Here is a 72,089-nt window from a genome sequence, read left to right as displayed (position 1 = left end):
TGTTAATGTTACTGTACACAGTATCTCTTAGCATAGTGGTTATCCTTATTTCTTTTATTTAGTGAGGCAGCACAGTAACAGGGCTTCCTAGACCATTGAACTTGTGCTGCCCAATTACACTCATGTGACCAATCGACCTTCTAAATTACTCGTCTTTGGAAGGTGGGAAGAAACCAGAGGCATCTGGGAGAAACCTCTGTGATCGTAGGGAAAGCGTACAAACTCGTTATAGTCAGGGGCGGAATTTTACCCGGGTCGCTGGTGTTGTAATAGTGTTATGCTAACTGCAATGCTAGCACGAACGCCGCACCTAGGTTAGCACAACACTTTGCAACGCCAGCTGTAAAATTAACCCGGGTTCGGTTCCCAATGCTGTCTGTGAGTTGTTCATTCCCTCTGTGACCACGTAGGCTTCCTCCAGATGCTCCGTTTTCCTCCCATTTTCCAAAGGCGTTAGGGTCAGGGGGGTTGTGTGCGTGCTGTGTTGGCACTAGAAGCGTGGCAACACTTGTGGCCTGCCCCAGCACAACCCTCAATGACTTGATTTGGTGCAAGCAACGCATTTGACTGTACTTTTTGATGGACAAGTGACAAATAAAGCTAATCTTTGGTCCTAAATCCTTGGAGCTCCCTCTGTTAAAGTAACTCCCCAGTTCAGGGTCACTTCCAAAGCTAAAGTCAGCACCTGCTCCAGCCACAATAAACTTTCCCTTTAAGGGGTGTAGACTCGTCTTAACTAGCACCAGTCAGCTCTAACTGCAGGTAGGAATTGACGGTTTGGACCCCCTGCTAATGTGCACAGCCAGGAAGCAACATGGAAACATGGCTGCACGCTGCCGTCATTCTGGTAAAAGGCGGCTGATAAGCTGCCCGCATTGAATCAACAGGTGAAAAATTATTATACATATTTGCTCTGCCCATGTTCAGGACTACATTATTTAACCCACATAAAATCAAGATTCAAGTACATTTATTATCAAAGAATGTATACATTCTACAATCTTGAGATTTGCTTGCTCACAGGTAGCCACAAAGCAAGAAACCTGAAAGAACTCAATTAAACAAAAAAAGGAATAAAATTAAAACTAAAAGACCAAGACTCGGTGCACAAGAGAAAGAGGGAAAAAAAACAAATCATGCAAACAATTGAAGCGAACAACAGTTTTCTGAACCAAAAATGAGTCTTCAGATCCGAATCCTGGAGCAGCTCAGAGTAGGCCCAAAGCCTCAGTTATCAGTTCATTATATTAGCAGGCATGGAACACAGCAGTTGGGCAGTTGAAATTGAAATCTCATCCCAATCAACACCCTGTCTTTTCAGTCTATCTGGGCTGGTGTTTAAATGAACCCAACAACTGAACAGCAAAAAACTCAGTTTGCTGGAGAGAGGAGTGAAAATCACGGAGAGTGAGCGAAATTGGCTATCGCTAATGATTTGGGCTGGCGTTTAAATTATCTAAACAGCACGTTGTACCTCACATTAGGACACAGGAACCACTGCTGTGAAAGGCTCCAGGCCTAGACCATACTGCTCAGTGACTCACTGTGTACCCAGGTTTTGCTGCCAAACCTGAAGCCACTCTCAAACTCTTCAAATCAGCTCAATGCCCAGAAAGATCCAGCATCACACCAGGCCAGTTGTAGGAGCATCAAAATCTAATCTCCTCTTCCCGGGCCCTGACTTCTCCTTATGACACCCAGAGAGATCTATCCTTGCTGCCGGGCCAGTTGTATGAGCATCGGAATTTCATCTGCATTGATTCACTCCTTGAACTTGCCTTGCCACCTCTCGCCATTTCACTGTTCGTGGTGGTAATTTAACACAATTTACCTCAGAAAAGGTATTTTAAGTGAAGATTTCAGTTGGATTTCTTAGCTTTTTGTCTACCAGGAAGCTGATGCTCAAGTTTGGTAGCAGCATCTTAACCAGAAGAAATCATGCTTTTGCTTTCCAAAAATACATTTAAAAAAATTTAATTTTGTTGAAGCTGACCATAGAATACAAAAGGATATCACCCAGATTAAGCCTTAACTTCAGCTAGTGTTTATGATCAGCAGTGTATGTTAGATGAGTTGCAACTGTTCTTCGATGAGAAGTGAAATGATGGATTGAAGAGATAATGCAGCCGTCCATTTCACCAATGTTCAGCAATGGCTCTCTTGGTCAGTAGCTGATGGATACTACATTACATTAAAGACTCTATATCAGTGCAAGTAGTTGTAGTGAATTCAGGTGGGAACATTCCCCTGGGTTCCGAATGGGAGATGTGAGCTTGTACCTTACATGAGCCCTTTGTTGCTTCAGTCCTTTGAAGTATTTGATTTAATAACCATTCAAGAAACTGCAGAAAGTGTACAATGCTATGTTTCTAGCTGGCAGCATGTGAGACTCTACAAGGAAGGGGATCATTACCCTCATCTACAAGGAGAAGGGTGAGATGGAGGACATCAGGAATTGGCGACCTATTTCACTGTTGCACGTAAACCAAAACGACCCTGTCCAAGGCTATCACCAACAGGGTTGATTCTGTTCTGGGACAGATAATCTACCCAGACCAAACCCGTGCTGTACCTGGCAGGAAGACCTTGGACAACCTTGTTCTGCTCAGGGACACCATCAGCTACATGCAGGACAAAAGAGGGGTGTCTGCCTGGTCAGCTTGGACCAAGAGAAAGCCTTTGATCGGATATCACACACGTACATATCGCACACATTTCCAAAATGGGACTTGGGGCGGGTATCAGGAAATGGATCCACCTGCTCTACACTGACATCTTTAGGGCAGTCCAAATCAATGTGTGGGAAACAGATATCTTTTCTGTCAAGTTGGGAGTCAGGCAAGGTTACCCACTCTCCCCTGTCTTGTTTGTGCACCGTATGGGACACTTTTCCTAAGCTATCAGGAAGGATGAGAGGATAAGAGGGGTGACACTGCCAGGCAGTGGGGGGATCCAAGTGAAAACCTTCCTGTAGTTGAAGGTCACCGTTCTCTGCTTGGATGTGAGGTCAGTTTACTGATTGATCAGCATCAGCAACCACTTTGAGTTGGCATCAGGGGCCAGGGTTAACGGAATGACGAGCGAGGACTTGCTCTTCAGCAGCTGGCCCAGCCAATCCAGTGTGGCCTTCACCATCAGGCTGGGGATCAGGTTTGGAAAGGCTGAGGCGTGCAACATAAATTGGCCACAGCAGACTGGAAAGGTCAAACAGAAACACAAGAGATTATGTAGATGTTGGAAATCCAGAGATCCAGAGAGAAAAACAGAAATTGGGACTGTGGAGAGGGCTCACTGCGTCACTAATGGGGAAAGGCTGATTTTCAGGTGTGAGGTGATCTCAGTACAGCTGTACATCGCGCTGGTGTGGCCCATTCCCCACTCCTTCCATTTGTGAATCTCCCGAGCTGTCTTCAGGTTCATCTGGGGATGCAAGATGAAGCAGGTCAGACATGTCCCAAAGCACAAGTCCCCTGACAATGGGGGCAAAAGCATACCCAAAAACAATGTCACCCTCGCCCTGGTGATCACTTTTGTGTGTGGTTGCATCAGGCTGTGTATAGAACCTAATTATGGCAAGCACCACAATGAGCCGAGGATCTCTCAGTTCCAGGTGTTGTGAAGGGTGGGTCTAGCCCCGTGTACTTACTGTGATAACAAAATCTACTTTAACTTTTGAATTATATATCAATAGGAATTATAGTATCAGGATTATCCTACCGGGTTGGGACAGACTTGATGGACTAACTGGCCTCTTTCTCTTTCTCTACACTGCTGTTGAGGCACTTCTGCGACTGTTATGATCTCTCTAGTTTATTATCACCTACTCATTTTACAGGGGGAATTTCATTTGGATATGGCTTGTATCAATAATTAAAGGGATCTTCCAATTAGTGCTTTAAATGCTGAAATGCTTTCACACATATTTGAAATTCTATACATCGTCTAAAGTACCTTAATGGATTTGTGTGCTTCTCCAGGAAGTGGTAATTTGTTTGCTCATTCCTTAGCCGTGCAATCTTGTATGCAGTAGGTTCTTAGCTTCTCCCTGCAGGAATTAGCAGCCAGTGGAAATGAGGTGCGTAGAATGATAGACAGCTTGCATGGGTCTTAATGGAATTTCATGGAAGCTGACAAACACAAGCGCCTGAATATTTAGGAAGGGAATGTTGTACATTGTTTATTTCATAAAATTCATGGGAAAATTCTGTAGTGTTTCTCATAGTAACCATCGCCAGAAGTTTGGATAATGAAAATATTTATTTTTGGCACTGCAGCTGTTGAGTGTTCTTTCCCAAACAGGGCAGAGTTTCGTGAAGGGTTAACTTGGTGAAAGATTAACTTGAAAATACAAGCATTGTCTCTGAGGCTTCTGGTTTGCAAAATCTGCTTATGTTGATTGCCTGCAGAGCCATGGGACGTTTGGTTTGGTTGACCTGATTAGCAACCTCAGCTCAACACAGCCTAAGCCCTATTGTGGAATTAATGGAGATCAGGTGTTGGGGAAGACTTTCTTTTAAAAGGGGGAAAGAAAGAAGTAATTGGCAGCGTGAAATACCTGCAGATAATTACTGTGCTCCCCACACATAAATTCCAGCTGTCACTCACATTCCGGTCTCTCCCAGCAGACTCTCTAATGCAGTGAACAAATGTCACTTAAGTCATTCCTTTTGCCCACCAGGCAATCAGAACGAGCACAGTGCTTGTGTGTTCATGTGCTGACTAATGCTGCACGCATTGCAGTAATTCTAATACATCACATGATCTAGGGCAACGAGGAGCCTCCAAAACCACTGGTGCCCTCTGCGTCATCACTGCTCTATGCTGTGCACAGAAATTAATGCTCTCTTCACACTGAGAACGCTGTCAATCACTTCTGAGGGACTTCTATGGCCAAGGGAGATTATTGCTCTATTTTCTTCTTCACTTTGATGCTGAAGGAAGATGCAGTCCTCCCTTGGCTCGCATTATCAAGAGCTTGGATGAACGTACTCCGAAATGGAATGTACTGAGAAAGGAAAATAATAAGTACATTGAACAACAAAAAGCTGAAAGGGTAAGTGGAGGGAAACAGGGATAAATTCAAAAATCTCAAACTAGATAACAAGCTGCAGAAATGAAGCTCAAATGATTTTTCAGACATCAGTAGTCACGGTTTATTTGAATTTCTGCCTTGATCTCCTCCCCAGTCTTTTCACACAGAGCTGATGGAAGTCTATAATAATTTCCCCAAGAAGTTGTGTGATGTTCGGAAAGTTACCACATAAGAGAGTGATAGATTTTTGTTTAGTAAAGAGGCATGAAAATGGTACCTTACTTCTGTTTTCATCCTAGGCAGTTTGAAAGAACATTACAGAACATCTTGTGTCCAAGAGCAGCACTTCCTTATTTTATTATGAAATGTTTCTTGGTTAAAGAGTCTTCAGAGAACTAAGAGTTCCTTAGGAGACCTTGAAGAGCTTTAAGATATTTTTCCAGTGAGGGTTTCCATAGTTTGGGCTTGGCATGTGAAGGAATGGTCAACAACTACGGAGCAATTACATTTAAGATGTTCAAGCAGCCAAAACTGGAGAAGATGAATTAACTCAGATATCTCACTGGGCATGGGGTACATGGAGGATTGTTGTGGTTGATGCCATGGAGAGATTGTAAAACAAGAATGAACATGTTAATCTGTAGGTATTGCTTAAATAGCAATCAAAGTAGATTGGCAAGCAGAGGACCGATGGATTAATGGGATATGGTACACAGGGAGTGAAGACATTGAATGACCTCAGACTGGTGGAGTATATAATGAAGGGGAGCAATCAAGAAGAATTAGAATTGAATAGTTTTCAGTGGTGATAGTACCAGCAGGCAAGCTGAGGCAGGGGCAGAACCAGGTGCTGTAATGAAGATGGAAGTGGGAAGATCAGGGGTACAAAGCTCACCTGAGGTGATGTCATGGAGATCATGTGACAATGACTCCCCATGCTCCTGTGCTGGCCCCTAGTGTCTTTTTGCTGGAAATACATGCTGAGCATTGGACTAAAACATTGGAACAGAAGTGGTCGGCACCAGTTACTTTTGAGTATATAGTGGAGGCCTTTTGTTAACAGTACTGAAAGAGTGAAGATTGGGTGCCAAAGGAATGTGGGAAAATAAGTCTTCAATAAATAGAGAAGTAAATAATATTTCTTACACTGTCAAATAAGTTAGTTACTTACTTAGTTAATACTCTATAATGTACTCGGGGTTAATTTAGGGAATAAGAATTACTGAAGGGATTATCGACTGATTGAACTGGCACATCAGCCATAAATTTATTCAAATTTGTCTTCATCACATTAAGGTTACTGGCATGGGAGATATGGTTGATGAATCAAGCAAGGAGTGGGATGATTGTGGAAGGAGGGGCTATGTTAACTTGTGGCTGAAAAAAATTTTGCAGCGTTAGAGTCTATTGATACTTGAACGCTCAGGCAGGAAGTTTCAATTGCTCGGTACAGTGCATAGCTTCTTCGATTTACCCTGGCAATAATTTACTCCTCAGCCAAAATCCTGAAAATGTATGATTACATTGCTCATAAACACGAGATTCTACAAATGCTGGAAATCTTGAGCTCACTTTGTTGATTCTTCTTGATTTATCTGTGTATAAATCCCCACCTTTCATCAGTGGTTGTCAGGAGATTTGGCATGTCTTGAAGTTGTGAAAATTGCAAATCTTCCTTTCACTGGATGCCAATCAAAAATGTGGGTGTAAGCTGCACAAATCTTCCCTTGTGGGACAACCGTTTCTACTAAATAGAAATGGTTAATTTTGACATAAGGGTGAAAACTGATGCTGAATAGATGTGATGCAGATGATGAGAGCATTTGAAAGTCAACACTTAGCATTCAAATTTGCTCTGGATTTGCTGATTTATCATTATTTGAATTCTATGAGATGTGGAGATTTGAGTGTCACTGCAAAGTCAACCTTTAGTGTCTATACTTAAAATGCCCTTGGGAAGGAGGTAAAGAGCTGCTTTCTAGAACTTATCGAGTACACAGTGCTGTTGGGAAGGGAAGTCACTGAAGAAGCACTTGAAGGTGATTTAGTCTGGAACACTGCCTTGAGGAACGTTTGCCTCCAACAACCATAACCATCTATTACGATTCAACATTTGGATCGCTTTGCCTCTGATGCCTATCGACGTAATTTTTGATAAATCAGTTTGTTAAATCCTGTCCTGATATAAAGGGTTGTCAGTCTTGCCTCACCTTTGATCATGTTTGGACCAAGTTTGTGGCGAGTTCTAGAGGTGAGCAATTGTGGTAAAATAAGCTGGGGCAGCTGTGAGCAGGTTATTAATAAGTAGATGCTGCTCGAGAGCCTTGTCAGTGACAACTTCCATCAGTTTACTGATGTTTGAGAATAGATCAACTGAGCAGTAATTAATTGAATTGAATTTGTTCAGGTTTTTATTTGTGAACCGGAAATATCTGGGTTGTATCACATGCTGTTGGGTAGATGCTTATACTGTAGCTGCACTGGAACATGTTGGGCAGAGGCACAGGTGATTTTGCCGTGCAGATTTCTAACGCTGGATGAGCCAGTCCTCATTGGAGGATCAGAGGTGGAGAGGGTCAGCAACTTTAAATCCCTAGGTGTTACTATTTCAGCGGACCTGTCCTTGGCACAGCATGGAAGTGCAATTGTGAAGAAAGCACGGCAGCACCTCCACTTCCTTAGGAGTCTGTGGAGATTCAACATGACATCTAAAACTTTGACAAACTTCTATAGATGTGTAGTGGGGAGTATATTGACTGGCTTTGAAATTAAACTTTGAACTTCAGCTGTACATGGCCTGGTATAGAAACACCAGGTAGAGTGGAAAATCCTACAAAAGGTAATTGATTCAGCCCAGTACATCATGGGTAAAGCCCACCCAACCATTGAGCACATCTACATGAAACGCTGTCGCAGGAAAGCAGCATCCATCATCAGAGATATCCACCACTCAGGTTACGGTCTCCTCTTGCTACTATCATTAGGTAGAAGGTACAAGAGCTGCAGGACTTGCACCAACCATCAGGCTCTTGAACAAAGGGGATATCTACGCTCACTTGCCCCATCATTGAAATGTTCCCACAACCAATGATTTCACTTTAAGGACTCTTTATCTCATTATCTCATGTTCTCGCTATTTATTTATATTTGCATTTGACAAGTGACGTGAGGTTTATTGTCATTGAACTACATACATGTATATAACATATATAATGTATATAGAAATGAGACAATGTTTCTTCAAGCCAGGGTGTAAAACACACAACACACAATAACTTATGAAGGTAAGGATACAATCTACAGATGAATCAGACAAATAACAGCCTACATAAATAACATTTCATAGTTTTTTGTCTTCCCCACTCTGGTTGATCTTTCATTGATCCTGTTATAGTTAATATTCTATAGATTTGCACAGGGAAATGGATCTTAGGGGTGTATATGGTGACATATACGTATATAATTCGATCAGGCGGCCTCTGGTGTAGTGGCAGCAGCACCAGACTTCGAGGCAAATGGTCGTGAGTTTGAAGCTGACCGGCTCCTTGCACACTTTCCACCTGTGCTGAGTTGAGCATCAAGCTAGCAACTCGGCCACATAAAAAAAACAAATGCTTAGGAAATGGCAAAAAATGCCACCCAATGTGCCACAAGGTGCGAAATGGGACAACAACAATGTACTTGGATTATAAAATTTACTTTGAACTTTGGATTTATTCTGGTATCATAGGCTTTGCTATATCCAAATCATACTCATGAGACATTTGATGTATTACTGTGATGAAGGTTACAACCCTCCTCATCAAACTCACTCCCAAGCCATCACAATCCCATGGATCAGAGAAATTTGACTGGGCCGGCCACATAGAGTAAATACTTGACTAATAGGCTGAAAAATAGCTTCTGTGATGCTATAAGTCACATGGGGGAAGCTGAGATGTCTGGCTGAACATGTTTGTGAATGTCTTAGCCTTATTTTTCACCAGCATATGTTGGACCTGAATGAGATGCCATGGAGCTGTATCAATGGGTTTCTTGCATTCACCTCCACTGAAAGCTTTGATTAGCTCAGGGTGGCACACTCAAGCAAGTCTCAAAGATCAGGGGAAAGGGTACCAGGTTGTTGAATGTGGCAGAGGAGGTTCAGAAAGAGGGAAATATCCAGGAGAGAGGGGTTCAGTCTCCTTGTCCTCCAGCCCTTTTTTTTCCCTCAGCAGCTGGCACTGTTCTCCTTCCCTCTGTGTCCTGCTCCAATTTTAGCTTGGCCCAGGGGCTCCATAGCAAGGAGTTTTTGGCCTACATCTTGGTGACTCCAATACATTGTCTAATATTGTAGAACAGCTCACCAGTTCTGTTGAGGTCCCTGTCAATTTCACCTTTTTAAGGTGAAATTGACAGAGACTTCAGCAGACTAAATGTCCATTGATGTAGTTGAGGAATTGTTCCAGAAAATCTGTATTTCAGATGTTTCCCTTCCAGATCCAGGAATGACCATAAAATTGTAGCAGTCCCTTTAGTAACTGATTGTACCTGAGATCATCATCAATGAGATTTCCAATCAGCTCTTATGTTGAAGGACTGGCCACAAATGTGTCATGTGGTTTCTTTAATGAGGACTATCAGAGACATTTTAAAAAGCAATCAAGCCTCTAGCTGGCTTGTCTTGTGCTGACTTCAATAATCGCTTCAAAATGGAGTTCAGCATTAAATTGGCTTTTGGCACCTTATGTATTTGATGTAAGTCTCCCCACAGACTATCACAATCCTGATCAACAGCCAAGAATCAGCTATACAATTTCTTTAAAAAAGCATCACTGAGTTAATGTTTGAAGGATTAAATTTGGTTTGCTGAATTTTGCCAGGAAAAAGAAGGGAGACTATTCTCAAAGTGGAGGCAGCAAGAGAACATGGTGAAGAAGCAGTGTTGATTAGTTAAGAATGCACAGGGAAGAATGGGTTATTATTGCAGTGTTAGCATCATGTCTTGGGGCAGTGATGGCACATCCAGTAATAATGACATTAATGCAGAAGGAATGATGTATGGATCACCAGAATGACCTCACTCATAGCTGTGACTCGGTAAACTGGACTGACTCACCTGTGAAATTGAGACAAGAGACTCTGCTAAATATACTGTATGACTCCCCAAAGTAGGATTGGGGATGGATGGTGCAGTTGAATGGGGGGTGGGGTGAGATTTTCCAGTGTGAATGACAAGTTGCACCCATACAAAACCAGCATGCAATAGCGTTGTGAGAATCCATTAGAGTAATACCTCCTGTAGATACCGAAGAGTGCACAATGGGAAGCCAAACGGAAACTGATTGTTTCATACGGTTCTCCCAATAACCATTTTTCTACCGACGATTGTACAACTTGGCCTTCAGGAAAACTGAACCTAATAGACTGCCAATTTAGTTGAAAGGGAGAAAGATGCTCAAGATTTAAAAGGGGTGAACTGGGAACCTTCATTGATCTTGTTACAAATTTATTTTCTGATACTTTGGATATCTAGAGTGAAATTACACTGAGCGTACCAGAAGCTTTTTGAAGTCACAGGAAAAGTTTTAAAGTAGCAAGCAATGCTTAATAGTGTAACGTTAGATGATTTATGAAAGCCTGAGTGTTTTGAACAGACAGACAAAGTAAAGTGTATCACAACATCTAATTTAATAGCCTGAGTTACAAGCACATTCCAGACAATGAGGGAAGCTATATCAGCAATATATCCTAAGCATACAAAATGGGATGATAATAGGCTCATGTTAGATAATGCATTTTTGGAATTGAACAAGTCTAAGGATTGAAAGTGGGCATTTTTAAACCAATTCTTTCCCTGACTTAGTGGGAGACAGTGTTGGAATATGTGAGGGTTACGATGGCTGGGTATTTCATTATGTCCCTGGTGCCAAAAATCAAACAAATTCAGGTCTAGGTAGGCCACATAATCGTATTTCTTTCACATTTAAGATACATGAGATTTTTAAAATGTAGAGTCTAATAAGAGCCCTCCAAAATATCCTCACGAAAAGAAAAGATGAGTGATTTTTTTAAAGGTTTCTTTGTGAACTTTGAGTGATCACAGACTCACGTCCCCACCCACCTCATTCATTTCCAAAGCCTAAGTGAATTTTTCTGTGAAGTTGGTGTAAGGTATCAGAGGTAATTTATTGGGATGGATTGAAACTTGTTTGGAAATTGGCTAGCAAAAAGAAATACAGAATAAATGGATAACTTCTGTGGTAATTGCAGAGAAGAGTACTTGTACTGTAAATCAATGATATGAAGGAGGGAACAAAATGTACTATTTTGAAACCAGCCATGGATATAAAACTGGGTGAGATTGTGAATTGCATAGAAGCTGCGAAGGGTGACTTAAAAGATTAGTGGATGGAAAATATGTGCTTGATGCAGTATATCACAGAGAAATGTGAAGTTGCTCACTTGGGTAGGAAAAACTAAAAACGACAACATGTTACTTAAAAAAGGAATATTTTTGATAAGCGGCACCTTGGCAACAAATGTAGATCGGGAGGTGAAAAACAGGTACTATGTGCTTGTCCTCAAGATCAGGACTTAAGACCTAAACATTGAGGTTATGTGGCACCCTTAGAAAACACTGTTCAGGCTACTTTTAGACTGTTGTGTGCAGTTCTGCTTGCCATCCCTTAGGAATAATGTGGTTCCACTGGAAATTACAGAGAAGATTCATCAGAAATCAGAGATGATTTGGACTACTTTAAATATGGGAGGAGGTTGAATATTCTGGGCTTGTTTTCCCTTGTGTGAAAGAGGCTGAGAGATGAGGTGATAAAGGCATACATAGTTAATAGAGGTGTGGATAGGGCTGAGAGATGATGGTGGGCTATAAATACAAAGGGAGGTGATGGTAGTTTATAAACACAAAGGGGCATGGTTTAAGGTGTAAACTACAGAACCCTGGCCTCTGAACCTCTCTCTACAACTAGACCTTTGACTTTCTAACCAGAAGACCACAATCTGTGCGGATTGGAAACAACATCTTACCTCACTGACAGTTAACACTGGTGCTCCACAAGATGTGTGCTTAGCCCACTGCTCTAATCTTTCTACCCCCGTGGCTGTATGGCTAGGCATAGTTCAAACAGCTTCTATAAATTTGCCAATGATACAACCATTGTTGGCAGAATTTCAGATGGTGACAAAAGGGCGTACAGGAACGAGAAATACCCATTAGTTGAGTGGTGTCGCAGCAACAACCTTGCACTCAATGTCAGCAAGATCAAAGAGCTGATTGTGGACTTCAGGAAGGGCAAGACGAAGGAACACAAAAAGCATTTCTCAGAGAAGGACCAAAAGTGCAGAGAGTGAGTGTCAATATCTCAGAGGACCTAACGTGGATGCAACATATTGATGCAGCCATAAAGAAGGCAAGACAGTGGCTATATTTCATTCGGAGTTTGAAGTTTGCTTTGTCAATTAAGACACTTGAAAACTTCTACAAATGTACCGGAGAGAGCATTCTGACTGGCTGCATCAATGTGTCGTATGGGGGGGGGGGGGGGTGGGGGGTGGTGGGAGGCAACTGCACATCATGAAAATAAGCTGCAGAAACTTGGAAAATTAGTCAGTTCTATCATGGGTACCAGCCTCTGTAGTATCCAAGGCATCTTCAAGAAGTGGTACCTTAGGAAGGCAGCGTCCATCATTAAGAACCCACATCACCCAGGATATGCCCTCTTCTCATTATTACCATCGGGAAGGAGGAACAGAAGCCTGAAGGGACACACACAGCGATTCAGGAGCAGCTTCTTCCCCTCTGCCATCCGATTTCTAAATGAACATTGAAGTCAGGAACACCACCTCACTACTACGGTACTTTATTTGTGTTATGTTGCACCACTTATTTTGACTCGTCTATTTATTAGGCAAATATATAGTAAATATAACTCAGCTTTTTACTCTATATTTATTTATCTATCTATCATATATTTCATTGTTTTGCAGATGTAAAGTTAACAAAATTTCATGACATATGCCGGTGATATTGAAACTGATTCTGATTCTTCTTAAGGGGATTTCAGGGGAAAATATTTTGTATACAGAGTTTTTGATATACAGAACTTGTTGCCAGAAAAGGCTGTGAAATCAAATGCAATCACTAATTAAGAGACATTAAGACAGGCACTTGAATAGATGAGGCAATCCCAATAGGGGCAAATAGGATTAATGTAAATGGACAACAGGTTTGGTGTGGCCATAATGGACTGAAAGACCTGCTTCTATGCTGTACAACTCATGCTGTTTCTTTAAGGAGTGATGAACCTGTGAAATTCATGTCACAGAAGGCTATAGAGGCCAAGTCACTGAAAGTATCTAAGGTAAATTTGGAGAAACGCAAAGCATTATGGGATATGTGGGGGATGTTTAGGCATCGGTATTGAAGTAGCTGATCAAACATGATCATATTGGGAGGTAGAGCAGGCTTTATTGGCTGAATGACTGTCCTCTGTTCATATTTTCAATACTTCTTGTGTTTTCTTCCATTATCTTGACCTCTCTCCATGTACTTGCAAAGGCAGTTTAAACTGTTTAAACTGCTCTCCACATGACCCACAGCACTGTTCAGTCATTGTTTTCACCGTTACAGACTTTTGGAACCAGGAAATCTGACCTTGATCCTCCCTCCAACTTGGAAACTGCAGGGAGGTAATGTTAGGAATCCAATAATCAAAGTTGGAAGAATAGTGAGTAATATGCAGTGTTGCCCAATTAACCCAGCTGGCATGTCCCTGCATCCAAATCACAAAAAAGTCTGCATTTAATGAGGATCATCAAATAGCTGGTTTGCCTGCTTCAATAAAGATATTAGAGCAGACTTTCATTCTGCAGTGTGTCTCGTCATAAAGGCCATTATGATTTTCTTCTGTGCCCTACAATTTCATATGTTTTATTGAGAGCAAAGGAACTAAGAAATGGTGAATTAAAGTGGGTGAATTAGAACCAAATTGGGTACTGAGAGAGAGAAAGGAAGATTGAATTACTTGAGAAAAAGAAACGCAAATGACAAGTATGAAAAATTGTAAAATCTCAAACAGTAATTAGTGCAAAAATGAGGGTGAATAGTTTAAATTGTTCCCTTTCTGGACTGGAAAGGTTGATTGCTATTGAATTAAAAATTATCATATCATTGAAATGGTACTTTTTTTCCCCTTCCTCATCCATTTCTAACATTCTGCGGTGAGATTACTGGCAAATTATTGTGTAGGATGGAGTACAAGAAGGGGCCTAAACTCAGGAAGCTGCTTGTGTAAAGCAAGTGATATTAGTTGATCAGTGGGTTTTGAAGAATTCTTGGTCTATCTTTTAACCTCCTGCACTTGCTGGTTTGTGAATGGAAAAAAATAGTGATGCATTATTAACCCAGCTCTATCTGCCTAGTAAGGTTTGTCTAATTATGCATGTGCGTGAGTCTATCCATGATTTAGCTTCCATGACTTGATTTAGGTGGAGCAGTTTCGATGGGCCAAATGGCCTAATTCTGATCCTATATGATGTGGTGAAGCCACAGTGTGGATGATTCTGTTGAACCTCCTCTGGTGGTAAATGCCAATAGTTCTCCAAATGATTTGAAGTTTAAAAAAGTGTGCCGGTTACCTACATGTAACAAGAGCTAAGGCTGTAAAAATACCCTTGCTACAGTACATTTTCATTCAAGAAGGACAGAAGTTCTAGGAGGAAATATGTATTTGAAACTAGCTCTAATCAAATTCCCCCACCACCTCCTCGAGCAATTAGAGATGGATAATAAATGCAGCTTTGCCTGTATTTCCCATGTCCCAAAAGCAAATTTATAAAAATGATTGAAATACTTCATACAATGTTTTTGAGTAGGCTTATGCAAATAGATCAACAGATACCTGCAGCATTGAATAATACCTTATGAGCAATCTACATCTTAGTGTGAATTTGAGACTGCTTAATTTGTTGTTACCTTAATTACATGACAATATTGATAATGATGTTGTAATGTTTTGATTTCTGCTTTTTGATGAAGTGGTTATTTGCATTTCTCCTCTTTAGATTAGAATTTGCACATAATGGATGGTTGTTCTTTAAAACGTGATATGACGTTTTAACTTTAACTTTCAGTTTACCACTATGCTCAATTTCACTCTTCTCAGAAATCAATGGCCATTATAATCAACTTATTGGCTTTCTAAAGGAAAGGTGCCAATCATGTGGTAATGACTCAAAGCATAAAAGCATGCAGACACGGTCAGGAGTTTCAGTTTTTCGGACCAAACATCAGAATGGAGAAGAAATATGATCTAAATGACTTTGACCATGGAATCATTGTAGAAGCAGACAATGTGGTCTGAGCATCAAAATATCTGACCTCCTGGGTTTTTTGTGTACAATGGTCTCGAGTTTACCGAGAATAGTGTGGAAGACAACCTTGAAATATTATTTGATTATACATTCTTCGTAAATGTTCTCAAACGGCACATCTTTTCTGTCTGTTAATAGGCAATTCTATGGTAGCAATTTGTTATATCCTACCAGAAGTCTTTTCTGCAAATGACTTAGCATGAATTTCACCATCTTAAAAGTTTGTTTCCCTCTATAAAACTTTTCTTTCTTGATAGTCTTCTCAGATGGGCTTTCCTCAGACATAATGCTACTGGTATCTTGATCGACACACTACCTGAAATGGAGAGTGAGGTCTATTTCACATTCTGTTCTCTTCTCCAGAAGCATATTTACTCTTCCTCATAGATAATAAGACCATAAGACACAGCTGAATTAGATCATTTGGACTACTGATTCTGTTCTTCCATTCAGTTATGGCTGATTTATTTTCTCTTCTCAACCTCATTCTCCTACTTTCTCCCTGTAAACTTTGAAGCCCTTACTAATCAAAAATCATATCAGCCTCTGGCTTAAATATACTTGAAGTTTTGACCTCCACAGCTGTCTGTGAGAAATGATTTCTATAGATTCACCACTCTATGGCTAAAGTAATTCTTCCTCACCTCCATTCTAAAGGGGTGTTCTAGACTCTCTCACTACTGGAAACATTTTCTTCATGTCCATTTTATCTAGGTCTTTCAATTTTCAATAGGCTTTAATGAATTCTCCCATCATCCTTCTAAGCTCCAGTAACTACAGGCCTAAAGTCATCAAATGCTCAGGATTATGTTAACGCTTTCATCCCTGGGATAATTCTCATAAATATCCTCTGGTCTCTCCCCAAAACCAACACATCCTTTCTTAGGTATGGGGCACAAAACTGCCCACCGTACTCCGAATGTGGTCTTATCAACACCTTATACTCAGCACTGCATCTTTACTTTTAAATCTTTAGCCCTCTCAATGTGAATATTAATATTGCATTTGCATTCCTTACTATTGACTCAACCATTAGGAATTCCTTCACTAGGATTTCCTCCAATTTCTGAATTCTCTCCCTATTGAGCATATAGTCTATGCCTTTATACCTTCTACCAAAGTGCATGAGCATACACCTCCCTCTGCTGTTTTAAACCTACCATTTTGCCCATTCTCCCCAACTATCAAATTGGCTACCTGCTTCCTGGACTACATGCCCCTCCACCTAACTTTGTATCATTAACTGATTTATATTATTGGCTACATTACTTGCCATTTCCTCCCCCCACCTTTCTGCCTTTCCCAATCTGGTTGCCTCTGCCCACTGTTCCTTCTTTATCTGGTTCCACATATGACTTCCTTCTCTCCCTCTCTCACCTGGCCATTATCTCCCATCTTGCCTGGTTCCACTTGCCACCCACCAGCCCTAGTCTCACCCCTCCATCCTACCTCTTTATATGGGCAACCTTTCTTCTATGGTCTCAGTGCTGATTCCAGGCCTTGACCCAAAACATCAACCATTACTTTACATCGATAGATACTGCTTGACCCATTGCGTTCTTTCAGCAGTTTATATTTAATTTTCTCTAGTCTCTTGTGTCAGCAGGTTAATGGAGACTGCTGAGATAATCTTGGTACATATCTTGCCCTATAACTGAATAACTTGTCACAGTATCAAAGTGCATTCTGATCATAAACACAAAAGATACTACAAACGCTGGAAATCTTGAGCAATGCACAAAATGCTGGGAAGCTCAGCAAGTCAAGTGGAAGGGAATAAACAGTGATTTTTCAATCCTAGACCCTTCATCAGGACTGGAAAAAGAAGGGGGCAGAAGCCAGAATAAGAAAATGAGGGGGGGGGGGGGTGGGGTCAAAGAGGAAGGACTACAAGCTGGCAGGTGATAGGCAAGACCAGGTGAGGAAAAAGCTCCCAGTGGCTACCCATTTCAATTCAACTTCTAATTCCCATTCTGACATGTCTATCCACAGCTTCCTACTTCCATGATGAGGCCAAACTCAAATTCACAAGATCACAAGATCACAAGACAAAGGAGCAGAAGTAGGCTATTCGGCCCATCGAGTCTGCTCCGCCACTCCACCATGAGCTAAACTATTCTCCCATCTAGTTCCAATTTCCGGCTTTTTTCCCATATCCCTTGATACCCTGACTGATTAGATACCTGTCAATCTCTTCTTTAAAAATCCTCAATGATTGAGCCCCCACAGCTGTATGTGGCAACGAATTCCATAAATCCACGACCCTCTGGCTGAAAGAATTTCTCCTCATCTCTGTTTTAAATGGGTACCCTCTAATTCTAAGACTGTGACCTCTTGTCCTGGACTCACCCACCAAGGGAAACAGCCTTTCCACATCTACTCTATCCAACCCTTTCAACATTCGAAATGTTTCTATGAGATCCCCTCTCATTCTTCTATACTCTAATGAATACAATCCAAGAGCCAACAAACACTCCTCTTATGTTAGTCCCTGCATTCCAGGAATCATCCTCGTGAATCTTCTCTGAACTCTCTCCAACATCAGTACATCCTTTCTAAGATAGGGGGCCCAAAACTGCACACAGTATTCCAAATGGGGTCTCACCAGTGCCCCATAGAGCCTCATCAACACCTCCTTATTCTTATACACTATTCCTCTTGAAATGAATGCCAACATAGCATTCGCTTTCCTTACTGCCGATCCAACCTGGTGGTTAACCTTTAGGGTATCCTGCACTAGGACCCCCAAGTTCCTTTGCACTTCCGATTTTTGAAATTTCTCCCCATCTAAATAATAATCTGCCTGATTGTTTCTTCTTCCAAAATGTACAACCGTACATTTCTCAACATTGTATCTCATCTGCCATTTCTTTGCCCACTCTCCTAAACTGACCAAGTCTCTCTGCAACCTTTCCGTTTCTTCAACACTTCCTGCTCCTCCACCTATCTTGGTATCATCCGCAAACTTAGCCACAAAACCATTTAATCCATAATCTAAATCATTGATATATAGTGTAAACAGAAGAGGCCCCAACACAGACCCCTGCGGAACACCACTAGTAACTGGCAACCAGCCAGAATAGGATCCCTGTATTCCCACTCTTTGCTTTCTGCCTATCAGCCAATGCTCCACCCATTCCAATATTCTTCCTGTAATTCCATGGGCTCTCATCTTATTAAGCAGCCTCTTATGCAGCACCTTATTAAAGGCCTTTTGAAAATCCAAATACACATCTACAGCCTCTCCCTTGTCAATCTTATTTGAGATTACCTCAAAAAATTCCAATAGGTTGGTGAGGCAGGATCTTCCCTTCATGAAACCATGCTGGCTTGGCCTATTTTGTCATGCACCTCAAGGTAATTCATAATCTCATCCTTGAGGATCAACTCCAATAATTTTCCAACTACCGATGTCGGACTAATAGGTCTGTAATTTTCTTTTTGCTGCCTCCCCCCTTTCTTAAACAACGGAACTACATTTGCGACCTTGCAGTCCTCCGGAATCATGGCAGAGTCTACTGATCCCTGGAAGATTATTTCCAATGCCTCCACAATCTCCAAAGCCACCTCCTTCAGAACCCGTGGATGCACTTCTTCCATTCTGGGAGACTTATCTATCCTTAGTCCATTTAGCTTCTCAAGCACTTTCTCTCTAGTAATCTTGACTGTACATAATTCTATTCCCTGAGACCTCTGGCTATCAGGTATGTTGCTAATGTCTTCCACTCTGAAATTGGAGGAGCACACCTCATATTCTGCCTGGGTAGCCTCCAATCTCATGGAATGAACATTGTTTTCTAACTTCCAGTAATTTCTCTCCCCCTCATTCTCTCTTTTTCTATTCCCCATTTTGGTTACCTTCTCACCCCTTCTCTTCTCCTCACTTGTCCATCACCTCCCTCTGATTCCCCTCCTCTTTCCGTTTCTTCCATGGTCCATTATCCTGTCCTTTAGCCCTTTATCTCTTCCGCCTATCTCCTCCTCCCTGCTTATTTCATTCCCCTTCTCCACTCATCCACTTTCTTCTCACCTGGTCTTACTATCACTTGCCAGCTTGTACTCATCCCCTCTTTTCCTGACCCAGCTTGTTCTGTCTTATGATCCTTTTTTTCCAGTCTTGATGAAAGGTCTTGGCACAAGCTGTCGACTATTTATTCCTTTCCAAAGATGCTGCCTGACCTGCTGAGTTCCTTTGTCATTTTGTGTGCTTTTCTCAGAATTGCCAGTATCTGCAAAACCTTTTGTGCTTGTTCCCTAGCCCAGTGACATTTTTGCCCATAGATCTCCTGTTGCACATACTGAATGGATAACTTGTGACAATCTCTAAAAGTGCTGGAGAAAAATGTCACAATAACTATCGAAAAATATCCATTTTCCTTAGTGACACACACAAAATGCTGGTGGAACGCAGCAGGCCAGGCAGCATCTATAGGGAGAAGCGCTGTTGACGTTTCGGGCCAAGATCCTTCGACAGCGCTTCTCCCTATAGATGCTGCCTGGCCTGCTGCGTTCCACCAGCATTTTGTGTGTGTTGCTTGAATTTCCAGCATCTGCAGATTTCCTCGTGTTTGCCATTCTCCTTAGTGGTCTCTTTTGCTGAACAAGGCTTACAAGTATTTAATATGTCTCCAGTCCGACCAAAGTAGTAGTATTGCCTTCCTTGTTTCATATATGACCATGGTGCTCAGTTCTATGCTCTCTTGCGAGAATTTGATATATTAGTTGTCTCATGAGCTGGACAGCGTCAACCATTACAGCCATTTGCTCTGTGCATGGAATTGTTGATACTTTACCAGGTCAAAAGGTATCCACTATGCCAATTGCCTACCATTGTTGCCACTCTTACTAGCCAATATGTCTCTTTTCCTTGATCCCTTAACAGTTTTATGAAATGGCCCAACAAGCTCTCAGTTTAAGTTCAATTTGTGATTGGTAATATATGCTGGCCTTGATACAATGCCTACATTCAACAAATCAGAAAGAAAATTCCCACAGGGGTTTGAAATATAACTTGTGTACTTGATTGCTCCTGAGCGTTAATCATACTATGAAGTATTAGTTTACAATTAGCAATGTCTAAATGGTATTTTCTGTGAGATTGACAGTGATAAGCTTGCTTTATTCTCATTGCTTGCCTTAATTTATTATTACTGTATAAAGAATTTTCTGTTATGGCTGACATATATCACAAAATGTGCTTGACAATGTTAGCATAGGATAATTTCCAATTTGGAATTTGATTATCTCCTACATCCTGAAAGGCAGAAGTACAGATGCAGCTTCATCATGCTGACCTCCTGAATCAGTGTAGAAATAATGAAAGCAAAAAGTAAAAAAAAATAACATGGGGGAGGAAAGAAAAAGCTGAAATTTTCAAATATTCTGTTTCGTTCTGAGTGAGATATCAGATATCTTTTATTGGTTAAGTGTCCTTTATTCCATTTATGGAAGCCCTCTCAAATTGTTAACCACATCTATAATTTTTGCAGGCTTTTAAGTTTGCCTTTGTGGATCTCTGTCACTAACTTAAATGAAATGGAAATCATGGAAGCACAATTTATATTACCCATTGTTTAATGATGTTTCTGCACTTAACTATCTGAAAATGTATTTTTTCTATTTCATCTATGTTTGAAAAATAATTTTTGATGTGGATTTTGAGAATTTAATTCCTCTAAGCTGCGTGCAATGCCATGAGTTACCAATGAATTACTCTCCACCACCTATCTTCAGGTGTTTCTTAAAACCAACCTTGATCAGAATTTTGTTGTCTGACTTGGTTTTTCTTGGTGTCAGGTTCAATTTCCTTGATGTTCCTTTGAATCGCTATATAACATTTCACTTTCTCCATTTAAGCACGATTTGTTGTTGAATCAGTGTTTGTTAATTCTACATCCAGGATTTAAATTAATTTCCAGATTATCTATTCTATTACTTTTAATAATCTCATGTGTAATCAGCTCTCATGTTCATCCTAAAATGAAGAGTCTGCTCTGATATTTGATTATGGCTGACTTGCTTTCCCTCTCAACCCCATTCTCCTGCCTTCTCCCCAAAACCCTTGACACAGTAATCACAAGAACCTATCAAAATCTACTTTAAATATGTGGCAGTGAATTCCATAGGTACACCACCCTGTGAGTAAATAAATAATTTTTAAAATTTCTGTTTTCCGGCTGTGACCTCTGGTCTTTAACTTTCCTACTATTGGAAACATCATTCGTATGTCTAGTCTATCGAGACATTTCAATATTAAGTAGATTTCAATGAGATTTCCCCCTCAATCTACTAAACTTCAGCAAGTGCAAATCCAGAGCCATTAAACACTCCTCAAATGTTAACCTTTTCATTCCTGGGATCATTCTCATAAACATGCTCTGGACCTTTTCAATGTCAGGGTATCCTTTCTTAGATACGGGCCCAAAACTTCTCTCGATACTCCTAAAGTGGTTTCATCCTCAGCGAACCATGGTTCCATGTTTCATTTGCTCATCCTTCCTACAGCCCCCATTCTCATCTTCACAGGGAGCAACAATCTCAGATCCGTTGAGCTTTTCCTCCAGTCTGGAACCGATTTCTTGTTTCCTGGCAATTGGAATTCTAGTTAAGGTGCAGGCAGAAGAGTTTGATCTGAACTTTCACTTATCTGTTTTCAATTAATTTGATGAAGGAAGCTATACTCTGGTATTGGTCAGCAGTCATACAACATGGAAGTGGAGACTTTAGCTGATCATCAGACACCTACTTCCATTCATTTTATCCTCCTCACATTTCCATCAGCTCACATCCAGATTCTACCATCACCCACATATTAGAGGCAATTTTCAATCACCAATTTTTCTACCAAAATCAATGATTGTAGCACCTGGGGAAGTACAATCATTCACAGGAAGGTGTAAACTCCACACAGATTGCACCCACAGATCGTGACTGAGCCTGGGTCACTAGAGCTGTTGAGGCAGCAGAACTACTCGCCAAGCCACTGTATGGCCATGTTCAGAATCTGTTAATCTGGAGACCAGGAAACTATAATATATCTGACATCCTTGGCTGATGTGCCCACAGCTCTTATCTCACTTTGTTTTGAATGTTCTCTTCCTTTCTCCCATTTTCTCAGTTTCTGTCACAGCTTTTCTAGTGGTACTGCTTCTATACCTGAGAAAAATGATATTTGCAGCACAGAAATCCTAGCTAAAGGCCACTTCTAACAGCTCCCTATCTCGAACATTCTTTTGTTAGCATCAGCTTCAGAATCATGGGAGAAGGGAAAGGTTAATCACCATTGACCGCAAACTCAACTGGACCAGCCATGTAAATAAAGAGCACATTGGCCTCTACGTATCTCACGGTGAGTAATTCTTGAGACCTCAAGGAACGTCTGGCATGATGGAGTACACACCACTTCCATGGAAGAAGGTCCAAAGATATCCGAGAAGCTCGAGACCACCCAGAACCAAACAATCTGATTGACAGACATTCTATCCACCTGCACAGAATTTCTACCTCCTTCACCACCAGCATACAGTGACCACAATTTGTACCATTTGCAAACTGCATTGCAGCTATTTGCCTAGGCTACTCTGGTAATACCTCTCAAGCTCACCCCTTGTACCAAGAAGCACAAGCACAGCTGGTTCATTGTAATAAAACTCCTTACAATCCCCCTGTAAGCTGCACATCAATCTGTCTTTACTCATCGCTGTGTTTACTCCATGTTGTTGGAGGGTCTGCACTAGGACAGAAACAACAATGATATCAGAAGTATTGCTGCAAGTAAAACACAGAAAGTGCAGGTAATGCTCAATAACAGTGCAAATATCTCTGGAGAAATTAATCAAAGTTAATACTTCAGGTCTGTGACCTTTCACTTAAGGTTCATCTATCGTCGTCGACGAGGACTAATTTGACGCTCAACCCAGCACGGATGGAGAGCATGCAAGGGAGATGGCCGGATTCGAACTGGGGACCTCTCGCCCTAAAGTCCAGCGCTGATGGCACTACGCCACCAGCCAGCTGATGGTGTCCAGACTAGCGCTTGATTTGGATTTAAGTGAGGGAGAGTTGCACAGCGTCAGCCTCACTCTCTCTTCCCAATTCCCATCTGGATCCAGTGGCAAGACAAGAGTCGTGATGGCTGGAGATGGGACTAGGCGCAGTGGATGACCAGGACGTCTTCTGTGTCTTGTTGTGCTCTACACGTTCCACGACGCTTCCAGAGACCGCCTTCTTGACTGTTGGACCTTTCATTGGTCTCATCCACTCAATCCGCTGGAGTCTGTCTTCACATACTGGGATAGACAACTCTCTATCTCACCGAGGGTTTGAGACCTGTTGGCTACCCTCATCTGGTCTAGCCGGCTTGTTGAAGCCGTTGCCCGGAATGTGGCCACTGTCGCATGCAAACAGCTATGACCTTTCATTAGAACTGAGACCAAAGGCGCATTTTAAGCTGCAGAGAAGTGGGTGGGATGGAGAGAATCAAAGGAATGTCGGAGAGGATCCAGAAGGCACAGATGCTGTTAGCATTGTGGGAGATGGTGAAGGTTTGCTACTCTTGGCAGATCTGCCTGGAGGACGTGTATACTGAGAAATGGATGAAGCAGCGGACAGCAAACATGCTGGAACGCTGAGATGCAGAACACAGCAGTTGCTGAAACTTTGAAATGAAAGAGAATAATATTTAGTAAAAGAGAATAGTATTTCCAGTTGAACTTTGACCTTTTTGAATGTGAGAAATACCAAATTATAACCATCATCTGTGGAGAGAAATATAGTGCCAATCTTCCAGCACATTAGCCTGTTCTACGATGACATCACATTTGTCAAGAACCTTCTTACTGGTGAATACTAAAGCAAAGTATTCATTAAGGACCTCCTCTACCTCTTCCCACTTCAGGCATAATTCCTCCTTTATCCCTGACCGGATTTACACCTTGAAGGCAATTTCATGAAGCACTGCTCGATGGATACAATTAAATATTCCTGTTTCAGCTTGATATAGTTGAGAATCACAATTGCTTTCAAGGTCTGTACAGTTAATAAAGATGTCTTAATACAGTAGAATAATCTATTGCTGCTTAAATCTGATGGAAACAATGCCAATTGTGACTATACTTCTCGCTGGCCCTCATAGGAAACGTGATTGCTGATCAGGGGTACGTGTGTTTCAGAAGACCTGGTTTTCACTCCCAATACCTACTACCTTGCTGGCAAACGTACAGTCTCTAGTAAATGAAATCGAAGAACTCAGAGCTAGGGTGCTGTATCAGAGGGACGTTAGGACCGATTGCGTCCTTTGTTTCAAGGAATCCTGGTTAGCCCTTTCCTTACCGGACACCGTGATCCAGTTTGACGGGTTCACAGGAAAGGATTGTCGAGTCTCTCAGAAGCAGAGATGGAGGTGTATGCCTCATGATCAACTCCTCTTGGTGCACAAATCTATTAGTGTTGTCCCAGTTCTGCTCACCAGTCCTGGAATATCTCACGATTAAGTTCTGTCCATTTTACCTGTTGAGGGAGATTTCTGCAATCATTTTGGTGGTGGTGTACATTAAACTTCAGGCCAATGTCAGACAGGGTCCAGATGATTTGAGCAATGGAATCAACATGCACTAAACAGCACACCCTGATACCTTCACCATCATTTTGGGGGATTTTAATCAGGCCATCTTGATAAAGGTCACTAAGTAATTACCATCAACAAATCACCTGTAGTAGCAAAGGAAGCAGCACACTGGACTGTTGTTGCACTAAGATCAAAAATGCTTACCAAGCTATTCTGCAAGTCTGATCACCTGGCTGTACTTCTACTCCTCGAGTGTAGGCAGAGACTGAAGACTGCAGCACCAGCAGTGAGGACCAAGAAGGTATGGACAAGGGAAGCTCAGGAGAGCTTACAGGGCCACGTTGAATCGATGAACTGGACTGTGTTCAGGGATTCATCTTTGAATCTGGATGAAAGTGCCTCAGGCGTTACTGATTTCATTAAAACCTGCATGGATGAGTGTTTGCCTATGAAAACTTGCTGTACATTCCCAAACCAAAAGCCGCGGATGAACCAGGAGGTTCGTCACCTGCCGAGGGCTAGATCTGTGGCATTTAAGTCTGGCAACCCAGGACTGTACAAGAAAACCAGCAATGACTTACAGAGAGCTATTTCAAGAGCAAAGAAACAATTCAGAGTGAGGTTGGAGGCAACGTTGGATGCATATTGACCCTGGCAGGGTTTGCAGGACATTACTTGCTGACAGCGGTGCCTCACTACCAGATGAGCTCAACGCCTTCTATGCCCACTTTGAAAGGGAGAATACAACTACAGCTGTGAAGATCCCTGCTGCAACTGGTGACCTTGTGATCTCTGTCTGGAGGCCAAAGTCTTTCAGGAGAGTGATCCCTTGAAAGGCAACAGGCCCTGATGGAGTACTTGGTAAGGCTCTGAAAACTTGTGTCAACCAACTGGCAGGAATATTCAAGGACACTTTCAATCTCTCACTGCTATGGTCAGAAGTTCCCACCTGCTTCAAAAAGACAACAATTATACCAGAGCCTAAGAAGAGTACTGTGAGCTGCCTTAATGACTATCACCCAGTAGCACACAGATCTACAGTGATTGAAATCATTGAGAAGTTGGTCATGACTAGAATGAACTCCTGCCTCAGCAGGGACCTGGACCCACTATAATTTGGCTATCGCCACAATAAACCTACAGCAGATGAGATTTCAGTGTCTCTCCACTTGGCCTTAGACCACCTGGACAATACAAACACCTATGTCAGGATGCTGTTCGTTGACTATAGCTCAGCATGTAACACCTTCATTCCCCCAGTCCTAATCGATAAGCTACAGAATCTGGGCCTCTGTACATCCCTCCACAATTGGATCCTCCACTTCCTAACCGGAAGATCACAATCTATGCGGATTGGTAATAATATCTCTTCTTTGCTGATGATCAACTCCAGAGCACCTCAGGGGTGTGTGTTTAGCCCACTACTCTACTCCCTCAATACCCATGAATGTGTGGATATGTATAGCTCAAATACTATCTATAAATTTGCTAATGATACAAGCATGATTAATAGAATCTCAGATAGGGATGAGAGGGCGTACAGGAACAGGATATACCAGCTAGTTGACTGGTGTCGCAGGAACAACCTTGCACTCAACGTCAGAAAGATGAAAGAGCTGGTGGTGGACTTCTGGAAGTGTAAGATAAGGGAACACAAACCAATCCTGGTTTCTGGTTCTCTGAGGATCTAACCTGGTTGCAACATATCGATGCAGTTATAAAGAAGACAAGACAGTGGCTATATTTCATTTGGAGTTTGAAGAGATTCTGACAGGCTGCATCACTGTCTGGTACAGCGGTGGGGGGTGTTTACTGCACAGGATCAAAAAAAGATATAGAAAATTGTAAAATAAGTCAGCTCCATCTTGGGTACTAGCTGCCATAGTATCCAAGACATCTTCAGGAAGCGGTGCTCCAGATAGGTGATATCCATTATTAAGAACCCCCATTCACCTGGGCGTGCTATCTTCTCATTGTTACCATCAGGAAGTAAGTACAGAAGCCAGAAGATACACACTCAGTGATTCAGGAACAGCGTCTTCTCCTCTGCCATATGATTCCTAAATGGACATTGAACCCATGAACACTACCTCTTTTTTTAATATATATTATTTCTGTTGTTGCAGTATTTATAATCTATTTAATATACACTTACTGTTTTTATTTATTTATTTTCATTCTACTTGCCAAGGCTTTCTTATGTCCCGTTCTAGCTACCCTAAATCCCTTCTTTAGCTCCTTCCGGGCTACCTTGCACCCCTCTAGAGATCTGTTTCATCTTTGCTTCCTAAACCCTAAGTAAGCTTCCTTCTTCCTTTTGACTAAATGTTCCACTTGACCCATACCGGACCCCTACAATTTGCCTACCTACACAACTGATTGACAGATTACACAATAGCCACAACTCTACACATCGTCCTTACACATCTGGAGAAGATGGATGCTTATGTGAGAATGCTGTTCCTGGACTACAGTTCAGCATTCAACACCATAATTCCCTCCAGACTTGACAGGAAGCTCAGAGACCTCGGCCTTCACCCTGCCTTGTGCTGCTGATCTTGGACTTCCTGTCAGTTCGCCAACAGGTGGTAAGAGTGGACTCCCTCATCTCTGCCCCTCTGACCCTCAACACAGGAGCCCCCCCAGGGCTGTGTCCTAAGCCCCCTCTTTTACTCTCTGTATACCCATGACTGCGTTGCCATCCACAGCTCCAATCTGCTAATTAAATTTGTTGACGACACTACACTGATTGGCCTAATCTCAAATAATAATGAAGCATCCCACAGAGAGGAAGTCATTACCCTGACACAGTGGTGTCAAGAAAACAACCTCTCCCTCAATGTTGCAAAAACAAAGGAGATGGTTGTGGACTATAGGAGGAATGAAGACAGGCTCACCCCATTGACATCAATAAATCTGGGGTTGAGAGGGTGAATAGCTTTAAGTTCCGCAGCATTTACATCACCGAGGATCTCGTGGTCTGTGCATACTGGCTGTGTGGTGAAAAAAAGCATAACAGCGCCTCTTTCACCTCAGACGGTTGAGGAAGTTTGGTATGGGTCCCCAAATCCTAAGAACATTCTACAGGGGCACAACTGAGAGCATCCTGACTGGCTGTATCACTGCCTGGTATGGGAACTGTAATTCCCTCAATCGCAGGACTCTGCAGAGAGAGGTGCGGACAGCCCAGCGCATCTGTAGATGTGAACTTCCCATGATTTAGGACATTTACAGTGACAGGTGTGTAAAAAAAAAAGGGCCTGAAAGATCATTGGGGACCTGAGTCACCCCAACCACAAACTGTTTCAGCTGCTACCATCTGGGAAACAGAACCACAGCATTAAAGCCAGGACCAACAAGCTCCAGGACAGCTTTTTCCACTTGGTCATTAGACTGATTAATTCATGCTGATAAATTGTATTTCTATGCTGACCTGTTGTTCATACTATTTATTACAAATTACTATAATTTGCACATTTAGATGGAGACACAACATAAAGATTTTTACTCCTCATGTATGTGAAGGATGTAAGAAATAAAATCAGTTCAATTCAAAAAATTCAATTCAATTCTTGTCAACCATGGTTCCTTCACCCTGCCATCCTTCCTCTGTCTCAGTGGGACAAACCAATCCAGAACCTTATGCAGGTAGGCCCTAAACAACCTCCACTTTTCCATTGTGCATTTTTCTGAGTATGTCCATTTGCTAGTTATGCTCCCAAGTTCCTGCCTATTAGCATCAAAATTTGCCCTCCCTTAATTGCTCTGCTCCTATCCCTTCCCATGGCCATAGTAATGTTCAGGGAGTTGTGGTCACTGTATCCAAGGTACTCTCCCACTGAGAGATCTGTCACCTGTCCTGGTTCACTGTCAAGCACCAGATCCAGTATGGCCTTTCCTTTAGTTGGTCTGTCTATACATGTCAAATCCTTCTTAGACACACCTAATTAATTCCACTCCATCTACACCTTTTGCACTAAGGAGGTGCCAATTAATACTAAGGTAGCTGACGCCTTCTAGGACAACCACCCTGTTATTTTTGCATCTTTCCAGAACCTGTCGATCTGCTTCTCAGAGTCCTTGTTGCTATTTGGAGGTTCAATAGAGTGATTGCTCCCTTTCTGTTTCTGACTTCCATCCACACTGACTCAGCAGATAATCCCTCCATGATGTCCTCCCTTTCTACAGCTGTGATCCTATCTCTCATTAGCATTGCCACTTCCCACCTCTTTTGCTGCCCTCTTGTCCTTCTAGAAACATCTAAAGCCTGGAACATCCAGCAGCCATTCCTAGTCTCTATAATGGCCCCAATGTTGTAGTTCCATGTTCCGAGTTCATCACTCTTGCTCCTGATACTTCTTGCATTGAAGTAATTTCAACTTTTAGACAGCATGTGTCACAAGATTCAACTGCCCCCTACTCTTTTCTCTGATTTCCCTATCTCTCCCAATCTTGCCATTTTCTATGATTTCACTCTCTCTCTGAGTCTGAATGATAAATCCTTGGCAGAGTTCTCAGCTTTGTCCTCTCATGTCCCCAACACATTGAATTATAAGACAAGAACTCTTCTGCTGCTGTCTTAACTCCTGTGCCCATTTCATCTGCGAGCCTTCACTTCAGGCAATGGGCCCTTGCTCAAGTCTTCAGAATTCCCATTCCTGTTCTGGCCTCTTTCAATCCATTCAACACTAACTGTGTGGCACTGACCATTTCAAACCTGACCCTAGCCAACCCTGGTCTGCACTTGCGGCACTCTGCTCATAAAATGGCTAGCCCATTCTCATCAAACCCATTGATAAGAGTGATGCTGTCATGGTTTGGTCAACTAACCTCTGTCTTGCAGAGACTGAATGAGAATTCTCTCACATGCTTACATTCCCCTGTGGGCTGTGACTATACCATTGAACATAGGCTTGTCTTCAGATCTATGTACATATTTCATCAAGAAATTTTCCTTCCATATTCCCCAGAAATATAGTCCTTCAACCACACACTACCAATATCTATCACATATCCAAGATTCACAAACAGCATAGTCCTAATAGACCCTTTGTTTCAGTCTGCTCTTGTACCACATAAATTAGTTCCCATTACCTTGACTCCAGTTATTCTGCCCTTGTCCGGTCCACTCCCATTTCTCTTCCTGTCAACTTTGATGCCTTCTATTCAATAGTCTCCATTTTCTTTGTCGCATTTTACCACATGCATCCCACACCTGGAGGATTCAAAAGCCTGTCATTTCTTCCTTCAACAGTGACCCAGTTGGAAACCTTTCACTCCCACCTTCCATCTCCTGGTTGAACTCATTCTTATATTGAGCAAATTACTGTGAATCAAAGATGGGGTTATGTAGATTGTATAGGTCCAAGCTATGCCTGTTTCTTTGTGGGATACATGCAACTTTTTCATTTCTTCTGAAGGTTCCTCCCCCAGCTCTTTTTTTCCCTAGTGCAATGTTAGGTGTATGGGTGCTGTTTCCCCTTAAAAATTTCATCGTCTTCGCTGCAATTTTCCAGTCTACTCCCTGTTTCAGATGATCGATCTCTTTCTCTTTCCTTTTTCTTGTTCCCTCTCAGTAGATAGATTAGCTGCAATATCTATTATAATTACCACAGTCACCTTGGCCACTCTGTCTTGTTTCCTGTATGGACTCCATTCCATTCTCCCAGTTTCTCCTGCTCCCTTGTATCTGTTCTGAAATATATTCCACACCCTTGCTTCTCAGACCTTAAGCATAACTTGTCTTTTAGTATATTGACAAAGCTTTCAAATTCAGCTCTCTAGCCTGCATTTCTACTCATCCTTCTCTACTCCTAACAAGAGCATACCTTGCCAACAGCTTTCATCCCAGCTGCTGCTCCTTTCAGTTGGATCAGTCTCCATAATTGCTATGTCAAAGTAAAAAGTAAATTTATTATCAAAGTACATATATGTCACCATATACAACTCTGAGATTCACTTTCTTGTGGGGCATACCTAATAAATCCATAATAGAATCAATGAAGGACCACAGTTATGATACCGCAATATCCACATTTCCTCCCTTCCTGCACATTATTCTCCATCCAGGCAACTTGTAGCCACCCCTAGTAATCAATGCAGTCGAATGCTGAGTTATATGGGGATATATATTTGGGAAATTATTCAGGAACAACAACTTTCCGTCTGTCATCAGATTTCTGAGTGGTTCCTGAATCCATGGGTGTTACATTGTTATTCCTTTTTTGCACTATTTATTTATTTTATAATTAAAAGTAATTTCATGTCATTGCAGTGTAATGCTGCCGCAGATCAATGAATTTCATGTATGCAAGTTGGTAATAATGAATCTGATCTGAAATAACTACGCAAGTTGCAATGTGTAACTTGTGACATTAAGTCTGTGAAAAATACTGTGGTATTTTGGAATAATTTCAATATTTTGATCACCTGAATTTCATAAATAAGTGAAATGAAATTAAAATCCTTATTAAAGCTGATGCTGTCCTGATTATAGAAACATAGAAACATAGAAAACCTACAGCACAATACAGGCCCTTTGGCCCACAAAGTTGTGCTGAACTTGTCCCTACCTTAGGAATTACTAGGCTTACCTATAGCCATCTATTTTTCTAAGTTCCATGTACCTATCTAAATGTCTTTTAAAAGACCCTATCATATCCACCTCCACCACCGTTGCCGGCAGCCCATTCCACGCACTCACCACTCTGAGTAAAAGAACTTACCCCTGACATCTCCTCTGTACCTACCCCCCAGCACCTTAAATCTGTGTCCTGACAAAGGGTCTCGGCCCAAAACGTGGACAGTGCTTCTCCCTATAGATGTTGCCTGGCCTGCTGTGTTCCACCAGCATTTTGTGTGTGTTTCCAGGACCTTAAACCTGTGTCCTCTTGTGGCAACCATTTCAGCCCTGGGAAAAAGCCTCTGACTTTCGACATGATCAATGCCTCTCATCATCTTATACACCTCTATCAGGTCACCTCTCATCCTCCGTCGCTCCAAGGAGAAAAGGCCGTGTTCACTCAACCTATTTTCCATAAGGCATGCTCCCCAATCCAGGCAACATCCTTGTAAATCTCCTCTACACCCTTTCTATGGCTTCCATACCCTTCCTGTAGTGAGTCGACCAGAACTGAGCACAATACTCCAAGTGGGGTCCGACTAGCATCCTACATAGCTGCAGCATTACCTCTTGGCTCCTAAATTCAATTCCACGATTGATGAAGGCCAATACACCATACATCTTCTTAAACAGAGAGTCAACCTGCACAGCTGCTTTGAGCGTCATTGATACAAAAATTAAGGGGTTCCTCTACCTTAACTAAACCAAACATACTTACCATCAACACTTTCAAACTCTCAGTTGTCACTTCACGCAGTCTCTAATTTATTGCTCTTTATTTTAATCATGCACAATAAATTCATTTAAAATGTATCGGTGAGCAATCAATGAAGCACTACACTGCTCCTCAGACACACCAAGGATTTCCATTTCAGCAAAGACATACTTTGCTGGAGGCACTTAGCTGGTTGTGTGGCATCTGTGGGGAAACCTCTGCATCATAGCAATGATTTCTATTTTCAGGTCGCTCTTTGGGGCACATCATCAAGGCTTTCTTAGATGCCATTTCCACAAGTATGGATGCCAAAAGCTAACTGACTGGGGTTTTGCATAATCAAAAACTGCTCTGCCATACACTGTGTACACATGAAGCTTGAGGGCTGAGGCACTGTCCATCTCATTTCAAATGGTTTGACTTGAAATAAATTGGTTTAGCTTGGAACAAGGTTACGAGGGATCTGATGATGTTGAATTCAACCATTTCAGATATTCCAGTTTGCGTCAGAACTGATAATCGAGCTGTAATTTTAACTCTATTCCTTCTTCCTCTGGTCTAAAAGGATGTAACACTGAAGTTTTATAAGGCATTGGTCAGACTGCTATTGGAGTATTGAGCAGTTTTGGGTCCATTATCTAAGAAAGGATGAGCTGGCATTGGAGAGAGCCTGGGGCATGTTCGCGAGAATGATCACAGGGTTAATATATCAGGAGTTTTTGACGGTCCTGAACCTTCCCTCACTGGAATTCAGAAGAATGGGGGGGGGGGGGGGTCATTCTCATTGAAACTTATCAAATATTAAAAGGCCTAGACAGAGTGGATGTGGAGAGGTCGTTTCATATATTAGAGGAGTTTAGGACCAGAGGGCACTGCCTCAGAGTAGAAGGATGTCCCTTTAGAACAGAGATGAGGAATTTATTAAGCCAGAGTGTGGTAAATTTGTGGAACTCACTACTACAGATGGCTGTGCAGGCCAAGTCATTAGGTACATCTATGGCAGAGGTTGATAGCTTATTGATTAGTGACTCTCTATGGGAGGACAAATCTCAGATTTATATTCGGTATACTTAATCTGATAATAAATGTACTTTGAAATTTGAACTTTAGTAAGGGTGTCACAAATTACAGGAAGCAGGCCAGAGAATGGGCTTGAGGGATAATGAATCAGCCATGATGGAATGGCAGAGCAGTCTTGATGGAGCTCCTGTGTCTGATGGTCTTTCCGAGAATTTGAGATAATCTAACATTTACAGTATTTGCTTTTAAATCTCTGTGTGTAGCTTTCAATAGGCACATACCTGCTACTCAGTGATCAGTGAGCTGTTTTGTTTATCAGCACAAATAACAAAGCCGATCCCCACCCTGTCTGGCACCTTTTAAAAGGTCTTGGCGGCAGCTAAAATATTCAGTTGGAATCCGTCAATCATCACTATGATCTGACTCTGGCGTAGAATGTACTTTGAATATTTTTAAAGTTCATCACCAAGGTGTGTTGCATGCTTTAAGGTGCAAAAGGTGCTATCAAGATTGCTTGAAGAAGCTAATTACTGTTTGTGTTTCTGACAATGTGAATTATTTGAACATCCTAAAACAAGATACCTTTTGTAAGTTTTGATGTATTTTTATTGACCTTTGCTTTTAATAAAATTGTTCTCTTTTTACTTCCTCTGAATTTACTTTTATAGAACCCAGGTACAGGTTCTCTGACCCGTGATGTCTGTGCCATTCATGATGGAAATTTAAACTCCCTGTCTGCCTGCTCGTGGTCTCTATCCCTCCATACCCCGTGTGTTCGCCTGTCTTCCTAAATGTTGATAAGCAAAAGAGATGGTTATTGACTTCAGGAGAACTCATTCCACTCACACCCCACTTTACATTGGTGGTACAGTGGAAACTGGAAGCAGTTTCAACCTCTCATGGTTCCAGAACATGAAAGCCCACCAATGCCTTTACATTCTGAGGAGGCTGAAGAGAGCTAGACTTTGCACATCTACACTCACCACTTCATCCTACACAAGTGCAGGAGAGAGCATCCTATCAAGCTGCATCATTACTTGGTACAGAAACTGCACTCTCGCAAGCAGGAAGGCTCTACGACTGCCCAATGCATCACTGGCATCAGCCTACCCACCATCAAGAATATATATACAGAAAGGGTCAGTAACATCATGAAGGATGTTACTGTTTGCTCAAGCAGCAAGACTGATCAACACATCCGCCCACTAACTCCACCACTACTTTATCATTTCCTGTCAGACAACTTGTGTATAGCCTAGCATCACTTTATGGACGTATATCCTCCTTACACTTGTGTACTGGACATGAAATTAAGCAATCTAGAATCTCTTTAAAATTGTCACCATATTTGCTTCCACCATATCTCTTGGCAGCATGTATCAGGCATGAGACTTTCCCCCTCATAACTTAAAACTATACCCTCCAGTATTTGATATTTCCACACTGGCAAAAGACGCTCTCTGTCTCTGCTATCTGTGCCTTTCATTATTTTATATACGTCCATCAGATTGCTCCCAGCGTCTGCTCCAGAGGAAACAACCCAAGTTTGTGTAACCCTGGTGATCATCTTCTACACCTGAACCATCAATTTCATCCATCAGCCTCCTGAATCAGCACGGATATCTTCACACCCCTCAATAATGAACTGACTTGACAACCATAGACTCACTTTCAAGGACTCCACCGCTCATGTTCTCAATATTATATCTTTTTTATTATTTGCACAATTTGTCTTTTGCAAATTGATTGTCAATCTTTGTGTATAGTTTTTCATAAATTTTATTGTATTTCTTTATTTTCCTGTAAATACTGCAAGAAAATGAATCTTAAGGTAATATATAGTAACTTTGACTTTGACTCTCCAAAGCCTCGACATCCTTCCTGTAACACAGTGACCAGAACTGATCAGAACTCTCCAAATGTGCCATAACCAAAGCTCTAGGTGGCTGAAACATGATCCGCTGACTTTTAAACTCAGCAGCTCAGCTGATGAAGGCAAGTATGCCACAGACTGTCTTTAACACCCGATCTACTTACCGGGTACTTTATATTGCCAGTTCAGAGAGCCATGGTCTTGCTCCTGAAATTCCCTTTCTTTCGGAGTTGATGTCCGCTGAATGATCACTTTCAATTCCTAAAATGTGAGGATGCTCCTTTGTTATTAACCGATTGCTGTTTCCAGCTTGAAACTTTAATGGTTGTTTTCAAGAATTTTTGTTCTTTGTTGATGTTACCTTGTTTTTAAAGAATTCTTCACAGTGTAATGCTCTGAGTCCTATCTGATCTATTGGAGGCTCCTTGCTCACCTCACTGTGGTGAACTCCCCCCAATCCAATACTGATAGTTCCTGATGGAACCTAGTGATTACCTTGATTCTCAACATAAAATGTAATAGTCTTTGGCATCTCTCCAGTATGATGCTATTTCAGATTGTCAGTGTTCTCAAAGACAACAGGCAAACCAAAGATTTGAACTTCATCTCTCAAGGGATCTTTGCATTTTGTAATGCGCAAAAGGACATGACACAACATCAAGTAACTGTATTCGAAACAAAGTTGTTTCTTACATTCTGAATCTTCAGGATCTGCGCTGTGTCAAAAATGTATCATAAATATCAGACTCACAACAGCATATTTTTTAATTGGTGGCTATGGTATATTCAGAAAGTGACTTTGAGGGAGCCAAGGGAGGGCAAGAGTACTCCTGGAAATAAGATTTCTGTGAAAAATGTCACTCTTAACAGAACAGAAACAATAGCGGAGAGTATATTTATCTATTGTCAGAAGTTTCCCATGGAATGTAGCTTCCTGAAAACTGTGTGTAGTAGCCATTAGTAGGCCCATCCAAAATCTCATTACCAGATTGGGTCCATACAGAGTAAATAGTGCCAGCTGCCAAGCTGTTTCCATCAGCCCATGATTCAAGGACTAGGACACACATTCAAACTGAAGGATGAAAGTTTTAGGGGAAAAAAAGAACAGTTATCCTATGCAGAGATTTTAGAATCGGGTTTACTATCACTGACATATGTTGTGAAAATTATTTTGTGGTAGCAGTACAGTGAGATGTATACAACATACCATAAATTACAATAAGAAATATATAATATTAATACAAGTAAGTATATCTATCATGCAAAAAGAGCAAAAGTAGTGAGGTAGTGTTGATCGATTCAATGACTTTTCAGAAATCTGATGGCAGAAGGGAAGAAGCTCTTCCAAAACGTTGTGTCTATCTTCAGGTCCCTGTACCTCCTCCCAGATGGTAGGAATGAGGAAAAGGCATGTCCTGGGTGGGGTGGGGTGGGGGGGGGGGGTGGTGTTCCTAAATGTGGGATGTTGCCTTTTTGAGTCTTCGACTTTCAAGGATGTCTTCCGTGTTGGATAGGCTAGTATCCAAGATGGAGCTGGCTGGGTTTGATCTTTCTGCAGCTTTTTAAGATCCTGTGCAGTGGCCCCTCCATGCTAGAGTAGAGATGGCCTGGAACTCAATGCCAATAAGGGTTGAGGTGCAAATGGAGTTAGTTGGAGCTTTCAAAAGGGTATTGTATATGACCCTGGGGAAAAGAATTTACAGGGCTAATGAAAAAGAGTAGTGTAGTGGGATATCCTTGGATCCTATCCCTGTTTCTTTTGTCTCAGTACCCCTAAAGAGGTTCTCCACTACCTACCACTTTAGATAATGTAGTACCTTTGTAAAATGAAGTACCAAAGATGGAATTTACTTAAGGCGCCTCTAAGATTAAATATTACTTAAAAACTTTAATCCACACCCTCCCCACCCCAAATGCACAAACAGACCCACCTAGTTCTTGCATCGTTACAAAGAAGACATCAGAATGGAGATGACTGGGTAATTCCCCTCTCAATCAATTTGTAAAAGGATTGAAACTGATTTTTAAAGAATAAAGAATAGCTTTATTTGTCACATGTACATCAAAATATCGAATGAAATGTGCAATTTGAGTCAACAACCAACAGTCTGAGGTTGAGCTAGAGATAGCCATAAGTTTTGTGATGCTTCTGTGTCTACATTGCATACCCATAAATAACTCTTGCGTTATTGGAATGTGGGAGGAAACCACATTGTGTATATAATTTATGTACAATTATCCTAATTCACTATGTTCTTGGAGAAATTAACCTCTTTCTATAAGTGGTTTACATTTTTGTTTCCACTGCTCTTTAAACAGCTCATCATTCATCAGGATGAGCTGTGTCATATGACGTAGGTGATCATGGTCTCATGAGCATGATTGTTCTGGGCAAATTTTTCTACAGAAGTGGTTTGCCATTGCCTTCTTCTGGATAGTGTCTTTACAAGATGGGTCTTCATAATTTTGCTCTACAATAGATAGTGTGCAGTTAATTGGCTGAGAGTGTTGACAAGAAGTTATTCACCAAATTGCAGTTGTTGATAAACACTGCTCCATCCATTCTCAGTAAGCTTACTTACTTCATGTGCCTCTATCACTTTCACAGCTCCTGCTACCATTCATAACAAACACAGGAGAACCAAGCTGAAATATTACCAATTTGCATTCAAATTTCTGATGCATTTTGTTTGTCCTTTCTTGCTTCTGTTTAAAATTGGCCTTGCTAGTGCTGCTGCTGCAAAGGTTCATAAATTTAATTCAAGCCAGTTTTGTTTCTATTTCTGGAAGGACTTCATTTGAACATAGAACATTACAGCAGATACAGACATTCATCCCACAACATTGTTCTGACTTTTCAACCTATTCTAAGATCAATCTAACCCTTCTCTCCTGCACAACCCGACATTTTTCTATCATTCCTGTGCCTATATAAGAGTTTTCTAAATGCCCCTAATGTATCTGCTGCTGCCACCAACAGTGGTAGGGTGTTCCACACATTCACCATTCACTGTGCAAACAAACAAATTTACTTGCCACTGACATTCCCCTTGTACTTTCTTCCAATCACCTTAAAATTATACCCCTCGTATTAGCATTGTGCTCCTCGTATAATTTGGAGGAAGTCTTCCGTCCATGCTGAACATGGTTAGGAAGTTTGGGAGGTGGAGAATTGGTGCTGAGGGATATTAGTCTTTGAGCAACTGGCTAGCTGAGTGGAGTAGTGGTGGTTGATGAAGCAAAGGAATTCACTGAAAGTAGGATGCCAGGGACAGCAGATAAACCACAATGGAGATATTTAGAATCTGCAACAGGATGGAGATCATTTGAGAGAGAGTGAAAAAAGTTGGCAAATGGAGTTTAATGCAGGAAAGTACGAGATCATGTATCATTGTAGGAATAATCAAAAGAGTCTATTTTCTAATTAGAAAGAGCCTCTAAGTAAGTGGAATATAAAGGGATCTTAATGTTCTTGTGAATGACTCAAAGTTAGCACACAAATACAACAAGTAATTAAAAATGTAAATGAGATATTGGCCTCTATTACAAGGGAATAAGGGAATGAAATTAATCTTACAATCGTACAGACTGTTGCCGAGGCTGCATGGGGAGTGTTATGAACAGTTCTGGTCAGCTTATTTAAGGAAAGATAAACTAACATTGGAGGCAATCCAATAAAGGTTCACTAGGTTAATTCCTGGCCCTATCATGAATGCCATCAAAACGTTAGACCCATATCCTTTGAAATTTAGAAGAACGAAGTCTTATTGAAATCTGTAATATCCTGCAGGGTTATTATAAAGGAGATGCTGAGATGTTTCTGTGAGTGGGAGAATCTCAAATGAAGTGACATAGATGTTTTTGTTGTACCTTATCATTCCTTGTGGTGCATTGGGCGTCAGTTTTGCTGTTTCTGTAACAATTACGGTACCGTTTTTTTTCACAAGGCTAAGCTGCTAGCTTGATGCTCAACCTAGCATGGGTGGAAAGAATGCAGGAAGCCAGCTGGATTCGAAATTGGGACCATCCGCCTAGAAGTCCGGTGCTGGTGCCACTACACCACTGGCCAGCCACAACATCGTTTTAAAGGTTAAGAATTGCTTCTCACTGAGGGTGCTGAGGATCATCTGGAATTCTCTACACTTTGGAAAAGGACTTTGGTATCTAGATCACTTGAGGTATTTAATGTGCAAGCCGGTACATTTGTAAAAGATCATGGAATTGTGGAATGTGTAAATGGCATGGAAGAGAAATGGAGTTCTGGGGCACAGTATCCATAACCATGTTGAATAACAGCACAGATCTGAGGGGTTTCAATCTAATGATTAGATAATTATGGCTCTTGAATTCTCTTCCCACAGAAAAAGGGTCTGGGCTGGGAATTCTAACTTTGCACGATATAGTGCTTCAATTTGGCGAATCTCCCCTTGGGCCTGTTGGAATGATTAGAGAACTTCTGCCAGAATCTGGCTCTTGGATATTTAGGCCCAACGATTTTGTTTTTCCCTGTAAAACCTAATAATATTAAAACCAATCCTCTCAGTAGCAATATCTCTATCGTATTCCAAGAAAGAACAACAATATTTATTCTTTTCCAAGTTTAAAAATCAGTTTAATTCATTATCTTTCTCAGTCATATCTTCTGTCTACACTCTTCAGACTTTTAAGACCTCAGCTTGCCATTGTCATATTATTACCTCCTAATTTACCTCATTACTTCTATACTCTTCAACCTTGGAGGAGCCTTGCAGATCTGGCCTTGGCCTTGCACCAAGGTATCTCAATTAAAAACCAAGAGAAATAGCACAATACAGATACACTGTTCATTCAATATTGTCAGAGACATTGACCTCAATCATTGAAAATCAATCAACCAGGTACAGTTTTGCCTGATCTGCAGTGTGTGCTGAATACTTCATATACATGCTTCAAGGACTTTTTCAGTAGAAGCAGGAATACATTACCCTTTCAGTCCTGGTAATGCAGATACATAGACTGCTCTACAATGTGGCATTTAGAATCCAGATTTTACCGACTTTCTATTTCAGCACACAATTCATGTGGTAATCCTTTATGGATATATTCTAATTGATCTTTCTGTTAAATCCACAATATTTAGGGAAAAAATGTGAACAATTGATAGCTGCTCCTTTGGATTAGTTACCTTTTCACACCTCCTGAATAAACTATACCTCTAAATAGAATAATATCCATGAAAACGATTACTTAACACATGTAATCACATAGGATTTTTCATGCTTCTGATTCAGAAGCCATAAATTTGAATACTGGCTTGGTCTTTGCACTGATCCTGATCCAGTGAACAGGGTGTTTGGTAGCAGGGATTCCTCCTGTGGATTTCAGCAGTAAAGCTACATCTGTTGTCATTCTGCAAGCCCCAAATACCTGCTCCGGGTCTTCTGACTGAATGTCTGATTGCCAAAGAATGGGTATCTCTGTATAGGAACAATGCCGAGAGAGCTTTGGTAAATAAACAGCAGTAACTGTGGAATAGCTTAGAATGTTTGTTTACTTTTTCCTCGGCTGCTAATCACCATGTGAAAGCAAATGTCCAGTTATGTGCCTGACGACATTATCTTTCCTGTGAAGAGATAATTCTACATAGACTTCCCATGTGCAGCACGCATCATGCAATTCTTACCTGTGACTAGGTTTGCTTGCCCCCAACTGCAACCCTCCACCTTTCTCCAGCACCCATAGCAGCACAGCAGTTAGCACGATGCCATTGGAGCTTGTGTCCGTAAGGCCATAAGATACAGGAGCAGAATTAGGCCACTTGGCCAGTCGAGTCTGATCTGCCATTTCATTGTAGCTTATCCAATTTTCCTCCCAGCCCCATCTCCTCCTGCCTTCTCCCCGTATCCCTTCACACCCTGACCAATCAGGAATCTTTCAACCTCTGCCTTAAATTTACATTCAGACTTAGCCTTCACAGCTGCCTGTGGCAAAGAATTCCGGAGATTCACCACTCTTAGCTAAAGAAATTCCTCCTCATCTCCGTTCTAAAAGGATGCCCCTATATTCTGCAGTGGTGGCCTCTGGTCTTAGACTCTACCACCGTAGGAAACACACTTCCCACACCCACCTCTATCAAGGTCTATCACCGTTCTATAGGTTTCAATGAGGTCACCCCTCATCCTTCTGAATTGCAGCAAATACAGGCCCAGAGCCATCAAATGCTCTTCATATGACAAGACGTTCAATCCTGGAATCATTTTCGTGAACTTCCTTTGAATCCTTTCCAGTTTCAGAAGATCCTTTCTAAGATAAGGACCCCAGAACTGCTCACAATACTCCAAGTGAGACATCATCAGTGCTTTATAAAGTCTCAAAATTACATCCTTGCTTTTATATTTTAGTCCTCTTGAAATGAATGCTAACATTGCTTTTGCCTTCCTCAATACATACTCAACCTACAAATTAACCTTTAGGGAATCCTGCACAATGACTCACAAGTCCCTTTGCACCTCAGTTTTTTATATTTTCTCCCCATTTAGAAAATAGTTAACCCTTTTATTTCTTCTATCAAAGTACATGGCCATATACTTCCTGACATTATATTCCATCTACTATTTCTTTGCCCATTCTCCTAACCTTAGTCCTCTGTAATCTCTCTACTTCCTCAAAACTACCTGCCCCTCCAACACCCTGTATATTGTATTCAAAATTTTGCCTCAAAGCCACCAATTCCATCATCCAGATCACTGACAAATAACATAAAAAGAATCGGTCCCAACACAGAACCCTGTGGACTACCACTAGTCATTAGTAGCCAACCAGGAAAGGCTCCCTTTATTCCCACTCTTTGCCTCCTGCCAATAAGCCACTGCTTTATCCATGCTAGAATCTTTCCTATAATACCACAGGCTCATAGCTTGTTAAGCAGCTTTATGTGTGGCACCATGTCAAAGGCCTTCTGAAAATCCAAGTTCACAACATCCACCAATTTCCCTTTGTCCATCCTGCTTGTTATTTCTTCAAAAGAATTCCAGCAGGTTTCTTGGACAAGATTTTCCTTTGAGGAAACTGCTGACTACGATCTATTTTGTCATGTGCCTCCATGTACCCTGAGATCTCCTTCTTAATAATTGACTCCAACCACTGAGGTCAGACTAACTGGCCTATAGTTTCCTTTCTTCTACCTCTCTTTCTCTTCTTCAAGAGTGGAGTGACATTTTTAAATTTTCCAATCTTCCAGAATCTAGTGATTCTTGAAAGATCATTACTAATGCCTCCAGAGTCTCTTCAGCCACCGCTTTCAGAACCACGGCGTGTCCACCATCTGCTCCAGGTGACTTATCTACCTTCAAACCTTTCAGTTTGAACTTCCACCATACTGCTGGTGTCTTCCACAGTGAAGACTGATGCAAAATACTTATTCAGTCATCCTCCATTTCAGCCCAATATCCACTCTTGCCTTTCTTTTACACTTTATGTATCTGAAGAAACTTTTGGTATCCTCTTTAGTATTATTGGCTAGCTTAGTTTCATATTCCATCTCTACCTTCTAAATGATTTCTGCTGGTTTTTAAAAGTTTCCCAATCCTCTGACTTCCCACTAATTTTTGCTCTATTATATGCCTCACTTTGATTTTTCTGTTGGCTTGGACTTCTTTTGTTAGCCACAGTAGTGTCATTTTGCCTTTAGAGTACTCCTTCCTCTTTGGGATGTATATATCCTGTGCCTTCCGAATCGCTTCCAGAAATTCCAGCTATTTCTGCTCTGCCATCATCCCAGCCAGTGTTCGTTTCCAATCAATTCTGGCCAACTCCTTTCTCATTCCTCTGCAATTCCTTTTACTCCATTGAAAATACTGATACATCTGACTTTAGCTTCCGTTTCTCAAACTTCAGGGTGAATTCAATCATATTATAATCACTTTCCCCTAAGGGTTCTTTTACCTTAAGCTCTCTAATCAATTCTGGTTCATTGCAAAACACCAAATCCAGAAGAGCTGATCCTCCAGTGGGCTTAACCACAAGCTCCTCTAAAAAGCCATCCTGAAGGGACTCTAGAAATTCCCCCTCCTGTAATTCAGCACTAACCTGATTTTCTCAATCTACCTGCATCTTGAAGTCTCCCATGACTACTACTGCAACATTGCCCTTTTGGCATGCATTTTCTATCTCCACTTGTAATTTGTAGGCCACATCCTTACTACTCTTTGGGGATCTGTATACAACTCCCATCAGGGTCTTTTAAACCTTGCAGTTCCTTAGCTCTATCCACAACAATTCCTTCTTAAACTATGTCACCTCTTCCTAATGATTTGATTTCATTTCTTAACCAACAAAGCAATGCCAACCCCTCTGCCTTCCTGCTTGTCATTTTGATACAATGTGTATCCTTGGACATTAAGCTCCCAGCTATAATCTTCTTTCAGCCATGATTCAATGACGCTGGAGATGATGTGATGCCAAAAAACACGACAATTATACTATAACAGTCCCTTGTGAGTGTTGATTGTGCAGAACATCCAGCTTGACTACTCAATCTCTGTTTGCAGATAGGCATGTGACAAGCCAATCCTTTAAAACCTCTCCTTGCCTGCCAAAGAAACAAAAATGTCGTCTCTTCATGGCACACCACACAGCACCAGGTTGATGCTCACTTTAAAATCCCCACATATGCGCATGGTTCGGGCCCTCCCTTTCTTGATCACTGGGAAAACAGGCATGGTCCAATCATTCCACTCAACCTTGGAGAGAATTCCAGATGCCTCCAACCTTTGAAGTCTAGCATCAACTTTAGAATGTAGTGTGTAAGGCACTGGACACACTTTATGGAATCTTGGTGTTGCTGCTTCACTCAATTCACTTCTGACCTTCATGCCTTTGAGTTTACCAATCCCCTTCTCAAACACCATCTCATTAGCGATAAGCAGCTGTGCCAGTCTCTGGTTAGCGCTACCATCTGGGCTGCAGTTGCCTGTTGATGCCACACTGAGAACTTTGAATCAGTGCCTGTCTGTTTGGATTTTTATCAACCATTCATGTCTGGAAAGTGCTGGCCCTCCACTTTTCGATACAGAAAGCTCTAACTGCTGTGCTTGGCCTGGAGTTCTTCCCTTTAACTTAGCATCTAACTCCCTGAACACCCTATGCAGAGCCTCGTCACTCATCCTACCCACGTCATTGGTACCTACATGGACCACGATTTCTGGCTGTTCACCCTCTCGCTTAATGAGCACCCATTTTCAGATATCCTGGACCATAGCACCTGGGAGGCAACATACCATCCGGGAACCTTGTTCCTGTCCACAGAACCTAACTAACTCTGTTCCCCTAACTAATGAATACCCTATTACCACAGCGTGCCTCTTCTGCACCCCCCCACCCCCCCGAGGCAAACTCAGTGCCAGAGACTTGCCTACTGAGGCTTTCCTCTAATAGATCACCATCCCCCCCCCCCCTCAACCAAGGGTACTCTGCACTGGCCTCCTTAACCCCTTTCCCCTTCCTGACTGTCACCCAGTTTCCTGTGTCCTGCACCTTGGGTGTAACTACCTCTCTTTGTCCTAAACATCACCCCTTCAGCCTACCAAATAATCCAGAGTTCATCCAGTTCCAGCTCCCATTCCTTGATGCGGAATACATCTGGATGCACTTCTCGCAGTTGTAGTCATCAGGGACACTGGAGGTCTCCTGCCTTTCCACATCCCACAAGAGGAGTATTCACACATCCTGCCTGGCATCTCTACTGTCCTAGCTGAACAGATATAAAGAAGATGAAAAAATTGAGACTTTCTTTCCTTTGCTTTCTCTGACTGAAGCCTCAAAGAGAAATTAATCTGTCTAGTCCCATTGATCTGCACCCGGACTATAGCCCTGCATACCCCTTCTGTCCACGTATCTATCCTAATTTCTTTTAAGCGTTGAAATCGGACCCGCACCCACCACTAGCATTGGTAGCTCATTCCACACTGTCACCACCTTCTAAGTGAATAACTTCCCTCTCATGTTCCCCTTAAACGTTTCAGCTTTCACTCTGAACCCATGACCTCCAGTTGTATTCTCACCCAACCTTAGCGGAAAAAGCCAGCTTGCATTCACCCTGTCTTTACCCTTCATAATCTTCTGTACTTCTATCAAATCTCCCATCACTCTTGTACATTCCAGAGAATAAAGTTCCAACCTATTCAACCTTTCCCTATATCTCAGGTCCTCAAGTGCCAACAACCCTTTCTCTGTACTGTTTCAACCTTGTTTACATCTTTCCTGTAGGTAGGTGAGCAAAGCTGCATACAATACTCCAAATTAGGCTTCACAAACATCTTATACAATTTCAACATAACATGCCAACTCCTGCACTCAATACATTGATTTATCAAGTCCAATGTGCCAAAAGCTTTCTTTATGATCCTCTCTACCTGTGATGCCACTTTCAAGGAATTATAGATGTGTAGATGGGCCAGTGTCTGTGCTGTATGCCTCTCTGAATCTGTTCTATCCTGTTCTACCACACTCCTTAGTGCTCTTCCGTTCACTGTGTGAGATCTACCCTGCTTGTCTCTCCCAACGTGCAACACCCCACACTTGCCTGTATTAAACTTCATCTCCTATTTTTTAGCCCCTTTTTCTATCAAATTCAGATGCTGTTGTATGCTTTGGTGGTCTTCCTCAATGTCCACAAACCACCAATGTTGGTGTCATCCATAAATTTGCTGATCTAGTTCATCACATTATCATCCAAATCATTGATATCGATGACAAAACAACAGACCCAGCACCAATCCCTGCAGAACACCACTAGTCACAGGCCTCCAGTCAGAGGCAACCACATATAACCACTCTCTGGCTTCTTCTGCGAAGCCAATGCTAAATCCAATTTACAACCTCATCCTGAATGACAAGTGACTGAACCTTCCTGACCAACCTCCCATATGGGACCTTGTCAATGTCCTTGCTAAAGTCCATGTAGATATCATCCACTAACTTACCTTCATCAACTTTCCTGGTAATGTCCTCGAAAAACTACATAAGATTAATTAGACAAGACGTACCATGCACAAAGCCATATTGACTATCCCTAATCAGTCCCTGTCTATCCAAATACTTATATATCTGGTCCCTTAGAATACCTTTCAAAAATGTTCCCACTATTGTTGTTAGATTTATCAACCCATAATTTTGTGATTTATTCTTAGAGCCTTTCTTAAATAACGGTACAGCATTAGCTAATCTCTAATCCTCTGGCACCTCACTCGTGGCTAAGGATGTTTTAAATATCACTGCTAGGGCTCGTGCAATTTCTGCACTAGCCTCAAAAAGGGTTTAAGGGAACACTTTGCCAGGTCCTGCAGATTTATCCACCCTAATTTGCTACAAGACAGCAAGCACCTTCTTTGTAATCTCACATCTATAGACAGTGTGTGCATTTCCCGAGTAAATACAGATGCAAGAGTCCATTTCAGATCTCCCCACCTCTTTCAGCTCCATGCATAGATAACCACTTTGATTTTCCAGAGGACCAATTTTGTTCCTTGCTATGCCTTTGCTCTTAATATATCTTGTATTAATACACCGCCCTGATGAAGGGTCTTGGCCCGAAACGTTGACTGTTTACTCTTCTGCATAGATGCTACCTGGCTTGCTGAGTATTGTGTGTGTGATGCTTGGATTTCCAGCCTCTGCAGATTTATGTTTGCTAGTACTCTCCTTCACCTTTTCTGCTAATGGAACCTCATGTCCTGATTTCTTTTTAAGGGTTCTCTTGCATTTCATATACTCATCAAGTACCTCATTTGTTCATGTCTTCTTTTTCTTAACCAGAGTCTTGATGCCTCCTGAAAACCAAGGTTTCCTAAACCTATTATCCTCGCCTTTAATCTGACAGGACATACAAAGTCTATACTTTCAAAATTTTGCTTTTGAAGGCCACCCACTTACCAAGAACACCTTTACCAGAAAACAACCTGTCCTATACACCATTGCCAGATCCTTTCTGAAAGCATCAACATTGACCTTTCTCCGTGTTAGAATCTCAACCACTGGACCAAACTGTCCTTTTCCATTTGATAACTCTTTCCCATCTAGCCCTTTCACAGTATGGAGTTCCAGTATGTGGAAAATTAAAATCACCTACTATCACAACCTTAGGTTTCTTGCAACAGCCTGCCATCTCTCTACAAATTTGATCTCTAAATCCTGCAGACTGGTGCATGGTCTATAATACATATGTTATCATTAATGTGGTGGTACCTTTCTTATTCCTCATTTCCACCCATAAAGTCTCACCAGATGAGCTCTCCAGTCTGTCCTGACTGAGCACTGCCATGGCATTTCCCCAAACTAGTAATGCCACCCCTCCCACTTCAATCCCTCCCACTCTATATGTCTAAAACAATGGGACCCTAGAACATTGACCTGTCAGACCTAATGGCTGCAATGTCATAATTCCATGTGCTGATCCATTCCCTAAGCTCATCCATCTTTTCTATAATACTCCTTGCGTTGAAATCTATGCAGCTCAGAACATTTGTTCCAACATGCTCAGCCTTTTGCTTTCTGACTTTGCATGTGAGCTTAATGTAATTTTTCTCTGCAACCACTCCATTATCTGTTCTGGCACTCTGGTTTCCATCATCCTCCCACCCCCCACAACTCTAGTTTAAACACTCCACGCTCCTGCCTCTGTTCAGCAGTAACAAACCTTCCCACCAGGTTATCAGTCCCTCTCTAGTTCAGCTGCAAACCATCCCTTCTGTACAGGTTCCACCTTCCCTGGAAGAGTGCTCAGTGATCCAGAAATCTGAAGCCCTCCCACCTGCACCAACTCCTTAGCCACATGTTAAACTGTCCTGCCGATGAGTTTCAGTCCAAAACGTTGACTGTACTCTTTTCCTGGCCTGGCCTGCTGAATTCCTCCAGCATTTTGTGTGTGTTGCTGGGATTTCCAGCATTTGCAGATTTTCGCATGTTTGAAACTGTATAATCTTTTCTTTGGCCTCACTAGCATGTTTCACAGGTAGCGATCCTGAGATCACAACTCTGGAGGTCCTGTACTTTAACTTAGCACCTAACTGCCTGAATTGACTTTGCAGGACCTCGTTACCCATCTTACCCACTTCATTGGTCTGACGTGGACCACGTCTTCTGGCTCATCCTCCCTCTTAGAGCTGTCCCTAGCCCTGATATCTGGGAGGCAACAAACTATCTGGGAATCTCGCCGTCATCCACAAACCTTCTTTGTGTTCCCTTAACCAGCAAATCCCCTATCTGAGCCACAGAGCCTGATTCAATGCCAGAGAACTGAACCCTCTGGCTTTCCTCTGTTAGGTCATCCTCCCTAACAGTATCCAAAGTGTTATTCCTGTTAATGGGGGAATGGCCACTGGGGTACTCTGCACTGGCTGCCTATCTCCTTTTCCCCTCCCAACCCAGTTACCTGTGTTCTGCACCTTGGGTGTAAATACCTCCTTGTATGTACCACCTTGTACCCCTCATCCTTACAAATGATCCAGTGTTCATCCAGTTCCAGCTTTAACTCCTTAGCAATGTTCTGTTGGAAGTTGCAGCTGGATGCGCTTCCTGTTGGTGTAGTTGTCAGGGTCACCGGCGGTCTCCTCCCTTGCATATCCTACAAGAGGAACATTCTCGTGTCCCGTCCGGCACCCTCACTGATCTAAATGTGCAATAAGAAAGAAATAAAGAATAAATAATGAAGAAAAAAAATCAACCTTCACCTCCCCTTGCCAAAGCCTCAACTCCTCACTCCAGCACTGGCCCCCTCACACAATGGCCACTCTGCTTAAACCTAACTTTATTTTTATTGGTTCTTGCCAAATGCCTGATTATGCACAATCCAATGTCTCTTGTAAGTGCTAATTGCCCCTGCTCACTTCTTTTAAATTCTCTCTCCCTCTGCTCAAGGTCTCTTTGGGACTGTGCTGCGCAAAATGTGCCAATTGTCCCTACTTGCTTATTTTAAGCTTTCTCTCCTTCTACACTATCTGGTGTCTCCTTGAGACTATGGTGCACTGTGTGGTATGGCTTGTTGGGCCGGAAGGACCTGTTGCACACTTTCAGTGCATCAATCCTCCCACACTTTTTTCTCAGGGGTGTACAGCAACAGTGGTTCCCCTTGATTGATGACTTCTACCACACATTCTAGAGCAGGATTGAGGGAAGGCAGTGGGGTCATTTTTGATTACCTATGTTTAAGAACCGGATGAGTGAGTTATTGAGACCTAATCAGCAGAGTCCTACAATTGAGACCATTCAGAAACCTCCTGCTTACTTTCAACAGTGTATGGAAATTTAGGTCCAACTATATCATGGAGTCCAAATGGTAACTTTACCCCAAGCTTTGGTTCAGAATAAATTCCGAGTTGCAGCAGGTCAGGGGGATTCTCCAAATAGATTGAAAAGTGCCATTAAAAACCATTGTAATTCCTCCAATCCTCACAAGAAATGTTTTCACCCTCCTCTCCCCTAGAGTTTACCCATCAACTACAAAGCTTTACTCTAGCTGGTTAACCGTGTTTTTCTAGGCTCTTCACTTTCCACTCTAATCTGGTTAGGAAGTCAGCCAATTTCAAGTAAATGAAGACTTAAGTCATTCTGGGTATTCATCCTGCTCCCTGCCTATCTAAAGCCTGCACTTTTGTCTTGTAAGGACTTTTAAGATTGATGCACAAAAGTTTTCACACCTTAATTATGAGAGCTGAAGATGCATTTACTTTTCGAGTCAAGTGTCCTTGAAGACGAATACAAGTCACTGAGGGAATTAAAGTGAGCTGACAGAGTAAATTTTGAATTATGAAGTGGAAAGGTTGACTTTTGTCGCTGTAATTTTGCTAATGTTCAGATGCTGGTAGAGAGAGTATAAAAGATTTTATGTAGCTATGTGGTTGATATAAAAGATGTGGCAGGAGAACCTTGACTTACCTTGGGTAACCTTTACTGCAATCCTTGAGCTACCAACGTCTAGCAGTGCTCCCTTGTGAACCATTCTGCTCCTCATTGCTGACAGAAACACTTTCTCAGCCACATGGGCATATCCGAGCTATACAGTAATTTTTCTGTGATGGTAAGCCAAAGAAAGAGATCCTCCTCACTCACTTCTCTTTTGTTCTCTTCTCCATACTAGCTCCTCTCTCACCCTTTTCTTCTCCTTACCTACCCATCACCTCCTTATGGTGCGCCTCATCCTTCTTTTCTTCCTATGGTCTACTCTCCACTCCTATCAGATTAGCTCTTCAGTCATTTACCTTTTCCACCTGTCACCTCCCAGCTTCTCACTTCAACCATCCTCCCCAAACTACCTACCACCCCCGTCAAATGGTTTCACCTATCACCTGCCAGCTTGTACTCCTTCCCCTCCCTCTTCTTCTTCTGGCTTCTTTCCCTTACATTCCAGCCCTTGTTAAGTGTCTTGGCTCAAAATATTGTCAGTTGATAGGTGCCTGACTTGCTGAGTTCCTCTAGCACTTTGTATGTGTTGCTCTGGATTTCCAGGACCTGCAGAACCGGATTTTTTGATTTCCAATCCACCTTCCTTTATTTCATTTTCATCTACTGAAATCATTTGTTGAGAGAGAGAACACTTCATGTCAAAACTTTTTGCCAGCTATGGGAAAAGTTTTTAAAAAGCAAGTTTTATTTTGTAAAGAAAAGCAAAAGTGGCAAAGAATAAAGGTTTACGATGGAGAAGAGAACAGAAAAAAATGGAATGATTCATGTGCTGATAGAGATGGAAGAATACCATCTCTCCTGACTAAGCAAATTACAGCTTCCCCAAAGTCAGCAATAAATATGATGATTTCAGATAATCATCCATTTCACTTTGTACCTCAAACATCTCGCTCAGCTCTAGTCATGCCACTCAATCTTTCCTTCCCAGAATCAGAACCAGGCTTAATATCACTGGCACATGTCAAGAAATTTGTTGTTTCACTGCAGCAGTACATTGCAATATATAATAGTAAAAAGAAACTATAAATTACAATAAGAAATGTATATAAAATAAATTAAATAAGTAGTGCAAAAAGAGAGAAAACGTAAATAAAGAGAGATGGTGTACGTGGGTCATTTTCCATTCAGCAATCTGATAGTGGAGGGGAAGAAGCTGTTTCTGAAATGTTGAGTGTGTCTCCTCAGGCTCCTGTCTGTGTCTCTTCCTCCTCTTTGATGGCAGCAATGAGGAAAGGGCATGTCCTGGGTGATAGCAGTCCTTAATGGTGGATGCCGTCATTTTGAGGCATCGCCTTTTGAAGGTGTTCTCAATACTGGGAAGGCTAGTGCCCATGATGAAGCTGGTTGAATTTACGACTTTCTGCTGCCTCATCCAATCATGTGCAGTGGCCCCTCCATACCAGACAGTATACGACCGGTTAGAATGCTTTTCACGGTACACCTGTAGAAATTTGTGAGAGTCTTCGGTGACATATCAAGTCTCCATAGACTCCTAAAGAAATATAGCGGCTGTTATGCCTTCTTTGTAATTGCATCAATATACTGGGTCCAGGATAGATTTTCAGAGATGTTGACAACCAGGAATTTGAAACTACTCTCCCTTTCCATTGCTGAACCCTCCAAGAGGACAGGAGTGTGTTCCCCTTACTTTCCCTTCCTGAAGTGCACAACCAGTTCCCTGGTCATACTGATGCTGAGTCTAAGGTTGTTGTTGCAACAACACCACTGAAAAAGCTGATTTATCTCACTCCTGTACACCTCCTCGGCACCATCTGAAATTCTGCTGACAATAGTTGTGTCATCATCAAATTTATAGATGGTGTTTGAGCAGGCTTGTGGGTGTAGAGAGAGTGGAACAGTGGACTAAGCTTGCACCCTTGATATGCGCTAGTGTTAATTGTCAGTGAGGCACTTAGAGGAGATGAGAAGAAATTTCTCAAGATTAGATTAGATTCCACTTTATTGTCGTTGTGCCGAGTACAGATACAAAGCCAATGAAATGCAGTTAGCATCTAACCAGAAATGCAAAGAAGTGTTATTTACAAAATAACTGTGAATAAAAAGTGCTACAGCACACAAATATAAAAGTACAAAGACAGTCCAATATGGGTGCAATACTGCTTAGTGCTGTGATGTGAGGTTCAGCAGGGTCACAGCCTCAGGGAAGAAGCTCTTCCTGTGCCTGCTGGTGCGGGAGCGGAGGCTCCTGTAGCGCCTACCAGATGGGTGGAGAATAAAAAATCCATGGTTAGGGTGAGATGCATCCTTGATAATGCTTTTTGCCCTGTCCAGGCAGTGTTTATGGTAGATGTTCTCAATGGTGGGCAATTGGGTGCCAATAATCCGCTTGGCAGTTTTCACCACACACTGGAGTGCTTTGCGGTCCGATACGGGACAATTGCCATACCACACTGAGATGCAGTTGGTGAGTATGCTCTCAATGGTACAGTGGTAAAAGTCCGTCAGTATCCTGGGACAGAGGTGAGCTTTCCTGATGCTCCACAGGAAATAAAGGTGCTGTTGTGTCTTTTTGATCAGGATGGAGGAGTTCAGGCACTAGGTGAGATCATCGGAAATGTGAACACCAAGGAATTTGAAGCTTGATACACACTCCACGACAGCTCCATTGATGTAGATGGGGACGTGAGTGTGGCTCCCTGCATGCCTGAAGTCTGCAATGATCTCCTTGGTCTTCTGGGTGTTAAGGGCCAGGTTGTTGTCAGCACACCACACAGCCAGGATTTCGTCTCTGTAGGCTGTCTCATCATCTCCTCTGATCAGGCCAATCACTGTGGTGTCATCTGCGAACTTGATTATGGAGTTAGAACCATGTACGGGAACACAGTCATAGGTGAAAAGGGAGTACAGAAGAGGGCTCAGCACACAGCCTTGAGGCACGCTGGTGTTCAGGGTGAGAGTGGAGGAGGAGAGGTTGTCTAACTTAACAGATTGAGGTCTGTTAGTGAGAAAGTCCAAGGTCCAATTGCAGAGGGATGAGCTTATACCAAGCGTAGTAAATCTTTGAAATTTCTATGCTGATGAGGGCTAGGGAGGCTTAGCTGCTGAATATAATCAGGAAAGAGAACCATAGATTTTTAGATATGAGAAACTAGAAGAATACATGATTAGTCCAAGAAAGTGATACTGAGAGAGGAGTCTGCCATGGTCTTGTGGAAGCTGCAGCAAGGCAAGGAGTTAAAATAATATGCAAGCAATGATGGTGTGCAGATAGTGTGCTAAGAGATATCTTTGAACAACACGCACACAATGCTGGAGGAGCTCAGCAGATCAGGGAGCATCGATGGAAGTGAATAAGTAGTTGATCCCATTCATCAGGACTGGAAAGGAAGAGGGAAGATGCCAGAATAAAAAGCTGAGGGAAGGGGAGGAGGACCAACTAGAAGGTGATAAGTGAAGCTAGGTGGACGGGGAAGTGGAGATGAAGTAAGAAGCTGGGAGGTGACAGGTGGAAAAGGCAACGGGCTAGAGAAGAAGGAATCTAATAGGAGCTGAGAGTGGACCAGGGGAGAAAGGGAAGGAGGATGGGCACCAGAGAGAGGTGATATGCAGGTGACAAGAAGAGGCAAGAGGCCAGAGTGGGAACTGGAAGCGGAGGGGGAAAAATTATTGGAAGCAGAAATCGATGTTCATGCATTTAGGTTGGATTCTACCTTGATGGAATATGAGGTGTTGCTCTTTCACCCTCAGAGTGGCCACATCATGGCAGAAAAGGTGGCTGTATTGAAATGGGAATGTGATTAGGAATTAAAATGGCTGGCCACTGGGAATTTTCACTTTCAGTGGCTGGAGCTGAGCTGCTTGTAAAAGCAGTCCTGATTACACTGACGTAGAGGAGGCCGCATCAGGAGCATGGGATACAGCAGATAACTCCAACAGATTCTCAGGTGAAGTGTTGCCTTCCCCTTCTCCTGCCCTGTATCTCTTTCATCAATCAACTTCCCAGCCCTTTACTTCATCCCTTCCCCTCCTGGTTTCACCTATCACCTTGTGTTTCTCTCTCCCCTCCCCCACCTTTTAAATCTACTTCTCATCTTTTTCTTCTCCAGTCTTGCTGACGGGTCTTGGCCTGAAGCGTTGACTGTACTTTTTTCCATAGATGCTGCCTGGCCTGCTGAGTTCCTCCAGCACTTTGTGTGTGTTGCATTGTTACTTGAGTGATAAGCAAACTGGAAAGGATCCATTGTAACCAGAAGTAAGGTTTTAATGTGCTCCATGACCAGTTTCTCAAAGCATTTCATTATGGTTGATGTTAATGCCACCAGACAATAGTCATTCAGGCAGGTTACTGTCTCCTACTTTGACACTGGAATGATGGCTGCTGCCTTGAAAACCGAGGGGACAATGGACTGTTCCAGAGAGATGTTGAATATATCCATCAGCACATCGGTTAGTTGAGCTGTGGAGTCTTTCAGAACCCAACCTGGTATATTATTGGGCCCCACAACTTTGCATGGGTTGTCTCTGGCCAGGGTCTTCCTCACCTTAGTTTCAGCCAGACAGAGTGTTTTCTCCCCTGGGGGGAGAGTCGCCTTCCTCACCAGCACTTTGTTCTGTGCATTAAACCGGGTGTAAAAACCCATCGGGGAATGAGGTATCCTGGTCACTGACGCGCAGGGCAGACTTGTTGTCTGTAATCTTCTGAATTCCTTGCCATATGCACCTTGTGTCCCTGTTATCACAGAAGTAGCTGTGTATTCCCTGAATGCTCCCGTTTCGCCTTTCTGATGGAGCAGGAATGCACAGTTCTTGCTTCCCTGAGAGCTGTCACATTGCACAATCTAAAGGCAGCATCACGATCCCTCAGCCATGCGCCGACCTCTGCAGTAAGCCTTGGTTTCTGATTTGTCCTCACCTGGATGTGTTTCATGATGGTAACATCTTCAGTACATTTCTCTATGTGGCTGGTTACAGAATCCACCTATTGCTCGATGTTAATGTGGTTGCCATAGGTAGCGGCCTCTGTGAACGCTCTCCAGTTCGTGTTTTCAAAGCAGCCCTGTCCTGCAGTGCTGAGATTGCCCCCTCAGGCTAGGTTTTCACCACCTTTAGAACTGGTTTGATCAGTGGTTTGCATGCTGGAATTAACATTACAGTTAAAGTGATCTGGGAGCCTGATGTGTGGTCGAGGAACTGCTTTATATGCACCTGGCATATTACTATACACCAAGTCTAGTGTAATTTCACCTCTGGTAGCAAAACCAACATGCTGGTGGAATTTAGGCAGGACTGTCTTTAGGTTCACATGGTTAAAATCACCAGAGACAATGAAGATATCATCAGGGTGTTCGGTTTGAAAGTGGCTGATGGTGCTGTAGAGCTCACACAGTGCCTTGCTGGCATTAGCAGATGAGGAGATATATACAGCTACCAACACAACTGTAGAGAACTCCGCTGGTAAATAAAATGGTCTGCACTGCACAAAAATGAACTCATTTGTCCATGAACAGTGGGGTGCCACAGCTAGATCAGTTCTTATTTGTGTAAATATAGATATTGCCACTGTGGATCTTGCCCGAGTCTGTGGGGTTCCTGTTAGTCCAAAAGGCGCTGAAACTCTCCAGCTGGATGGCCGCATCTGGTATGGAGTCCCACAGCCGATCTTTAGTGAGAATTAGTGTGCAGATGTTCCTTGTCTCTGGCTGGTTCAGTATCAGGGGCAGGGAGTTCTGTTTATTTTGAAGAGAACGGAAGTTTGCCAGTAAGAATGACGATGGCCCAAAGGGCTTCGATCTTAGCCCCTCCCGTACCCCAGCGAGTTCACCCCACTTTTGTTCTCTTACACACTGCTTTCGACGGCATCTCCTGTGGGTGTCTGAAGCAGGCAATGGCGTGCGCTGTAAGCTCAAGCAAGCTGCGGAGCTCATCTGTAGTCCAACAGTTCGCTAGCGAGGTGGAATTGCTGTGCACAGTATATTTAATAGCCAGCAGTGTTTTCCTGTCATAACAAAGACACACAGGACATAGACGAACTATTACACCCAGGGACAGAGTGGGAACTGTGTGTGAATGCGCCGCCATCTTTCCAATCCAATTCCAATTTCAACTTGTCAATTTCCCTATAAAAAATGGCATTTTTTTTGTTCAAACATTTTGGTGACAGCAGCCATTACTTGTGCACTAGTAAATAAAGTGTGATTGAGGAACAAGCGCAAGTTTTCAGAATCCAGGTAATCAGCGATGGCAATTTTACTGAAGGGTGAAGGAGATGAGAGGCTTGTTTCTACATCCACAATACTTCTCCATGCCCTCAGGCTGACAACTGCAAGAGGAGCTATTGGCGGAGATGAAGCTCTGCACTGAGCAACGACTGACCCTTCATGAGGTTTACCTGTCGTCGATTAACTGGACTCTGACAACTTGCATTCGTTCCCCAATCACATTTCATTTTACTTGTGCACACGGAGAGCAGCGTGGTTCCTGGCACCACAATGTTATGAAGTTTGAACCAGGAAATGCCATACTTATCCAGAAATTGACCAGTTGTATACAAATATTGATTCAATAGAAACTTTGTATGCTTCTGAATCCCTTCATTTCCATATTTAAGTACCAATCATAATGCATATTTCAGCTGTTAATAACCAATTAAATCCATGTGTTAAAGGTCAATAATACTTGAGAAATAGTAAAATAAAGGTCCAGTAATAAGAGTTGCCTAAGAGACTTTTGTTTGCATCTTTATCTTGTCTTTTTATGTTCGGTGACCTTGGTTCTGAGGCTTGAACAGAAAGTCTGTACATGAGTTTGTCTGCACACTGTCTCTGTCAGCGTATCACCTTTACTGTTATCTTAGTGAATTTTCACACATAGAAAGGCTGTACAAAGTGTCTGTGCTCCGATCTGTTAGTGCACGTTTTAACCCTTGCCTTGAAGCAATTTCCACTCATCCGCAGTGCTTCATGGGTAGCACATTTCAGAATGCAGTTGCTCCACAACTCAAATGAGTGCAGCCAGAGTAGAAATGGGTGACTGCCAGATGACCTGAGGGAAGGGAGAAATGACTCTGAGCATTGGGGAAAAGGATTTCTCCAGTGACTGTCCCTGGAGTTGAGATTATAGTGCCTGAGTTATGCATTGGGGCAGGAAGTTCAGAAGAATAATATGGATTCAGTTCTTATGGGAAAAAATGTATTTTTACGGTCACAATGCGATCCCAAGATAATATGTTTTCTTCTAGATGCCAGGGATATCGCTGAGCAACTTCAGAAAATTCTGGCAGCCCAGAAATTGGGCTGATATTGGGATACGTATTGCTGGATTGGAAGGCATAGGCTATAAGGTGAAATTGGATACGCTTCAGTTGCAGTGGACACTGAGGGTATATCTGACAGAAGTTTATTAAGTTATAAGAGGCGCAGACAGAATAGACAGCCAGTATCTTTTCACCATAGTTGAAATATTCCCCTGGGTGTTAGTGCAATGCTATTACAGCTTGGGGCATTGCAGTTCTGGGTTCAACCCTGGCATCCTCCGTAAGGAGCCTCTGCACATCCTCCCTGTGGAATGCATGGGTTTTCTCTGAGTCCTCCGCTTTTCTCTCCCAGTTCAAAGATGTACCGGTTATTAGGTTAACTGGTCGTTGTAAATTGTCCCGAAATTAGATTAGGGTTAAATCAGGGTCGTCAGGGGTTGGTGGACGGTTTGGCTCAAAGGGCCTATTCCTGCTGCAAATAAATAAATAAATAAACAAATCTCTGGTACTAGTGGGCAAATCATAAACCGAAGAAGTTCTGCAGATGCTGGAAATCCAGACTAACACACACAGAATGCTGGAGGATATCGGCAGTGGGAGATGATGCATGGTGGAGGGTTTTGGATTGCTGGAGAGTAGTTTTGGGACAGCTGGAGACTATACCCTCTTTAGAAAGCTTACTAGTTCTGTAGGAGGGGGAGGAGTGTTGAGGTAGCTTAAACTAACGTAGCAGGAGGTGGAATAAGAAGTAAGTGTTAGAAAGGTTTGAAAAGGCATGGAAAGAATTGGGCAAGATAAATAACACATGGCAAGGAAGTTATAGACAGCACCAACTCAGGAGCGAGTACAAGGTGGTCTAATAAAGCTTTACAATGTGTATGTCCATATACAAGAAATATAAATAGTATAAAAGAGAAGTGGTGAGCTGCATGTGTATAGAGCCATTTGGATTTTCAATGTTATATCAGTAACAGATCTGGCAAAATGTTTTAAGTATTCCTGGATTTATTTATTTGGAATAATAAACTATAGAGATGTATTTCTACTATTCAGATTATTCCATAGGCCACTAAATAGTGGTAAAAACATCAAGGAGCAAATTAGCAGGGAAATTGTTGATATTTGCAAAATCTATAGAGTAGGGATATTTGGTGTTTCAACAAACAACTTACTTAAATGTATTTTTTAACAATCTCCAGATACCGCTGGACACTGGGTACTTCAAGTACTGCAGGTCTACCTCATCAGTGAGTTTCTCATTGGAGGAGGAGATGGAGAAGCTGAAACCTGTGTGGACTGTGTTGCTGCCTGCTGTAGAAAAGCATTGGAGTCAGTGCACAAAGTTGGTGGGCAGTCTAACAGTGAGGGTTTATCTTAGTCAGTTTTCTTGTGATCGCAAGACACTGTTGGATACTTTTAATGTGGAATGGGTCAAGTCAGGTTCACTAACTTATTGGCGGGACTGACGACACGGGAGCTGCGTGGCCTTGATGCCTTGACACAGACTAGGCTCCATGCTGTGGTGCAGCCAACTTGGAGAGGTGACGTCAGAAGGGGTGAGGCATGGTGTCCATCCTGGCGTTGATGCTGCCTTCCAGTATTTGCTTGTGGAAGACAAGCTGGAATGCACTTGTCTGCAGACTGCTGACGGCTTGTTCTTGCTGATGATATCCATGGAAATAGGGACTTGGGCTACAATATTTTTTTGTGTACTATGTTTACTGCTATCTTAAAAGCTCTTTATTGTCTACAGCTCAGCATTCAATACCATCATCCCTTCAGAACTAATGAATAAGTTCCAAGACCTTGGCCTCAATACCTCCTTGTGAAATTGGATCCTTGACTTCCTCACTTGCAGACTCTAGTAAGTTTGAATTGGCAACAACAGGTACACCACAAGACTGTATGCTTAGCCCCCTGCTCTGCTTGCTTTACTCTTATGCTTGTGTGGTGAAGCACAGCTCCAATGTCATAATTAAGTTTGCTGATGATGCCACTGTCATTGGCTGAATCAAAGATGGTGATGAATTAGCACATAGGAGGGAATTTGAAGATCTGGCTGAGTGGTGCCACAACAATAACCTCACACTCAAAGTTTGCAAGACCAAGAAGTTGATTATTGACTTTAGAGGACAAAACTGCTCTCATGAACTAGTCCACATTGAGGGATCGGAAGTGGAGAGGGTCAGCAACTTTAAATTCCTTGGTGTTACCATTGTAGAGAATCTGTCCTGGGTCAGTGCAGATAAATGCAATTATGAAGAAAGCATGTTAGTACATCTACTTCCTTAAGAGTTTGCAAAGGTTCAGCATGACACCTAAAATTTTGACAAACTTCTAAAGATGTATAGTGGAAAGTGTATTGACTGGCTGCATCACAGCCTGGTGTTGAAACACCAATACCATTGAACAGAAAATCCTACAAAAAGTACTGGATACGGGCCAGTCCATCATGGGTAAAGCCCTCCCCACCATTGAGCACATCTACACAGGAGGGCTGCATCCATCATCAGGGACCCCCAGAACCCAGGATATGCTCCCTTTTTGCTACTGCCATCAGAAAGAAGGTACAGGAGCCTCAGAGCTCAGCCTACCAGGTTTAGGAACAACTATTACCCCTCGACTATCAGACTCCTGAATTAGTGAGGATAACTTCAGTGAACTCCCCTTGCCCCATCATTAATGTTCCAACAACCTATGACTTCCAAGGACACTTTAATATCATGTTCTCAATATTTATTGCTTATTTATTTATTATTATTATTTCTTTCTTTTTGTATTTGCACATTTTGTTGTCTTTTGCACGCTGGTTGAACACTCACAATGTCTTTCACTAATTCTTCTATGGTTATTATTCTATTATGGATTTGTTGAGTATGCCCGCAAGAATCTGAATCTCTGTGTTGTATATGGTGACGTATATGTACTTTGATGATAAATTTACTTTGAAGTTTGAACTTTGCTATATGTACCTTGTGTTGTGTATGACTGTTGGTACTGTGTTTTGCACCTTGACCCTGGAGGGGTGCTGTTTTGTTTGGCTGTAGGCATGAGTATTCATGCATAGTTGAATGACCAACGAACATGACTTTGAATCTGAACCGGAACCTGACGAAGGCAGTGTTCCTGGAATTGGTTTTGGGAAATGAGTTGGATAAATAGCAGTGAGGAAGTATCTGGGAAGTAGTGATCATAATATCACAGTCCTGGAGTGATGTTGTCCTGAAACATTGATTGTTTATTCCCCTTCATAGATGCTGCCTGTCTTGCTGAGTTCCTCCAGCATTTTGTGTGCTTTGCTCCAGATTTCCAGCGTCTGTAGAATCACTTGTGTTTCTGATTTCACAAGATTTGTATTGTGGTGAAATGTAGACCACTCTTTGGCAAATGAGTCAAGAGCAGAAGTGCCAATTCTATACAAAATCACATCAAATCTTAGTAGAATTGAAAGTAAGAAAACGCTTTTGGAAACCTTACAAAGGAAGATGGAGATGAGATTCTGGATGGGCTAAAAGTTGTTAAAGAGCTGATACTGCAAGGGCCTGTCCCAGGTTCAGAAGCGAGGCATCCATGCTGCTGAAGTAATGAAGGAAGGAGACTGCAAAAGTTCTAGTTATAATTCAACAGCAGATTCAGAGGTGATGCATGAAACTTGTAAGATTCCAATTGTTACGTTCTTGCTGAAAAACAGGTAGGGATAAACTTAAGATAAGTTTGCATGTGGACTTGCACAGAAGGTGCCACATAATAGGGTTGTCATCAAGTCTGAAGTCTATGAAAGCTTTCTAGCTCAGATAGAAAATTGGTGAACAGCAAAGACAAGGATATGAAACGTTCTTGTATCGGATTGGAGGGAAGTGAATGTTGGAATTCCGTGCTGGGGCCAATGAGTTCCCATGGCAATGGGAAGAGGGTTGAGGAATGGACTGGTTTATTGCTCTTACACAGAGATGGTCCACACGGCACAAGATAAATTGCTCTCTTCAGTGTTTATTAAAAAAAATTGTCATTTTAAATGAGTGTCATTTAAAAAAAAAATTGGATAGGTATATGGACAGGAAAGGAATGGAGGGTTATGGGCTGAGTGCAGGTCAGTGGGTCTAGGTGAGAGTAAGCGTTTGGCACGGACTAGGAGGGCCGAGATGGCCTGTTTCTGTGCTGTAGTTGCTATATGGTTATAACCATTTTGTGATTCCATGATATCTATTGAGCTATTACATATTTAGGGACAGATGCCTTGACACATGTGTTTCATGGAGCTTCCTCATATTTGTGCAGATGTCCTTGATGCTGAGAGTGAAAGTTGTTTCCATAAGATATAGGAACAGAATTCAGTGATTTGGCTCATTGAGTCTGTTTCACCATTCCATCATGTCTCATTTATTATCCCTCTCAAACCCATTCTCCTGACTTCTCCCTGTAACCTTTGACACCCTTCCAATAGATTCATTAGAATTCTTTGAAGGTTAGGTGCCACTCAAGGGTCGATATATTCTATATTGAAGTGTGTTACGTTTTCATCTTGATTTGAATAAATGCTGCTACTTCATGTGTGATGAGATGAAATCTGAGCTACGATTCGGCAGACTGTCAAGGTTCTTAATGCAAGCATTGAAGTAAGTAAAAGTTATTTTAGATTTCTTGATATCCATTTATTGATCAGAACTACAGTATGTATTTCTCTGTTTATAATAAATTATAATTATGTGAATTATAGTTTACTCTTAATCCACTATGTAAGTTGGAGATTGCCAGCAAAAATGGATGTATTGGACTGCACAGTTATAGAAACCAGATGGTGCTGCTTCCCCGGGGAGTTATACACACAAACAAACTCGGATTACTAAGAAGCCACACACAGATGTTTTACAAGTCCATGAGCTAGTTGGGTCAGACATAATGTTTGCTGCCAATGAATCTATTCAGGAATAGCATTGGGCAGCCAATGAGTGTGACAAATAAACCATTATTACTCTATATTTATTACACTCCATGGCTTTCTAATGCTATGTTTAGTAAATTTCTTATGGTGGTTTAATGTACACTGCTGGCATTGTGGTTAAGTTACTGGACTAGCAACTAGAGGCCTGCCTTATTGATCTGCAGGTGTGAATTAAAATTCCATTGTAGCAGCTGGGGAATTTAAATTCAAGTAAATAAATATCTCTGGAATTAAAGTAAAAGCCAGAGTTTATCATGTAGATCCTAAAACTGCTGGATTGTGTTTAAAAGTCGAATTGATTCCCAATTTCCTTCAGGGAGAGAAATCTGCTGTCCAAACCTGGTCTGGCTTATTTCCAATTTCAGACCCATCAGAGTGGTTGACTGAGATGCCTTATCAACCTATTCATTTAAGGAATACAGAGGGATGGATAACAAATACCAGGGGCATTCCATGAGCTAATGAGAGAAAGTAACATGGACTGCTTGTGGGCTGAATGTAAAACAACCACTCCATTGTTTTTGAGCTGAGAGATGGCTATACCACCACAAGCCAGATTTGAGAACATTTGTGCTAAAGTTATAAAGCATGACAGTCAATATGTCTGTGATATACATGTAATGTTTGTTCTGTGTTAAATTGTCCATTGATGTTTTTTTTAATATCTAGCCACAATGTGGCCATGGTTGTAATGTCACTTACTTCTAGCTAGATCAAATTTATGTTGCAATCTGCTAATATTGGCATCTGAGGATAAGACAAATACTTGCATGGATTTGGAAGCCAATTGTCTATTAGGTTTTTGGTTTACTTTGTGTTTCAGTGGGTCCTATTACAAAATAATTGATATAGATCAGGTCAGCTTATTTGATTATAAAGGACTGGCAATGCTTTTGATTGATAGCTTTCAATGATTGGTTAAAGATGTGGTTCAAGCCCAAGCAGGAGCGCTCATAGTTCATATCACAGGCAGCTTTATGACTAGATGCTCATGATGAGGTTATTTAGTTTTGTGATATGGACAAGTAATCCAAGTAAATTTTTAAAAATTTCTATATCGCAACACTGAAAGAAGACGTTCAATGCACTGAGCTCTCTGTAGATGAATTCCGTGAGTGCCAAACACATTCTTATTTCCTGGCTTCTCCGGTCTTTTGTGCGTTGCTCTGGATTTCCATAATTTGCAAAATCCCTTGTGTTTCTTATTTCCTGGTAGTCCTGCAACTTATTTTCTCTGTCTCTCTCTCATATTCATCAGCTCTCTATCACTCCTTTGTCTCGACCTACATGAAGGGGTCTTTTACAGTAGCCCATTAAGTTATCTGTCTGTCTTTAGGACATGAGAAGTCAAACCAAGAAAATAAAACTATAGTCACAGGGGGAATGTGCAGCTCAGCGAATCAGGAGGCATCTTTGGAAGAAAATTGATAATTATTGTTTCAGGTCATGACCTTTCATCTGCACTGGGCTGACTGAATCTGGGTGCCTGAAGCTGTAAGACAGTAGCACTAACTGCAGCAGCATCACTGGAGAGAGAAAGTTTTCATATACAAGTAATGAACAATCTAAATTCAAGGGTCATTATATTGTTAAGTGAACTGGAGAAGAGTATTTGCTTTGTGAAATTTTTAGGAAGATTCTAAATGTACAGTGTAGGAACTATGTATCTGTTCTCTATCTGATTTGTATTCTGTGCTGCAGGGTTTATTATGGTAACTAGTCACATTAGTAGGGGCATGGAAAGCGTGAAGGGAATAAGTTACGTACTCTTGCTTATTTCATGGCAGTTTGTAACTTGGGACCGACGGAGGTCATATCACTTAATATTGCATCAGGATTATATGCTGCTAATTGCTAATAAAGGATTCGACTCTTCGAAACAATCATTGGAGCAGAGGGTGTGACATACAATTATAACAACCCTGTGGCAGTCTCCGGCTAGTGGCAATTCTTTTGTTTTGATTTTAAATTAATTTTGTCACTATATTCTGTACACAGGGTTATCGTTGCTTCTTAATTTGTTGGTTCATGCTTGGCCTCATAGGGTATATATATCTTGATTCACCAACTGAAGATGAGGAAATTGAATGATATGTTCCATTTCTTTAGAGCAGAAAGTTAACATTTTCATTTTGAAAACTTTGTTTTGATTTTGGACACGTAGAGATTGCACAGTCCACTCCATCTGAAGAGCATATCATTTTAAGGAGTTCACAAGGTCTTCATTTATTGCAATAACTCAAAGATGTTTGATAATTGTATTGAAACACAGAAGCATAGAAAACCTACAGCACAATACATACCCTTTGGCCCACAAAGCTGTGCCAAATATGTCCCTACCTTAGAACTACCTAGGCTTACCCATAGCCCTCTATTTTTCTAAGCTCCATGTACCTATCCAGGAGTCTCCTGAAAGACCTTATCGTTTCTGTCTCCACCACTGCCGCCGGCAGTCCATTCCATACACTCACCACTCTCTGCATAAAATCTTACCCCTGACATCTCCTCTGTACCTATTTGCAAGCATCTTAAAACTATACCCTCTCATGCTAGCCATTTCAGCCTTGGGAAAAAACCTCTGACTATCCATATGATCAATGCCTCTCATCATCTTATACACCTCTATCAGGTCTCCATCGCTCCAAGGAGAAAAGGCTGAGTTCACTCAACCTATTCTCATAAGGTATGCTTCCCAATCTAGGCAACATCCCTGTAAATCTCCTCTGCATCCTTTCTATGGTTTCCACGTCCTTCCTGTAGTGAGGCGACCAGAATTGAGCACAGTACTCCAAGTGGGGTCTGACCAGGGTTCTATATAGCTGCAACATTACCTCTTAGCTCTTAAACTCAACCCCACAATTGATGAAGGCCAATGCACCGTACGCCTTCTTAACCACAGAGTCAACCTGCATAGCAACTTTGAATGTCCTATGGACTCAGACCCCAAGATCCCTCTGATCCTCCACACTGCCAAGAATCTTACCATTAATGCTATATTCTGCCATCATATCTGACCTACGACTTATGGTAAATACTGTACTATGAGAATTTTAATCAATTAAGTACAATTTTTATTAGCAGGTATGAAGTATTAAAGTCACATTGTCTTCTGCCCTCCTCTCCAGGTCATACGAGAACCAAGACTAGGAAAGCAAGTGTAGATTATGAGATGAGGTGATAATCTTCAGATCTCATCTCCTGAGGCTTACAACATTGGAACTATTTGAAGGCAAAGCTTTACAAGATTGAACAATTCCTCTTCAGGCTGGAAAAAGACTGGAACTCTTGATCAGAATGCAGAAAAGCTACATATTTGATATCTCATAAATATTTATAATATGGTGATTGAAGGTTGATTTATGGGACGGTTGACTATGGATGGAGATAGAGATTTACTGTATTACCTGAATTCTATTCAACTGTTCTGTGAGTTCTACAGAATTCACTCATTTTTTGTGGCCTTCAATGGAATTCAATATTTGAAAAGTCAATACAATCTGTTTAAAACGTGGTACTCTACATTTGCCTGAACTGTACTCTGTTACAAGGCAGTCCAACCTGTCGTGTCTCAGAGGTTCCCTTTCCAAGGTCTGATCCAATGATCAAGCACATTACTATTTTTTACATGTCCATAAAATTGCAGATTTTGGAATTAATAGATCAAAGAGATGTTTAATTGAGTAGTTATAAATTTATGAAGGATCTAAAGAGAGGCAGTAAATAGGAAAGGCTGATTCCCTGTAACTGCAAGATTAGAAATCAGGGGAAATTGTTAACAGTTTGTAAAAGATTCGAGGAGGAAGAGGAAATACTTTTCCACACATAGGGCTGTAGGGTTTGGAGTTCACTGAGTGTAGGGTAGAAACCATTGTCAAGTTTGTATTATTTTAAAAATTTTATTTAATGATATAGCATGGAGTAGACCCTTCAAGCCACACTGCCTTAGCAACCCCACAACCCTGATTAACTCTAACCTAACCACGGGACAATTTACAATGATCAATTAACCTATCCGGTACATCTTTGGACTGTGGGATGAAGCCGGGGAAATCCCATGCATTCAATGGAGAGAATGTACGGACTCCTTATGGAATGGCACCAGGAATTGAACCGTGAATGCTGGCACAACTTGAGGTGTTATAGAATCAAGCTTACCGTTATGGTACCATGGTGCCCAATGGTTCTTAAGTTTAAAAAGTATTTGATTGTGTGCTCGAAATTTTGTGATGTGTATGGCTACAGCCTGAGTGCAGAAAGCTGGAATTAGTTTGGGCAACTTCTTTTTTGACCAGTGCAGAGGGTGTAATGGTGCACTAGCATCATACTGTTTTGTAGAGTTTCTGATTTGACAAATCTCAACCATCTGCACCAAAGTAAAATTACCATAGGCAAGAAGAATATTAGTCCAGTATTCTGTGGTGAATTGTCTAACATGATGTTCTGCTAATGAAACAAAACCTTTCCACTCATAATGGCAAGAGATATGCAATCACGTAGGATCATGAAAAGGCCATCTGTGCGCTTGAATCCTTTCTGCCATTCTATAGATAATTTTTGGTCATTCCAATTAGTTTCTTAACTTTTTAACCCTTAATATGACCATATGTTAGTGCCTGTTCAAAACATGTTAATTGACAAACTTCTGTAACTTTTTTTGGATGGGGTATTTGAGATTTATCCTACCATTTTTATGACATAATCCTTTATCTTAGGGTTATGTTCCCCTTTTCTGGCTTCTTCCAGAGGAAGGAATAATTATTTTCTTTATCTTCCCCAGCTTAATCCTTTAATCATGATCATTCTAATTATATTATGAATTAACCTTCTGCATTCAAAAGAGTACAAGATTACTGTACACAAACAAGATAAAATCTGCAGATTCTGGAATTCCAGGTAACATACACAATATGCTGGAGGAACTCGGCAGGCCAGGCAGCATCCATGGAAAAGAGTACAGTTGTCGTTTTGGGCCGAAAGCCTTCAGCAGAACCTGAAGAGTCTCAAGGGTTACAAGTTTACTGTATGTACTTTCAGCATAATTTAATCACTGTAGCCCTGTTGTTATTCTGGTGCAGCAGTGTAACATCCCCTCCAAGATCAATATATCTAGGTCCTGAATTTCTTAATAACAATCCCAAAGGCTTACCTGAAAACTACATTTTTTAGTGATGAAACTCCATGTTGTAATAAATACTGACTCTGTGGAATTAATTTTTCATTTATTTGCTTTCAAAAATGGAGCTTCTAGATACTAAACTGCTTCACGTAGATGAACAAACAATCTTAATTTTCTGTGGGATGCGTTGGTCAAGCCATGTGGTGGTGTTGGGAAGAAATCAGAGTAAAAGATTAAGACAGTCATGGAATTAAAGTATCCTCAGGTCCATCTCGAGCTTCAGCTCTGGTTCCACGCACCAGGTTCATTCCTGATCCCCATTGCTGTCCGTGAGGTGTTTTTACATTCTCACTGTGACCACATGGGATTCCTCTGCACGCTCTGCTTCCTAAAAAAGTGTGTGGGTCAGTAGGTTAATTGTCTTGTGTAAATGAGTGGTAGCTTCAGGGGGATGAGGGGATGGGGGGGGGGGGTGTAGATAGATTTGATGGTCATGTGGGAGGCAGGGTACAAATAGTTTGGGTTTGTTGGTTATTATGGGGGGGGGCACAGTAGCAGAGAAATTTGCCTAATGCTTTACAGTGCCTGTAATTGGGGCTCAGTTGTTGCTGTAAGGAGTTTGTATGGTCTCCCTGTGATGGTGTGGGATTCCTCAGAGTGCTCTGGTTTCCTCCTACTTTCCAAAGATGTACGGGTTAGGGTTATTAAATTCTGGACACACTATGTGGGCACTGGAAGCATAGTGACACATGGAACTGCCCCCCACCACATCCTCAGACTGTGTTGGTCATTGTTGCAAAAGATACACTTCACTTGATATTTTGATGTGCATGTAATAAATAAAGCTAATCTGATCTCCTTTTCTTATTGTTACATGTACCAAGGTAGTGAGAAATTGCGTTTTGCATGTCATCCAAACAGATGATTTCATTACAAGATATAACGATGTACAGTAGAGCTCAGTACGGGGCCTTTGGCACACGTTGTTGTGCTGACTCTTATAAACCTGCTCCTCAATCCCTCAATAACCCTTCCCTCGTATGCAACCCATAACCCTCCTTTTTCTTGCATTCATGTTACTATCCAAGACAAATTTAAATGTCCCATAGATTCAAAAGAGTAAACCAGTTACAAGTAATGAGTAGGTCTACAGAAAGCAACTTGCAATGAGTTATCACACTCTGCACCATCTTGTACTTAAGTCAAGTTCAAGTTGAAATTTATTGTCATTCAACCACACACTTGTGTATAACTAAATGAAACATCATTCTACTGGGGCCAAGGTGCAAAACACAGATATCATCACATGAAGCACATATAGATACGATATAGATATGCAGGTCGATGGAGCAATACCTTATCTCCCGCTTAGGTAGCCTCCTACCTGCCGGCATGAACATCCAACTCACAGACCTCCGTTGATACCCCTGCCCCCCCTACCCCCATCCCTATCTATTATTTTATTCTGGTTCTCTTTCTCTCTCTTTCTCCCCCCCCCTCACTATTATCTCCCCCCAGCCCTACCTTTCTTTCTCTTTTATTTCCCATAATTCTCCACCTTCCCCCTGGCCCATTTCCCTCCAGCCTATCACTTCCCAGCTCTCTACTTTATCCCTCCCCCCACTTTTTATACCCCCTCGACCATTCCATGTTACTTCACTCCTGATGAAGGGTTTCGGCCCAAAATGTCGTCACTACCTCCTCCCATAGATGCTGTCTGGCCTGCTGAGTTCTGCCAGCATTTTGTGTTTTTATAGATATGATATAGTTAAGGTTAGAAATATTTAAAGTGGGTATGGACTAAGTGGGCCAAAGGGCTGTTACTGAGCTCTATCTCTCTATGGCTCAAGTAGTGATTAAAATCTGATCCAGCAGTTGATAAACAATTCTTATTTAGTAACACTTTAATATTGAAGACTGAATATTGATGTGACTGCAACTATCTGTTATTGCAAAACTGAAAAGAAATCTGAAAAAATAATACCTCTGAACTAAAGCAAAATTAAAATGTAAATATTCCCATTCTGAGCTGCATCTGTCAGAACACAATGCAATTACCAAAATGGAATCAAATCTGTGTTCTGTACTACTGTAACATAAAATTGGTGCCTCTTATTTTCTGGACCAATGTTTAATGAGGAATTTTAAATAGTACCACATCATATCCAAATGATATACTAAGCCATAAATGAGGTCCTTAACCCTCTAAGGGCATGTGGAGGAATACTCTGATATGAATGTGGACTTTAATGTTCTGAGAGAGTTTTAGTACAGGATGGCTGCCACAAAGATGGCAACCATTCTCTGGATAAATTACAAATTACAGAGGTAGTATGTAGAAACTACAACACAGAAAGAAATGTACAAGAAACAGGAATTAATGTCTTATTGAATTTAGCTGCTCTCTGACCTTCTTTGTTCTCTGTATCCTACTTTTTGACTAAATTAATTATATTTTATTATCAATATTGGTTTATTATTGTCACACGTACCAAGATACGGTGAAAATCCTTTCTTGTATACTGTTTATGCAGATCAAATCATTACACAGAGCATTGATCTTGAATAAAGTAAAATAATAGCAATGCAGCATAAACCGTAAACCTATCAAAAGAATGCAGTGTAGGGAAATGATAAAATGCAAGATCATAATGAGATAGATTGTGAGGCCAAAAGTCCATTATATCATCCAAGAGTCTAACAGTGTGATGGAAACTGTTCTTCACCCTAGTTATACATACTTTCAGGCTTTTGTAAATTCTACCTGATGCAAGAGTGGAGAAGAGCGTATGTCCTTCTTGCTTTCCTTTCATTAACTTTTGTGCTTTATAATTAATTATCCAAATCTTTTGATATGCTGTAACACTTTGAACACCAGTCCACCTGGGTCAAAGAACTGCACATTCCAATAGCACAAATAACTTTTATTCCAGTTTTCTTCTTCAGGATTCTATTGCTGATCTTGAGATTGTGGCCTCTTCACTTCTATCAGAGACTAGCTTGTCCATTATATTTGACGTTTACAGCACCTCTAATAAAAAGTCTCAATTTTCTCGGACTCTGTACCTTCTATCACACATTTCTGATATCATTCTGATAAGCTTGGTGTGCTTTCCCCATGGCTATTACATATCTTTGATAATAACAAGCCCCAGACTTTCCACTTTGGATTCAGTTGTGTAAAGCAGAGTTTTGCTTACCGCACATATTACATTACTACGGTAGGTTATGGTGAGATTGTGGCAGAACCAGTCCAATTTTGGGAGTAAGTATTTAGAATAGCAATATTAAATTAAAGGTGCATTTCTCAGCAGTAACTGAACAGCTGGAGCAAAAAGATGCATAAAACATTAAACAGAACTTACAGAGACATGCAAATTCACTTCAGAATTTTGATCAACATAGATTAAACATAAAAGCAAAAATGACATGAAGTGACACTAATGAAACAGTTCATAGCTGCATGCAGGCTAAAACTCCTACACAGCATTCAAGTATATGCTGATAAATGACAGGGAACATTCATACCACTGAGGAGTCAGATAATGGCCATCTATAACAAGAGTGAACCCAGCCATCAGTTACTGAGTTCAATAGCATCCCTGAATACCAGGTCCCCACCATTAATATACTGTGAATCACTGATGATCAGAAAATGGACTGGCCATGTACTGTAAATACCATGGTTACAAGAGCAAGGTAGAGGCTGAATATTCTGCAGTCAATAACTCACCTTCTGACACTCAATCCTTTTCACAGTATTGCAAAGCACAAGTCACGAATATAATGGAATAACCTCCATTTGCCAGGATGAGTGCAGGTCCAACAACTGTTACAATGTTGGACTCTATCCAGGACCAAGCAGTCCATTAATTGGTGTCCCGTCCACCATCCTAACTGTACATTCACTCCACTGCACATGCTGTTACTATGCTTACCTGTCTTGTCAACAACAACATCTCGCTAACAACCACCTAATGGCAGAGGTATCAAAGGTTAGAGTCATAGGTTTAACGTTAGGGTTAAGAGGTTTACAGTGGGTTTGAGGAAGTATGTTTTCACCCAGTGGATGGTTAATGTCTGGAACACGCTGCCTCTGAATGTGGTGGTGGTAGGTGCTCTCACAACGTTTGGTAAGCATTTCATAGGTACATAGGCTCATAGTTTCATCTTATTGTCAAAGTATGCATGCATAAGACAATTCATCTTCAGGTAGCCATGAAATGCAGAAAAAACATGGAACTTTTGTTGAAAGAATAGACGTCAACAACTCCACCCCAGCCCAAAAAAGAAAAAGAAAAATATTTGAATACCCCAAAACCCTCCACCCCCTCTCTGGCACAAAAAAAATTAAGAGATCACCCAAATGGAGAACAGCTGGAACATTAAAAACCCCAAAGCCCCCAAGCCCCTCCCTTGGAAAAAAATCAGCGATGATAACATCAGAACCCCAAACCCCTCCCTCACAAAAAAAATCGGGTGAGCATTCGAATCACCAAGACATAGTTGGGTTTTTGACCATGCACTGAGTAACTTCAAGTTCAGTTTTATTGTCATTCAACCACATATATGTGTACTGCCAAATGAAACAACGTTCCTCCAGACCAAGGTGCACAACACAATACATAAAACTCACACACAACACATAAAGTAATAATTCAACAAAGAAATTAACAAAACGTA

This window comes from Hemitrygon akajei, chromosome 12 (genome assembly GCF_048418815.1).
Source record: "Hemitrygon akajei chromosome 12, sHemAka1.3, whole genome shotgun sequence".
In the NCBI taxonomy this organism is placed as follows: Eukaryota; Metazoa; Chordata; class Chondrichthyes; order Myliobatiformes; family Dasyatidae; genus Hemitrygon; species Hemitrygon akajei.
This window is presented reverse-complemented; position numbering follows the sequence as displayed.